Here is a 72,089-nt window from a genome sequence, read left to right as displayed (position 1 = left end):
GGATTGATAAAACCAAAGAATGGATAGTTAGAGAAGAAATAAAGTTCTCTGTCCTTAGATAATGTCAGGAGGCCAGACATCTTAGAAGGATTAGGTGACATATACACACTACTGTTTATAAACTAGATAACAAATAAGAACCTGCTGTATAGCACAGGGAACTCTACTCAACACTCTGTAATGGCCTATTTGGGAAAAGAATCTAAAAGCAAAAAAGATATATATATATCTCCAAATATATATATGGATATATATATATATATATCCATATATACCCTGGATATATGTATATGTATAACTCATTGACTTTGCTGTACACCTGAAACTAACACAACACTGTGAATCAACTATACTCCAATAAAATTGTTTTTAAAAATAAGGACTAAGTATCGTGATGGGAAAAGAGCCCAGGGGTCCAGACAAGGAACCTTGGGGCCTCAGTTCATAACTTACTGAGAGAATTTGAACAAAGTCACTATCCCTCTTTGGACTACAATGTCCTCATCAGTTGAATGAAATCGTTGGAAAAGCTGTTCGGTAGGGTTCCTGCTAGTGCCGATCTGACAATTCTGATTCTCAACTGCCTGCAAGCAGGAGTCTAGACCCACTCTTTACTTATTTGTACTCTCAGCAGCTAGAGACATTGTCATTTAAAAACAAGCCTGCTGGAGATCAACCAAACTATCTGGCGTCAATTCCCCACCCTGGCCTCATTTAGGACCGAGAGCCCAGAGTGAGGTGACATTTCTCAGGGACATCAAACATGGATTGATCTCCTCCTCCCTGGAACCCCATCTCCTGTGTAGATGAAGAGATGGGAGACACAAACACAGATGACAAGCATCCTGGGGCAGAGAGGGGAAATACCAAACGGGATGGCCTTGCAAGAATTGTAGGAACCCAAGGGAGGGAAAGAGACCTCAGGGCTGGCACTGAGAGAAAGTTCTCAGAGACAGGTGGCCATGGATGGAATTTCAGAGGAGGGTCTGACCTGGAAAAAGTGGAGGCTGACTGTAGGATGGGGAAACATAAGTAAGAGTAAATTTTCACGGTGGTGAGAATGTTTGCAGCACATTCAGGGACCAATAAATTGACCAACTTGGCTGGAACAAAAGTTTCTAGGCAGGAGGAGTGGGGGACTGTTAGGGGTACAAAATCATTCCAACCAGCCATTTGGCATTATGGGGACGAAGCAACCTGGTCAATAAATTGCATTTTCCTCTTTTGAAGCTGTTGTTTTGGCTTATAGCTCTACCACACAAATCAGTTTGACTGAATGGAGCAAAAACAAAATTTCTGAAATCAGTCACAAATTCTCTGAGCCAAGTGCAGGCACAAATGTAGATGTCTTTAATGCCAAGAACCAGTTTTTCTTAGTTTCTCTCAACACTTCCCTCTCTGAAAATAGGTAAGTCAGGCCTCTGGGCAGACCTGCATGGTTCTATGGATGGGGGAGCCTCTGGCTATTCCAGGTGGGACTCCCGGGGCTGCCTCTGCCACCTCCGCGAACCCCGAGTTGTCTTCATTCACAAGTGGTGACCTCCTCACAACTTGGCAAGAAACTCAGTGGGGCCAAAACAGGTTAGGTGCAGCAAATAATTTGCTTGAGATAGCAGAGATGGGAACCACGATGTCAGTATCAAGGTTCCAATCCTGACTCAACTACTAACTCCAGTACATGACCCTGGGAATGTCCCTTCTCTTCACTGAGCCTCAGTTTCCCGCTCTCTAAAATGGGATAATATTACTCACCGTGCCCACCTTACAAAATTGTGAAAATGTTTTATAAATTGTGAAGCTCCCTAGCCCATTCCACCACGTGAGGACACAGCAAGAAGGCGCTGGCTATGGATGGGTAGCAAAACATTTCACCCTAAAATATATCACTTTGATATATTGATTATTTTAAGCTGTAGACTTTTGAAAAACAGCAAATGCAGGCAGAGGCTTTCTTGGATCTCCCCTTATCCGCCTAAAGACAGATCCTCCAAAAGGAACTCATTTGTCATAGATCCCTCCCCTGGAATTCCATCAACCAGGGAAGATTCTTCTTGTCACAGGGGAAGAGAGTAGAAGTCAACGCCACATCCAGACATACTTTATCACAAACTCACACCTCCATCTATTCTTCTGAGGGCCCATTCATCGTTCCTAAAAATAATTTATTCTCCTCAAAGACACCTACATCCCCCCTTCTCCTTCCTTATTAAGATGGTATTTAAGTCTGAATTCTAAGCCATCTTGGGAGCTACTCATTTTATCCTCGTTATCTCCCATGTATGTGTGAGGTACACATCTTAATAACTTCTGTTTGTTTTTTCTTGTTAATCTGTCTCTTATTACAGGAGTCTCAGCCAAGAACTCAGAAGGTAGAGGGAATTTACTTTTCCTCCCCTATACCATGAACCAGGAAGAGATCCCTCACTCACCCATGCTGGCGTCTTGACCTTGGACTTCTCAGCCTCCAGAACTGTGAGCAATAAATTTCCATTGTTTATGAGCTACAGCAGCCCGAATGGACTAAGACAGTAACGAATGAACTTTTTCTGGTTAAGTGAATGAACAACTACAACACAGTATTATCATTAGTTTCAGATTAAGTGGGAAAGAAATTATACAGCTTCTTATGACTTGAATTTTGGAGGGTTCAGTAGAACAGCATGTTGGTTAGTTGCAGAGATCTAGAGACAGATACAGCAGGCTCTGCCATTTAACTAGCTGTGCAAACTTGAGCAAAGTACTTAACCTCTCTGGGCCTCAGTGCCCTCAGCTGTGAAACGAATATACAACAGTCCTTAATTCACTAGTTACCTTACGACAAGACAAAAACAACAGTGAGAGGAACAAAGCAAGACCGCACAGGACGGTCTTGTCCTTTTACACCACAGCACTGCTTTCTCAAATGTGCCCAGGTCAAACCTAGACAGCCTGGTCTCCAAAGGAACACTCGTTAGGACTGAGTAGCTACCTTTCTTCCTCCTGAAAATGCATAGTGCAAAACCACAAACTTAATTACCAGCTAAGTAACTAAAAATAACTAAAGATAACTACAAACCAGGAAGCCATCGCCTACACAGCTTTATGCCAGCCTGAAGCATTAGCATCCATTGGGGCCGCCTAAGAAGACAGGCCAAGGACACAAGTATTGCAAAGAACTCTCTTTGGCCAGGACTTGAGGCAAGTAAAAGGCAGTAGAGGGGACTTTTGTGCTGCTGCCTTTTTCGTCAACTACATTTTAAAGTAGAGTTTGTTCCCATAGGCGAGCGCATGTGTATGTGTGTGTGCGTGCACACACGTGTGGGCATCCCTCACTTTCTTGTTAATCTAATTTAATCATAATAATAGCAAAGACCCCAAGAATACAATAGTCAACCTGCCATGCAAAGAGTTGCTCCCTAATTCCCTGTCTTTATAAAGAATATTAGACACTTGCACAGAATGCTGGAAACCCTCTAAAGAGAATGGGCTTCTCATTTACTGGTGGCAGCTTGATGTCATCAGCAAGGCCAGGAGCACTCCACTGTACCCACTGGGTTTTGTATTGGGAGCTGAGCAATCTCCCAGTGATCATTGTCTATTCAGAACCCAGACTGAATGTTTTATGTCTTTTACCAAATTTCTAACGTGTCAAAGAATCCAATTTGCAAAACAAAACTACCTTGTGGCCAGAAGGCTTGTGAGGGGCTTTATCAGGTACTCTGTTTTTTCACAGCTAAATAATGGCTCTTCAACCAATGGGTCAACTAACTTAGCTCCAGATTGTATCTTTAAAAACACAAAAACTTGGAGGATTGTTCTTTAGTTGAGATTGAGAAAGATGTCATTGTCCTATAAAAAGCAATGAAACCTGGTCGTTGGGGTATAAGATCTCCCACTCCTTCCATTGAATTAGGTCAGAGAATCCCCTTTCCTTCTCTCCCAGAGAACCACACAGGAGACTGACTTTGGGAGAGATTTAAATTGGGTATTTTCATTTAAATTTTAGGTTTCATAATTAAAATAATGTTAATATACAATCAAACATTAATCACATTCTGACATGAGCTAACCTCCCTTGAAAGCCAGCAGACAGATGGTCTTTGATCAGGTTTACTATCTAAAGAAGAGGAAGAAAAATTAAGCTACAAGGGGCAAGGGCTGGGGAATAGAAGGTGGCTAACGAGGCCTCAGGAAAAGGAAATTCTATTTTAAAATGATTTGATCAGTAGACAGTAAACAGGTCTTAACATCACGCTTGCTCTTGGTATTTCTCTTGGATAGATATAGCCTGGACTCCTGGGTAGATTTTTGCTCGCTATGCTGTCATACTTCTATCAAGGGGAAAACAAAACAAACAAACCACTTTAAATAAACGGGTATTTCATTAGCCTTTCCTCTAAGTAACAGTAACAAGCACTGCTCTGGATGACCTGTTTTCTCAGTGCTGCTCCACCAATTACAGAGATGTCTCCACTGACAAATGGTTCCAGGACACATCTTCCTAAATCTTAAATTATCTCCCCTGCTACTTTATAGAGAATGATGTGAGGAATAAAAGAAATGATGCATATGTCCAGTTAAAGTAATAAATATTCAGACGATATTATACTATGATTATAGGTTTTTCATGGCTCTAACTGTGGCTTAAGTAAATTCATCTTTGAGGGATTTTCCCACTTTTAAAATGGAGACACAGGCATAGAGGATAAAATGCCTCTTTGTCTTTAGAGTGAACTTGTTTTGACCTTTTGAATGAGTGGCTTTGTCACATTTTATCTGTGTCCTAAATGGGATTGTAAACCCTTTCCTTCAGAGTGATGCCCAGGCCAGGCAACCAGGACATCCCAGGTCAGTCCCATGGGCTGACCACCTGTTATGCACAGAAACTCCTAACCTGGACTTGAAGGAGATGAGCCAAGGTGGAGCTATTTGTCCATCTGGGGAGTGTCTCTGGTCTTTCAGGGACTGACACTAACACTTATTTAGCAGTTTAAAGTTTACAAAATGGACCTTTGTGTACATCCCATTGTACATCTCCAAATAATCCTGTTGGGTCAAGAGTGGCTAATTTTACTCCCATTTTGTAGATTAAACAACTGAGACTCCGGAAAGTTCAGCGACCTGTCCCAAATCCATAGCTAGCGGGTAATGGAGCAGGAATTAGAAAGCAGCTGTCCTTGAACCCTGCTGTCTCTCCCACTGTAGGTAACTTCCACATGGAGCACCCTGGCCTGATGTACTACCCTGCTCACGGTTACCAAGAAAACAGTCTCATCCACATTCATCCTCAGAGGAGGCAAGATTCAAAATGCCATCCCGGATAAGAATCCTGTTAAAGAATGCTAATCAAATCTGGCCTGATTTGATGTCACCTCTTCCGCTGATCCCAATTGTGAAGCTAAGCTGTAATTAATACATAAAAGATGATGATTACACTGAATTAGACAACATATTGAGAGAAACCACTGTTTTAGACCATCTTTCAGTAGTTGCTGCACCTTCAAGAAATACAATCTTCTAACAAGGCAATTATTATTGGGTTAATAGACTATCTAAATGTCACTCATGGTCCCTGGCATTTATTGTTAATGCCCAATATCATGCTTTCATTTTCCAATGAAACAAGTTCCTATTCATCTTCCCACAGTCTTTTCTTCTTCCAGTGCTGTATTTGTATTGTTTTCTTCCATAGGGGAGCATGTAACTTTAAATCAAAATAAGAGGCAGAATAATAGAGGGTCTCACATCAGCTTTCCTTAGTATCAAAATATCTTACAAGGCCTCAAAAAGAAGCTATCAAAGAGGCATAAAGGAAACAATGAACATGAAAAGCACAATAGGATATTTGAAAAGGAGAAAAATATCTCAGCCAACAGAGATAGATACTTTCATGGTGGTTACCCTGGGAAAAATACATTTGGAAAAGAAGTTGTCTTACATTTCTCCCTAAACTGGGGAAGGGGAGACCTCCACTCTTCAGAAACACCACTCCCTCACAGTCCCTGACAACAGAGCCTGGGGACCATCTCCTCCTATGGATGGGTCCAGAGAGCTGGTTGGAGGAGCTGAGTAGGGGACACAGTTACTGGCGACTGATGGCTCCAACAGCAAGATTTCAGAGGGAAGGTTGACTACTTGCTGCAGCCTACCGTTTGGGTTGGCCACTGGAAGGGTGGAGGGACCAGGACACTGGCTGAACTCGTTTTGAGACACCAGATGAAGCCCTGCTGACAGATGCTGTAGCCAGGTTAGCTTCTTCTGTCAACTGGGTGTCTAATTATATCACAACTTAACTTACTACCTGCATACAAAACTGTCTCTGTACAGCAGCAAAGTTATAGGATCCTTGGAAGGCAAAGACCAATTTTCCCTACGTTTATCCCTGTCCCACCCCATACCAGGACCTAGCAGAGGACTGAGCACACTGTGAACTCTGAGGTCTTTACTCCACAGTGCTGCCCTTTGGAGGCAGAATTCCTTCCTAATTACCTTTATTTTCCTAGAGCCCTGTGCAAAGTCTTGCACTAAATGGGCAATTAACAAATATTTGCTGAAATACCTGTCTAGGGCTTGCTAAAGCCTTGTTCAATTCAAACAGAAGGTAAGACCTCAACAATTAATTCCAAACCTGCCTCTGATAAAGAGTGCTAAGAAATTGCATGAGTAAAACAATAGCTTGCATTCTTTGAATACTTACTTCATGCTAGGCTTTCCTCTGTTACCTTATTTATGCTCACAATATTGACCCCTTGAGGTCAATATCAGCTATTCCCATTCTGCGGATGGGTAAACTTAGAGATGAACCCCATAGGTCATGGTTATATAGCTAAAGTCAGGACCTAACAAAGTGTTTCTATGAAGCCTTACTTCATGCTAGGCTTTCCTCTGTTACCTTATTTATGCTCACAATATTGACCCCTTGAGGTCAATATCAGCTATTCCCATTCTGCGGATGGGTAAACTTAGAGATGAACCCCATAGGTCATGGTTATATAGCTAAAGTCAGGACCTAACAAAGTGTTTCTATGATAAAAGACACCAAAGGGGAAAAGTGTAAATCTGGTGTTTCGCTCTCTTCGGCGGTCCTTCAGATATTTCCCATGGCCAACGCGATTGACGGTGCAGAAATCAGTTATCAAGGTAAAAAGGCAGGCATCAGATAGATAAGGCCTGTAAAAACGGACAGAACATGACATGCCTCACTGGGAGGGCTGATGGAAAGGATTGGGATTAGGTCCGAGAAATGTGCTGATTCTTATCCCGCGGTGACTGTGTCCTGACCTTTTCTAAGGAAACAAATCTAGGAAAATGTTTGTAATGGGTTTCCATTTCCTAGTTCTTTTCAGGTGTAGGAAGCTATGGCTATGGAGAGGATGAACAGCTTCTTGATGATGATCTTGCACGGCCGTGTAACAACCTGTGAGTGTGCCCATCCTGGACACAGTCACCGTTGCTGCTGCAGGTGGATCACTACAGCAGCTGCATCATCCATGGATATTCCCTCACCCTCAAAAATATGCTGTAAAAAGGAACACTGAAAGGGGATGCTGAGTGAATGGATGACGTGGAACCAGGTTGAACAATGACCCATCATTGGCATGGAGCACAATCTACCATTGGTCCAAAACTGAACAGTAGGGGCTTGCACCTCTGTGCCAGGGCTGGCCTTAGGACAAGTTCCATCTCCACTTATTATGTTGTTCTGCAAGAGTGAGGTTTCTTGTTAGCTGCCTCCCTTGAACTGTGGGTTCCCGCACACTACCAGTCCACTGGAGGTAATCATTGTATGTTTAACCAATGAATAATGAGATGAAAGAATAAGTTTTATGGTCCATTGAGGATTCACTTTAACTCAAGAATGTTGTACATACTTTCAAAACTACAAAAACAAAATATGTATATTTGAAATGTTTTGAAAAAGACAAAATGAGTTGGGTTCCCCAAACAGCATTTCACAGATGCTGAGATATGCTTGGTCAAAAAAGGAGAGGGGAGTGGAGGAAAGTCAGTGATCAAATGAGCTTGGAAATGTAGGCTTAAGCAAAGTTAGCTATGATCTTTAAAGCAGGATTCCAGGCTTGTAAGATGCCAATATGCACTATGTGTCTCCACGCAGGTGTTATATTACATACCAAATACATTTGACCATGGAAATCATTTTCAAGTTACTCCTATTAACATTTGAAAAATTCCTCTTCAGAAAACTTTAGCTTACTAGGCACTTAAGAATTTCACAGGATCAAGGCATGCCATGCTGCATATTAGTTACCTTTTCAGATATTCCTTCTAGAAACTCTACAATATCTATAGAGTATAGTTCTAAATGATAATTGAAGAGGATGCAAAACAAATAACAGCTTGTTCCTGTCCCCGAACATCTTACAATTACATAGGAACAGGTATACGAGTATTCAGAGTACTAATATAAATTGACATCTTGCACTGGCAAAAGATATGCAAAGTACATGTGACTTCATTAGAAAGAAACTGTATTTAGAAGTAAAGGGAAGAAAAATAAATTAGTTCACACCCTATGGCATAGCATAGAAGTTACTTCCTTGAGTAAATATCTAATACCTGCTTGATGACTCACTTGTGTGTGAGAAAAAAGAGGGAATGGTTTCTGAGGTTTTTGACATATAGTTAAATTTCTGAAAAATGTGAGGATTCTCATCCTATGTGGTGGCATTCATTGATAAATCACTACTCACCTGGAAATGGTAAACACAATGACCCTTTTAGGGCTAGGACAACATCCGTTTTTCCCACCAAAGATGGGACCAAGGGTAAACTTGTCTCTCTTTCAGACCCACTTTCTTTAAATTCCTTAATCTCAGCAAACTCCTCTGGCCTCAGCACCTCGCATGCACTTCCTCTTGCCCTTCCCTATCTTGCCCCTCCTCCCGCCAGTCTCAGCTTGAATGGCCCATCTCCAGAGGGCCGTGCTTGATCCCTCCGGTCTAAATCAGGCACCCCCCTTTAGTCTATCTCATCATTTCTGGATATTATAATTACATATAAATGTTTAAAAATATGTCTTTCCCATTAAATTAGGCTCCATGAAGACATGGGCCATGGCTATTATGTTAAGCACTTTATCCCTACTGCCTAGAACACTTCCTGGTATACTCAATAAATATTTGATGAATGAACACAGTAATGAATGAATGTATGGATGGATGGGTTAAAAATTAGTATGCCAAACTAAAAATTAAGGTGTAGCTATAAACTTATACACCTAAACTCACACTTCTAAGTGCTCTGTCTGTCAAAAATTTCACCATGGGAAGTTGTCTGTTTACTCTAATAATGTAATCACTGCTTAAAATATGTTTAGAATTCTACTTTTGGAAGAGTGTTTACTGCCTGATTCAGGGTGTCTGAGTTTATGAAACAGCCAAAAAGCATTCAGAACTAACTCTGGAGGGCTTGGAGGAAATGGAGTCATATGTTGGGGAATCAAGCAACAAGGCTCATCATTTGACTTGAAGGATGACTTCCAAGCTGGAAATTCACTAACACCACACATCATATCATCACTGGGATCCTTGAGGGTCCACTGGAGACATTCATGAAAGGGGCAACTTTCAGCTGGATATTGGTTTAAAAATGAATCCAATGGCTTTAAAGTTTTATTTTCTAATTTATAGGATTAATGAAACAACAGAACAAAAATAACTGATCCATCTGAAGAGAAACCACCCAGTGTCCTCAATGGTTTCTAACTGCACAGGAACAAGTAGGCTAATCCAGCCTGTCCCGCCACCAACAGGGTTTCTCAAAGTCATTGTTCCAAGAGAGTTATCAATTTCTCGTAAGACTAATTTGGGGGATCGTATTTCAGGATAAAGAATAATAATTGAATGGCATAATGGAGATTCATCTGGTCTGGTACAATTGCCCCCACACCCCACTCCTTTCTTGCACCATAATGAGATCATGTGTGAAAGCCTAAATTATGTAAATGAAAAGGCTCCACTAACACCGCTGAAATATTCCTGGAGTGTTACACTTGACAACCTCAAAGTACATTTCACACTGCTAATGACTTCATCACTAACACAACTGCCATGAGTCAAGCAGTTTCCATGGCAACACCCTAGTACAGCTGTTTACCCATATAAAGTATTGCACCTACTTAGTTACATATACAGACAGATCACTAGATTCCTAGGTACTGAAATTGAAATAATTCAATTTTCAATGTCTCTCTTTATGAAGTGATTCTGCCAGCTATAGGGATTAGCATATCAATGTGACTTTGACAGGGGTTGCTGCAAAAGACATATTTTGCAGGCACTTCATGTCAATTAGAGCCCTAACTGTTTCATGGAATAATCATTCCTGCCAGATTAAGGTCGGGCTGCAAGGTAATTTAATTGGTGCCATTATATGTAGAAAAAAAATGCTCTAATAGAGTGCATACACTGTCTCTGCCAGGAAAGGGGAGGGCTGCACAAAGCAAATGACTGAAAAGAATTGCCTTCTTAGCCATTTAGAAAGGATTTTAAAACACCACACACACTAAGATGGGAACCTCCGAGATGTTATTTCCTGAATTAGCTGGGAGGAGAACTTTGAAGGAGAGAGGGGACATTGGCCAGTTTGCAATCTTCTCCAAAGGTTTTTTTTTTTTTTTTCCCTCTAGAGGAGCCCAGAATAGCAGGATGGTTCAATTGATTCATCATCTATGTGACCTTCATGAATTCTGCGGTCATGTTTGCTGAGGGGGACATTGTCCCTGGGTGAGGCAGGGGGGAAAGGAAGGTCACAAAGCAGAAAGGGAGCTGCCCAATGTGTCAAGGAGTGGTGTTGAGCCACTACTTTCTTCCTTTCTTTGAAGAGGGAAAGATGCTCATACTTTACCATCCTCTTCTGCCAGAATTCTCTAATATAATAATCCTCATTGCTTCATAGAGGCTCACATCACCTCTAGCTCCCCATACTTGGAGGTTTGGAGAAATGGCTGAGGTTCTGAGTAACCAGGCACAACGGGTAGCACCATTCTAGTTTCCCAAACTTGGTGGGAAAAAATTCTTAGAAGGAAAGAAAATGGCTCAGAAGACATTTTCTGTTTATCGATAATACCTGTAACTTCCTTGTGCTCACTCATCATTCCCCACAATTATCATGCAACTATTTAGGGGTGAAGGAAAAACATTATCTTCACTTTGTTTTGTTCTCACTGGTACCCCCACTAGAAAGAGTTTCCCGGTTTGAAATGCTCTGAACCAGTTAAAGACTTACGCATCCTGTATTATGAGAAGAACTAATTTGGCAGTTGATCACATCTGATTTTGTATCATTACTGATTGTTTTGTGCTTCCATGGCTTATATCTTCCTCTCCAGCACTTCCTGCTTGAGGGCAGGACTTGCGTTTTTTATCTGTTTAGCAGCTGGATGCAAACACATTACCCACATGACATGGTTTTTATTCAATAATTTTTCAACATTCATTGATGCTGCTGGTAAATCACTTTTTAAATATAAAAAAAGGAGGCAGTAAACCTTGGAGGGTGTAGTGCATGCAGGGAAATTACTGATTGTCAGAAGTGCTCTCTAATGCAGCTAATTTTACCAATTAGGGAAGCTAAGGTTTGTCAAGGGCAGCTCTGTCCCATAAAAATACAATGCAAGCCATGTGTGAAATTTTACATTTTCAAGTAGCCAATTAAAAAAGTAAAACTATACAGATAAAATGAATAATGTATCTTGTTTAACCCAAATATATCCAAAATAGTATCATTTCAGTGTGTGGTCAATATAAAATTTATTGAGATATTTTAGAGTTTTTTTTCATACCAAGTCTTTGAAACCCAGTGTGTATTTTACACTAAGAGCAGATCTCAGTTCAGACTGGCTGCAATGCCAATGCTCAGTGGCCACATGGGGCTGGTGGCTACTGTGTTGGACAGAGCAGTTCTAAGCCCTCACTATCACTTAGTAGCAGAACAGCAACAGAACTCACATCTCCTGACCCTCTGGCCAATGTTCTTTCCACTACGTGAAGCAGAAGCAAGGAAGTTCCAGGGTGCTGATTCCCCTGCTCCAAGGTCCCCTGTAGGACAGCCTGGACTCAACTATGAGCCAAACTGCAACAAACGTCTTTGAGAAGCTCATAACCACACAAAACAGAGAAATCCCAGGAGAAATTGAGTTTTCCTTGCTTTCAACAGAGTGAGCTTAGAATAGTATGGTGAAAACTTTTAAAAGTTGGTGGGAGGAGGGAAGACCAGCCACACGTGGGATCTTGGCAGTTAAAGGCCTGTCAAAGTTATTATCAAGAATCCATTGAATCTGTCTATTTTGTCAGCAGGGAAGGCCTTGCCCTATGTATTTTATTTTTCTCTTGCAGTGTGAACAACTCACTTAGGCCATGGAGTGATCCCCTCAGGTTCTTCAGGTCTTGCCTTGACTTTGACAGTGACCATCTAAATCACATTAAAAGAAAACACAACCCCTACCTTGCTTGGCACCTGGCACCTCTTAACAGAGAGAGGCTCCTTGTGAGTTAATATACCAACCTGGAGAACAGAGGTTCTCCTCTGCTCAGTCCTGGGGGAAGGACGCTTTTAGGGGAAATAGGCATGCCTATGCTAACCAGGGAGCACAGATGATGAGGAATTTTTCATTTGAGGATATAGATTATATTCCAGAAATTTAGCGAAGTTGCACCAAGAGCAGGACTCCTAGGTGTGCTGGCCAGGGGATGGGGAGAAAGTTAAGAACACTGTTCTATAATTCATTACAGTTTATCAGGTTTGTGCGGGGTTAGAAAATAGAACTGCCACCCCTTTGTACTGACAGGTAGATTTTTGTATCACAGGAATCCCCAAGGTGTTTAATTAGGGTATTTTCATTAAATTCTAGCTTTCAGAGGGGTTCGAAGGACCACTATGGAGGTGACTGGAGGTTGGGGGTATAGAAGTCAGCTCTCATTTGCCTAAGTCTTCTAGTAGCATCTTTGCTGCCCCCCTCTTGGGTTGGTGGGGCTTGTCTACCAAGCTAAAAGAAAAAGATGAAAAAGATTTTTTAAAAGTGATAAGAAATCAAACAAAATGTAATGAAAGAGAGCTGGGTGTAATGATTAAAGCAAATGACAAGCAGTGTACAAATTCCCTCCCCACATTCCCCGGGGAAGGAAGGTAGGTGTTACTGTTGAGGGGGCTAAGAACGGCCAGCAGGTGTCCTGGGCTCCTGCAGGGGTTGGGTCCACCTTGAAGGTCCCCAAGCCTGCACAGGTCAGGGAGATCTGTGTCATCCAGCCCCAGGACTCACTTTTTGCATGAGTTGGTGGGATATGCTCTTGCTATGGGCAGGGGCGTTCATCCCCACAGGAACCACAGGCAGGATTGGGGACACACCCAGTCCTCAGACTCCACATGTTTTTTTTTTTTTTAGTAACTTTATTTATTTATTTTTGGCTGCGTTGGGTCTTTGTTGCTGTGTGAGGGCTTTCTCTAGTTGCGGCGAGTGGGGGCTACTCTTCATTGTGGTGTGCGGGCTTCTCACTGTGGTGTCTTCTCTTGTTGCAGAGCACCGGCTCTAGGCACGTGGGATTCAGTAGTTGTGGCTCATGGGCTCTCTTAGAGCACACGCTCAGTAATTGTGGTGCATGAGCTTAGTTGCTCCACGGCATGTGGGATCTTCCCAGACCAGGGCTCGAACCTGTGTGCCCTGCATTGGCAGGCAGATTCTTAACCACTGCGCCACCAGGGAAGTCCAACTCCACATGTTTTAATCGATGACACGATCAGGCTGTGTCAGTTACTTAAGAATGGTCTCAACTGGCATTCAAAATTGTTATGAGGAGAGAACTATCATTCTCCCCACTTTTGCAGCTCCCTAGTAGACATGGGTTTTAGTTTCTGCAAACAACTGGTCTCTTTTGGTGGTCGGCATGTACTGTGTGTCTGGCAACTTGTGCCACATAGAGAAGCTAGAAACTGTGGGTGAGGCTATTATGCCTGCCCCACCTTGCTCCAGAAGCTGGATGGGCCTAGAACAGAGGTGTCTGGAGGACCTGGCCCAGGGACCGTCGTCACTCAGGGCTAGTAAACTACACCTCCAAGCGTGTACCGTTACTCTGCCACCCGCCTCCTGGCCCCCTGGGGTGGAGCAGGGGCCTGGGCACGACATCTATTGGTTCATGGGGCTGGGGCAAGGCGGCTCACATATTAACATGCAGAATTGATCTCAGTACACAGAGTTAGTCACTGGGAGAATCACAGGGTTTGGTTTGGGTTTTTTGGCAACTCGTCTTACTTGTAAACCCACCAGAGACCCAAGAAAACATGCCTGAGAGAAGGAGGGTTGGAACCAACAAATGCGAACACCTGCCCCAGGGAAGAGCTTTGTCTCTTCAGGGTTCATTCCTTTTCTTCTCATTTTTACCTCCCAGCAGCCCCGAGAGCGAAATATCTCCATGACTAAGAATGGCTGTTCCATGGGGCCCATGTTTAGAGAGGAGAAATGGGAGCATTTAGAATGAGGGCGACTTGCTCAAAGCCACTGGGCAAGAGGCCAAAGGAGGCAGGGCTGGAGGGCAGTCATCCTGCCTGAAGCGATCGTAGAGCAGGGAGGACACACACGGGACTCTCGGGGGCCCCGGGGTGCGGGTTGCTGGAGACAGCTGTGCCTGGCGTGGGTCCCGCGGGGTTCGGGGAGGCTGTGTTTATCTACTGCTGCTCTGCAGAGGTCAATGCAGGAGGTGCTGCCCTCCCCGCATCAGGGCAAGGAGGGGCCCAGAGGGAAGAAGAGAGCCCGGTGAGGCGCCAAAGGTCAGAGAGCAGGGAAGGTGCGAGTCTGGAGCAGCCGGTGATGCGGAGGCCAGGAGGATAAGTGGGGCAGGATGAGGTGTGATCATTGGCTTTTCATGGCTTCCCTTCCCGAAACCCCAGTGTCAGAATCTGAGGGAGTAAAGCGGCAGGCTGCGAAGCCCCTGAGAGACCCCCTTACTTCCTTGGCCCCTGAACTCCCCCAGACTCACAATGACGAGCTCCCTTACCATGGCCATGACCGTGAGGTGTTGCTTCCCAGGTGTCTGTGTAGCGGCTCCCCTGCAGGGCCCTGACTGCACAGGCCTCTACCCCAAGTCCTACCTGTCCCTTTGTTGCTCTGAGGAGACAGAGGTGATAGTTGGTATGCTGTTCCTGCAAGTTGAAGTCATTTCTCCCCAAAATATTTACCAGCTTCCACCTGTTTCTAATTAATGCTGACAGGTAATCCCTCCTCCTTCAAGGAACCAACTCCCTCTCCTGAGCAGGTGCACAGCCATGCTTCATCCATGACGACTTAGACACAGGCAAACAGGAGGAACATGCGCTGCCTTCCAGAGGCTAGAAAGGAAAAGGTCTTTCTGTTTTCTTTTAAATCTCTGTGGGGTTGGGTTTTTTGTTTTAAATGAGACAGCATGTAAAGGGCTCTCCTTAGGAGAAGGGAGGTCTAATGAACAAGCCCGGCTCATCTTCCACTGGGTAATGAGTGCACCCAGGTAGCTGCTGGGAACAGTGATGTATTCAGTTGTCACCCTGATTTTACACTGGGGCTGGGTGGCCTGTTTAATACAAGAACATAAATCTATCAGCTGTTTTTACAGGTTCCCATTCAGAAAGTCACAGTCTTAGAATAATGCATGCTCTGTGTTTGCAAGATTGGCACAGCCCTCCCATCATTTCCATAACATCTATGAGCATTTGCAGGTACTGTATATTATAGACCCTAACACTCCTACATGCACATATGTGCAGCACACACAGAGCCATGAGAACATCAGGACTGTGGATGTCAATAAAAAGAGAGAGAGATTTGTGAATACTAGAAACCTTCTCAGTCCCTCATTTTCTGAAAGGGAGAGGGAGGGTATGAGATGAGTGAAGGCAATACTCAACCTAAGGTTAGAGCACCCTCCCTCAGTCTCCTGTAAAATGAGGCAATCATAGTCTCTTAGTTTTCTTCATCACCAAATTCTTGGATTCTAAGATTTGGAACTAAGTATAAATGTGAAATTATGAATCAAATTTTTAATAAAGGAGAGATGAGAGACCATAATGTGATGGGAGCTTTGGATGTGTGTATCTGTGACACATACCAAATGGCACTGAATGAAAAGGCCAGGCGGTGGCAAAGACACGATCAAATATTGACACATTTCTGAATCCAAAGAATTCAGAGCATCTGATCAAGGCTGTGTGATTATATGAACAAAGGTGGAGATGATGGACCATGGTAAAGAGGAGACAGTTGGTTGTGTGTTAACAGTGATAAAGCCAAATGGGCAGTGCCAGAAGAGAAGGTATTTCCAAGAACGTTTGGAAGATCAGTCTTAGAAGGGCTCCTGACCAAACACAGCACACGTTGAAAGTTAAACTCGGATCAGCTGTCAGCTCCCCAGAACAGCTGGGGGAATTTTTAAGCCACATGTGCCAACTTATAGAGCTACTGTACAGTCCCGGTCTGGTTCTCACCCTGGGCCAGATGTTACAAGTACCTGGGAGCTTTTTAAAAATACCAATGTCCAGGCTACAAACCAGACCAACTGAATGAGAAGCAGGGACCTAGACACAGGCAGATTTCAAGCTCCCCATGTGATCGTAACAGGCAGCCAAGGCTGAGAAGGGCTGCTCTAAGGAAAGGCAGGGCAGCTCCTAATTCCTCCACCTGGTGGCCCAACATGGGCCCCAAAGAAGGGGCCTGCACAGACCTGGCCTTTAGAGGTGTCCTGCATGAAATTGACCATTGGCTCCCTGCTCTCAGGAGGTAAGTCCATCAGCCCAAGAACAACGTGGTGGCTGACAGAACAATCCCCGGATTTCAAGGAAGAAGCATTTAGCTCTATTCTCAGTTCTCCCACTAACAAGCTACATGGCCCTTGCTTACCACTGTAGTTCAGTGTCTGGATTGTAATTCATATTTAGTGAACGAATAAAAGTCACTGAGCTCCCCTAGTCATTGGGTTTCTTATCTCTTAAAATGAAAATATTAGATCACAGACCTCCATACCCCTTCAAATTCTAAACTTTGGAAACCAATATAGATCCTCTAGAGTTTGCTTCTATTCTACCAATAGAGCTTATCACCCTCCACATTTAAGTAACCCTTCCAAGGTACCATAGTTATGTAGGGTATCGATATCAGGGGAAGCTGGGTGAGGGGAGTATGAGAAATCTCTGTAATATATTTGCAACTTTTCTGTAAACCTTGGAGGTCCCAAATTATTCTAGAATTAAAATTTATTCCATAAGAAATCGTCCCATCCCATCAGGTGATTTATTACCTATCTTCTGTTCTTTCCCTGTCCCACTGTCTCCTTCCCCTACCATTCCCATTTAAGTTCCACACTTCTAACCTAAAAGATACACTTGATCTCTTTTGAGGCCCTTCCAGCCCGCAGACCCTTGTTTTGTATTTCATCATCTCCTCCAGCTCTTGCTGATCCCTCCATTCAGGGGAATTTGTGACATAAGTGATACAAACAATAAAAAGCCAAATGGGAAAAAGTGAGGCTGTGATTAAAACAACAGGAAGCCACTCCCTCCAGGCTGGAAGAATGAGGGGGAAGGTAATGTTACCAGAGCCGGGGGTCCAGGTAACCCTCTACCTGGTGGGAGTTGGAACCTCTCTAGTAGGTACCTGGGGCATGGAGGTGACAGCACCCGCCAAAACACTGCCTGAAGCACAGAGGGAAAAAACACTGGTTTCTCTTTTCTTCTCACTCTCCAACCTCCTAATAGTACCTCCCTTTAGTCAAATCCAAGCAAAAGCCAGATGTCATAGAAACTTGGAAAACAGAACCTTGTAGGACGCAGCCCCTTGTGATGCAGAGCAAAGTGGGAACAGGACAAGGAATGGGTTTGAGGGCAAAAGGCTAAGAACCGACACTGTACCTATAGTCTTTATAACACAATCTAATGCTTGATTGTATCATGTCTGATACTCTAAGACAGAGTATCCAATAGAAAGATAATACAAGCCATGAAATGTGGACCACATGTGCTATTTTAAATTTTCTAGTAGCCATATTAAAGAAAAGAGAAATATGTGCAATTGATTTTAATATTATATTTTATTTCATGCAATATATCCAAACTATTATCATTTCAACATGTAAGCAATCTTATCAGGCTTAATGAGATATTTTACCTTTTTTTTTTCATTCTAAGTCTTTGAAATCCGGTGTGTATTTTATACTTACAGCACATTTCAATTTGGACATTTCAAGGGCTCAGCAGTCACGTGTGACTAGTGTCTCCCTACTGGAGTTTCAAGTGATTTCGTATGGATTCCAAGGTTTGAGAAAGTTTAAGGCAAGAATTCACCGAGGAGGATACCTCCACACCTAGGGAGACCTCACATGAGTGAAAGTTCCAAAAAATTCTTACTGAACCCAGAATTGTAAGGGGAAGCAGAAAACACAATGGACACCTGTTGAACATAGATCTGAGAAGGCTGAGAAAGGCAGCATGTGCCAGATGAATAGCATTCCACACATCATAGGAAGTAGCTTCAGAATCATGGGCTATGTTATCGATTTGTGTGTTTTTTTGGATGATGTTTGATGGTGATGCATTAGTTTTTAAGAGCTTCTACTTTTACTAATAAGAAGAAACCTGTGTTCAGAAGTGTTCAGATACTTCCCTCCTGTGATTGTCTCAAAGTTGGAGGGAAATTTTCCTTACAGAAAGTAATGCTTCAGTGTCTGGGGAACTCTGGGCTTATAAGGGTTTCAGTGGGACATGAGAATCACAAGTCAGATACCTACAATGTGGAGTAAGGATTAGTTCTGATGGGGGAGGAGGAGAATGAGATAGGAGTTTCCAGTGTGAACATGTCCTATTTCCTTTACTCAGTGTTGATTGTGTTGCTAGTCTTTACAGCCTACATGTATTTTATAAATGTTTTTATATTCTTTTGACATTTAATAAAATTGCAAATGGTACTCACACAAAAGCACACAAAGTGAGTGAGGAAGATAAAAGAAAAAAAGGAAAGGAGGGAGGGAAGGAAGAAGGAAGGAAAGAAGTAAGAAAGGAAAGGAGGAAGAAAGGGAAGAAAAGTGGAAGGAAGACAGGGAGGAAGTAATGAGGGGAAACTAAAAGAAAGCAGAATATACAACTAGTGTGAACTGACACTGCCCAGAGCACGCAGACCCGGGAGGTACCTTGTTGTACTTGGAAATCCCATCTTTACAGTTTGTCTCACTGTCCAGCTTCACACACCAAGGGCAGGTGTCTCCTAGACGTGGAGACATTCCCTCTGGCAATAGTCCATTTTCTTTTCACAGTCCTGTGTCCTCTATGAGTGACTCTTTGAGGGCAAACCCTTTGGCTGGGTTTTAGGAGAGGGAAGTGAAGGCACATGATTTGCCAACTTGGGAAGGTGTTGGTGTGCTGGAAGGGGACAGCTTGAGCCCTACCGCCAGCTCAGCCCACAATAGATCAGGCCCCATCCCCTGGCTCCTGGAATAACTCCAGACTTGAAGAAAACAAATTAGGCTGGTGTCCGAGTAACCCTTGAGCACCTCAAGAATCCTAACAGAAGCATCCCGGCTGCTGGGTCTTCTCTTACTGACACCGGCCCTCACATGCCATTCGTAGCCAGACCAGGGTGTGCTTTTTTCTGAAGTTGGCACCAGCTCTCAAACTTCATCTCTGAAATCATGCCCGGGGTGCAATGCATCAGCATCTCATTCCATCTGCAGTGGCCTGGAGGTGCTAGCTCCTTGACACAAAGGCCCTCACTTCTGCAGGGGCCTGACCTGAACCAACATGGAGTCGACCGGGAATCAGCAGTCCACAGATTCAAGGGGGAAGGAAGACTTAGGTTCAGTAGGAGAGCAGCTAGTTGGGTGAGGAGCAGGCAGCAAGCAGGGACCAGGTCAGAGATGCCGGGAGAGCCAGGCAAGTGTCTGGGCTCAAGCGGCTGGAGGCTGAGCCACTCACTGCAGCTTTGGTGAGCAAGGCTGACTCTGGATTCTAGAGCTGAGACTGTTTATCCCTTCTCTATTTTATACCTCAGTCGCATGTCAGTGTCATTGGACCTGAAAGTGTTGAGCATTGACAGAAGAGGTGTCAGATTAGGCGAAGGAGTCCTGCGCCTGAAAGAGGCAGCATTACTTCACCCTCCCTGCTGTCAAGTGATCTTGTTTCTCCTAATAAATAGAGAAATGATGGGTATGCTTTATTTACCAAGAAACACTTCTAAATTCCCCCCAGCCTCTACGAGAGGCGAGAGAGAATGATGACAAGCATTCTCGACATATTTCAACTGACAGTCACATAATTAAATTTTGATTGGAAAGGGCCTGAAGAAACAAACAAAAAATATCTAAACTATTCCATATTTTTCCCCCAATAATTCAAATGGTCTTTGAAAGCAGGAATGACCTCAGACATTTTGTTTTTCGTGTAACATGCAGACTGGTGATAACCCAGCCTGATGCTTATGACAGTGATGGTGTGGGCGAGATATTAGTTGTGTGCCTGCACATGCACCTGTGTGTGTACAGATACACATTTGTGTGTGTGCACAAGTGTGTATAGATACAATTCCCGGAGCATACAAATAGGGTGGCTGAGTTGAAGTAGTGAGTAAACTCCAAGAATAGCAGGGACACTGTTAACCCCCAGAAAAATGATTTGGAATTTAAATAGCAAGTGTTCGGAAGTGATAGGCAAAATAAACCTGGGAGACTGTTTGCGGTACAGATGGGATCTGATGCTCTCCGAGCAGGGAGAAGCGCTGTCAGTGTTTTGACAGACACAGACTGATGTTCAGGACAGAGCCAAGGAGGTGCTGGGTAGTGGCGCTTGGCGTGGGGGGAGCTGGAGACCTCCATGACAGATTGACAAGCCCGAGCAGGAATTTTTCTCCAAGCAGAGGGAAGGGAAAGAGGGGATAGAAGATAAAGGCACAGCAAAGCTGGGATGCTGGTGGCGGGGTGAGGTGAGAAGAACAGAACTGCATTTACCACATCTGCCTCTTTGGGGATTATTAAGAAGGTAAAAGCAGGGGCCAAAAGGCAGACCACGGAGGATAAGCATCACTTCCCAGCACTTCATTTCTCTTCACAGTTTGTGGAGCTGGCAGGCCTGCTTAGTGCTCCGGGCAGGGAACCCCCGATGACAAATGCCTCCCACGAGGGCTGAGGGTCAGAGAGCAGAGCTCAACCAGCAGCAACCATACAGAGAGTGTTTCTCTCCCAGCACCCGTAGCAATGTTACCCAGAAGGGAAACTAGAGCCTAGATGGGTATAAAAGCACTATAAACTGTGACCGGTGTGGCAGGAGACCTCCGGACAGACTTAAACGCTTGGTGGTGTAAATACTACACTCAGACTGCATAGCCTTAACCGACTTGGACCAAACCATCTCTCAGGCCTTCCCAGCCTGCCCAAGCCCCCTGGAACACCCTGGAACCCACCTGTCCTGTTCTCCTCTGTGACTCCCTTGTCTGCCCTGAGGCCCCCTTTCCCATGAGCTCAACCTATCTGGGTGGGTGCAGTATCCTTGTCCTGATTTCCCCCAGTGAGTTCCCTGGGAGCTCAGCATCCAGCAGGCAGTGTGGTGGTGTGACAACACCAGCTGAAGTCAGGAGGCTGCACTCAAGTCTTACCTCCATCCCTCATCAGCCCTGTGCTCTTGGGCAATTTAGTTACTCTCTTGGAGCCTCAGTTTCCTGGCTTGTGCAAAGGACTGGTAGGTTTGTTGCATCTAGATAAGTGATTCTCGACCAGATTTTCCCCTAGACATTTGGCAATGCCTACAAGCATATTTTCTGGTCATAATTGTGGAGCAGGGGTGGGGGGATGTTAATTCTGGCTCCAGTAAGTAGAGACAAGGCCTGCTTCTAAATGTCCTAAGTGTGCAGGACAGTCTCCACAGCACAGAATCATCCAGCCCCAATGTCGGTAGGGTTGAGGTTGCTTACAAACTGTCTCTCAACATCACATGGGTTTTTTAAATTAAATTTTTATTTTATATTGGAATATAGTTGATTAACGACGTTGTGTTTCAGGTGTACAGCAAAGTGATTCAGTTATACATATACATGTACCTATCCTTTTTCAAATTTTTTTCCCATTTAGGTTATTACAGAATATTGAGCAGAGTTCCCTGTGCTATACAGTAGGTCCTTGCTGGTTATTTATTTTAAATATAGCAGAATCAACTTATGGTTACCAGTGGGGAAGGTGGGGTGGGGGGAGGGATAGACTGAGAGTTTGAGATTGACATTCACACGGGTTCTTAATAACAGCTTCTATCATCAAGGATTGTTTCCTCCCTTCCTCTCTTCCTCTTTCTTTCTTTCTTTCTTTCTTTCTTTCTTTCTTTCTTTCTTTCTTTCTAATATACATGTATTTGGGGGGAGATTGCAAGCTCCTTGAGGGCAGGCAGAGGCTGTATTTAAATCCTCTTTGTTTTGCATTCAGAGACTTGCATAGTGAAAAACCTCACATGTCATCAGCCGCTTGGTAAAAGGAATCACAGAAGAGACTTTGACTCTCCTGGCAAAAGGATAAACCTGTTTTTGTACTGCTGGGTTCATCTGTTCATGGTGTGAGACAGAAGTAAAGCCACCTATTATACTGCCCCCTTCCCCCAAAATACCTCTAAAATATTAGAAGATACTGCTAAAACTACATCCAGATCATACAAAAACAGTTTGAAAGAGAAAAATATGGTGAACTCATTGCTATCCAACACGTTCACAATGAAAGAAAGACTGTTTGACTAAATTCATCCCCATGGAGGGGGAGGTGGTACAAGGCCAGGCTGTACCTATTGGGAGAAATCCATTATGTTAGACTGTTCATGTAAATGTTAAAAAAGTTCAGGAGGTAAGAAAAATGAAGGTTTCTTAAAAAAGAGGAGAAGAAAGAATGGGGAATTTTTGGCCCCTTGCACATTTTTGTGTATCTCTAATATATCAGATCCTGTGTTACACATTTTATCTTCAAAACTACTTATTGGGTAAGAACTGAGGCTTAGAAAAATTAAGGATGTATTTTATAGATTTTAAAGCAAATACATTTTTCACATTTCATATTCTGGAATGAATATGTACCTTAAAGTTGATGCCTCTAATAATCAGTGTTGGCTTTTTTTTCCCTCTCTGTCTCTCTCTCTCTTTATATTTTTACGTTTTAGTATACCTGAAGTAAGAATGCATCTTACAGTCTTTGGCTACTTAGATTTCTAAAAATAAGGTCACTTATACAGATCATACAACATGGCAGAGCTGGAAATCATAAGATACTAGATGTTATTTATTTCTAATCCAGCAAGGAAATTCGAGTGCTCCGTAACAAGGTTCTTGTGAAGTCCACTAAGAGTCGTTTTTCCTGAGATGACTTGGATGGCTCCAGTGAGAAGTTAAGGAAGGTGGTACATTTGTGTTACTATATTTTTTTACATTTTCATTTTTTCCCAGTTTTACTCAGGAATAATTTACATGTATCACTGTATAAATTTAAGGTATACAGAGGGATGGTTTGATGTATCTATATTGTGAAATGATTAATGTTTACCACAATAGGTTTAGTTAACATCCATCATCTCATATACATACGATAAAAAGAAAAATCTCCTTGTGATAAGAACTCTTAAGACCTACTCTCTTAACAACTTTTCTACATATCATACAGCAATATTAACTCTAGACATCATGTTGTATGTTACATTCCTAGTACTCATTTATCTTATAACTGGAAGTTTGTACCTTCTGACCACCTTCCTCTAATCTCCCCATGCCCCACCCACCACCTCTCTACTCTATGCTTTTAGGTTAAACTAGTAGAAGAGAATAAAGAAGTAAGGGTCAAAGATCTGAGATTACTCTTGTTATTAACATCAACAATGAGAGACTGGATTTAAGTCTAACAGAGAAGAGAAGCAATTAAAATATATATTATATGTATACAATATTAAATATATATATAAACTTATATCACTGATAGAAGCAGTCAGGGCCAGAGTGGGAGTTTAGCCATCAACCTTTATGCCCTTGGTTGTCTTGGACACTGGGACAGTAATTCAGCCTTGCATGGGAAGTTACAGACCAATAAAATAAAGTTTAACTTAGGAGTGCTTGATGACAATTCAGTTGTTTAGATGGTACTATGCCTAGGAATAGAATTTATTTTAAACTTGTTACAAATAGTATTCTAACTCAGTGTTAACACAGATAGGTAATGTGTACCAGATACTTGTTGAAAACTTGTTGAATATAACAACGTTTGCAAAAAAAAAAAAAATTATGGGTTGGATTGTGGGCCTTCTCTATCCCTTAGACACCATTTGTGTCCATGAACTTGTCACACTCACTACTGTTGTATTGCTGTTACCTGACATATTTATCCTACCTAACTTCCTCCTCATGTCTTTGTCTGTCTACAAAACTTCTACTTCTTCACTTCTCAAAGCGGATCTCCTGAAAACCTGTCTTGATTTCCTCAGACTTCAGAGCCTCTTATCTGCTCCCTCTGTACTTTGTGTCTACACTTCTGTTATAAAAACCATGTAACCACATTGAAATTTTTAGAGTGCCTTTCTGTTTTGTCCACATGAATTGTCTGATCTTTCAGGATTCATCAGCACAGCTCCTGATCTACACATGGTAGTGAACTTGCTCATAGGATGAATAAATGAAGTATGCACACCGTGAGACAGCCCCTTACCATGCACGGACTAGGAAACTCTCAGCGACCTGCCCCCGCTACCTCCCAGACCCCGTTTCCCAACACTGTCCACCCCACACTTTCACCCAGCCCACTGGTCCCTCATTGTCACCAAACACCAGGCCTTGGGGCCTCCACACGGCCTATTATGACCATCTGCAGAGCTTTTACCCCAAATATATGCCATAGCCCATTTCCTCTCAAGATTTAGGTCTCTGCTTAAACGTCGTCTTCACAAAGAGGTTTGCTCTGACCACATTGTCAAAAATAGCAGCTTTCTTCTTCAGTCTCTCTGTTCTTACCTGCTTTATTTTTCTTCTTAGCACTTACCAATAACCTACATATTTTGTATTTACTTATTTTTTAAAAGTCTCCCCCACTGAAATGTGAGCTCAGTGAAGATAGGGATTTTTATCTGCAAATAATAAACAATTAATCACTCAGTGATAAAGGAATGAATGAGTCTATTACTATCTTTAATGAGACTACTTTCACCTGTTGGTGAAACAGAACTGCAGTCATAGAACCACTTCTAGAGGAAATCACTTTTTTGGATCATCTAATATAGCCACGTACCATTTTAATTTCTTTAAATATATTAGCTCATTTATTGTTCACAAAAGCCCTAGCATATAAGTATCATCACCCCCAATTTAAAAGAGGAAGCAATTGTGGTTCTTCCAAATCCCATACGCTTTCTTTTATACTCATCCTTACACAATCATATTTTTGCAAATCCACCTATTCCATTACGTTTATTCAACAATTCATTCAGTACTTGTTGAGTTTATCCCATATGTTTCTATTATGAGAAATGCACACAATATTTTCCCATGGAAGTTTAGCAAATATGACACTTTCTGGCTATTTCCAAAGTAGTAGAGATATGTCAAAAACAAACAAACAAACAATGACCTAAGAGTTAACCAATAACCTAAATTTAGAAGTATTTGTTCCTTTTTCCCATTATTTATACTATTCTTTCATTGTTACTTTCATCCAACAATAAAGTCACTAAAAATGTGGAATGAGTACCATACATTCTGTGAAACATGAAACAGTGCTTTACCTGTCCCACCCACTGCCACCACTCTCCAGGTGCTAACTTCTGTAATGTTTTGGTTTAAATAAAGTACTGCAGAGAATAGTAATCTTAACTCAAGAAACAGAAAGATGTAACTAAGGAAGGAGTTTAAAAAAGAGAATTCAGTGAATACATCTCTATAGCCTTTCCCTGGAAGAGACCTGCAAATGCATCCGTCAGGCAGAGAATCAAGTCTGGAAAAACTGCTCTTGGAAGAGTTGTGCTTGAGAACTCACACCAAGAGTAACAGTCTCAGGGGAACCTGGGTGTGTTCAGCAAGGAGTGAATGATGTTCAAGAGGACAAGGGATTTGAGCTATCAAGGAATCACAGAGAACTGTGGATCAGACTCCTTGGGCAAGGCCTGAAATACTGCTATGGAAGTAAATGTAAATTTGGATATGAGAACATTGGCCTAACTCTTTTGGGCTATAGTGGTCCCACCTGAGACATCTATTGACTGGCAATAGCCTGCCCTGAAAAAATACAAATTTGCTAGAGCATAGGTTTCTTACTCTATGGATGACAAAGAACAGAGCCAGCTTAAGAAAACATTGCATTCACAATTGTGGAGAAATCAGACAATTGGAAAACCTGGATCTTATGAAAGCTTGGACGACAACTCTGAAAAAAGGTAATAAAAGATCTATCGTTGGGTCTTAGCCATGGAAAACAATGGCCAAAGCATCATTTAACCTCAAAGACTTCCAATAATTTAAGAGAAAAAAGGACTTGAGTTTAGTAAAATGTTTAAGTTCTGCTATTAAGCAAGTAGCCGACTAAAATGTTCTCTTTAGGCCAGATGTTTGATCTCACTAATGAGAACAACACACATCTTGCCTGAATTGACCCAGGAAAGGTCAACATGGGTGAAAGTATCCAGCCAAATCACAACTAATCACTTTGGCCTCTGTCCCAAGTGCTATACAGAAGGTCTCAGAGATTTGGGTGCCCCTGTTGGTCGGTTAGGTTGTGCTATCACCTATACAAGGGACTCCTGGAAAGCCTACATAAATGGAATCCAAAAAGATAAGACAGTAGTGGTAAATTAATTACATTTTCTTAAAGGAGGTATTTCTTGTGTTAGGTGATTCTCATTAGTCCTGTCTTGGAATTATAGTTTGAATTAAACAAAATTTATTAAACATTAAATATGACATAAATTTGTAGCATAATGGAAACTTAGTGTTCAGTCGATCTAATTCCTCTTCACTCTTCCATCCATTTTACAGACAATTACACCAAGCCCAGAGAAGAAAAGTGTCTTACAGAAGTCACATTTTAAGTTTGAATTTCCAGAAGAGAAGAGGATTTTGTTTCATTCAAAGGACAAGCTGTGCCAACACAATGAATTTGGCCTGTTCTCCTACTCAGCCTACCTCTTGCCTCCCAACTCCTTGTTAATGCTTTTTTAATAGACTATCAGACATTTCTTTGGAGACTTCATTATTCTGCTCACCTGTTTGTGCCTGACTCTCCTTCTCTTTGCCACCCCATAACACAAATACACACATTATCAGAGAAAGCATTGAATCTAGAGTGTAGTAGTGCTTGATGGTTATATTGTACACCACTCATTCCATCTTGATCTCTTTTCCTCTGAGAAATGTTCTTCTCACCCATTTCAGTCTTCATAGTTTGGTGGTGTCTTGATTTTACCCTTGGGTTCAGGGAGAGAAAAGTTACTCAAACCTGACCAATCATAGCACCTCATTGCTCTGGCCTCAGAGATTGGTTCAAGGATGAGAATGTGACCCAGTCAGACCCAACGAGGCACTCACGAGATTTCTGATGGGACCACTACAAGAGAGGCATTCTCTCTTTCCTCCTAAACTTATAGCTACTAGGATATAAGCCTGAAACAGCTAGATGGTCATTTTACCTCTGCAGTGGATGGAGCTACTGAAAATGAGACCAATGTATAGCAAAGCAGGGTGAAGATATGGAGAAAAACCTATTCTGCTGATATTGTTAGAACTCCTTGATCCATGTGAGCTTGAAATTCTTAGACATTTCAGTTATATGAACCAGAAAATCACCCTTTTATTTAAGCCAGTTGGGTCCATTATTCTGACACTTGCAATTGCAAGATTCCTGACAGATTCTGCAGTGTAGAGTTTATCTAATGTCTAGGCTCAGCTAGAAGGGATTCAGTTGCTGGCTTAGGTAGCCTTTTATTAGTGCGTGTTTTGCTGATACTTTTAAAGTCACTTCTCAGTCAATGCATGCTGTTTCACAATGTCATGAATTACAGTTAACCATCAGACTGTGTTTTCATTCAGGTCATGAATTTCCTGATTTTTCTAGGATCTAGGCTAGGATGGTCTTTTAGACTCTAGAAACACCTCCCAAGGGAAAAGGGAAAAGCAATCACTGCCAAGGAAAGCTGAAACTGGGCTGGCCCAACCACTAAGATGTCTGTAAAACAGACGGCATTTTCCCTGGGTAAGTGCTGGCTTGATCTGACAAGAACTACTTTTCCCTTTGCTCTTATGACTTGGTTAAGCCTTGCAAATGCAGCTTGATTGTCAAGCTGAGGAATCACTAACTTTCTTTACCTGGAAGTGGGGTCTTCCTTGTGTAGGGGAGTACAGTGAGGCTGGAGAGATATGAGTACTGGCACCATTAGGCTACACTCCCCGTCTATCAATGGTTGCCCTCTACTTTTGGCCCTGCCTGGACAGCTTTGAAGAACACCTTTGCTGATGTACAAATGACAACTTACAGCTTATTGTTCTCCTATATGGCATATCCCTGTTTTAAAATAGTCTTATACCAAAGGAAAGACCCTTAGACATCAACCACAAACTAAGGAGAAGAACCTTCCCAGCACATCTGAAATCCTACCCATCCATTCTGCTTTTTGGGTACAGAAGGCCCTAGTAATGGAAATGAAAGGGCAGCCTTGAGAATCAGGTTCAGGTCATTCTCAAAGTGTTATCTTGATTTGGCACTGTAAAGCTTGGCTCATTTAAGTCTCTTTCTGGAAGCAGGACTCACCCTCAGGGCTTTCCCTCCTTCTGTCCATGATCATTACTAGTGATCTCAGCCTCCTCCCATTCCATTTTGTACACATATACACACACAATATTAAGTGAGGCAAAGTGATAATGAAGAGGTTCTCCTCCCAGAACTCCCACTGGTGCCTCTACATTGGTCCTTTTATTGCTATTGCTCTCATCTGCTGAACTCTGGACCTTTCCAATTACTCTCATGGTCGGTGCTTGACTGTCCAGTATTGCCGGTCATGTGGAGCTCAACCTTTAGCCAGACTGATCCATGGTGGCTACCAGCTCCCTACCCATGTTCACCCAGTCAGATGAAGTGCCTGAAGTCTGGACTTGTAACCATTTGCTTGCTGCCCCTGAAGTTGGACCATACTACTCACAACTGTATATATATGCTGCCAGATCTGTCACATGCCACGTGCTTAGATTTCATGTTGCTATGCCAAAGAGACAGCAGAACAAAGGAGGGAAATATAAATGGGAGCATTTGCTTTTCACTTTGGATAAGACAAAATCTTCTGTCATTTTGAATCCAACTCTTTATGAAACAATGAACTCATAGCAGTTGTACTTATCATACTGTACCATTTATTTAGCATATATCAGAGACTGCCTTTGATATCTTTTATATTAGGTACTATTATTATGCGTTAATGTTCCACATTTCTATTTAACCTTTATATGAACATTTAACTACTTGTGATTTTTTTTTCCAGTTCTCTTCATACTTTTAGGAAATGACATATTTACATTCCCCAGCTCCTGGCATGGGGCTTAAACACATATTTGTATTAAATAAACCCATAGTTTATCAATATATATTTATTGAGCACTTGGTATTTGCTTCAACTTTGTTCTAGTTCCTGTGGGATTTACAGAAGAAAACTTTATAATACTCTCCCTACCCTGGAGATTATGGAGTTTGGGAGGGGAGTAAGATGAATGGGCATGAAACAAATAGAGACAAACGCAAGATAGTTTATGGTCAAGTGGTACATTGTGGGCATTGGGCTATGTTTGCTATAAGGTTTTAATAAACAAACAAATATTTCTGAGAAAGTAAAATTTTTACAGTCATAGACTTGAGATGGAAGAATACAAAATAGGCACACCCTTCAGTCCATGCCAAACTGTTCCCTACAATTCATCTCTTTAGAGCTCTGTTTAGTCTAGCCTTGAATGCTGCTAGGGATCCAGTTTCCATCACAGTCATTGGGAAACACCTTTGCAATCTAAGTGTTCTCTGTGTCAGGAAGTTTTTTTCCAGTACTCAACTTTTATTGCTCCACCTCTTACTGCCTTTCGGTTTCATTTCATCATTTCTCTAGCCATGTCTCCTGGTACCTTTGTTTTCCATCTCCTTTGTGTTGGTTGGCCCAGTGTTCCACATATGTCATCTCCCCTGTCTTCATATTCCTACCCAGGAATGTTCTCCAGGTTAAATAAATCGTTAGAGTGTGACTCACAGGAGGAAGAGTACTTTAGAAACAACAGCTCTAATGTTCTTTGACATCAAACATTTCCAGTTCATGGTTGTATCTCAGTGTCTAGCCCTGGTACATAGTACGGCTTTGATGTTGGCTGCTGGGGACACAGATTAGCTCACCCTCCTGAAAGTATACAGTTCTCTCAACAATGGACCTTAGAGGACTTCCTGTCCAACTTTCTAGCCTCTGACAAAGGTTTCAGTGATGAGGATTCGTAACTCTATAAGTTGGCCCATTCTAAGAACTTGAAGAATTCCTCCTTACATTTAATGAATATTTGCTTAATTTTAAATTCTACTCATTGGTCTTGGTTTGACTATGTGGAGCTAGTCAGAAGTGTAATTCTTTTTTAAAAATAATTAATTAATTAATTAATTAATTTTTGGCTGCGTTGGGTCTTTGTTGCTGCATGCAGGCTTTCTCTAGTTGCGGTGAGCAGGGGCCACTCCTCGTTGCAGTGTGTGGGCCTCTCACTGCCGTGGCTTCTCCTGTTGCAGAGCATGGGCCCTAGGCATGTGGGCCCCAGCAGCTGTGGCATGCAAGCTCAGCAGTTGTGGCTCGTGGGCTCCAGAGCACAGGCTCAGCAATTGTGGTGCATGGGCCCACTTGCTCCGTGGTATGTGGGATCTTCCCAGACCAGGGTTCGAACTCATGTCCCCCACACTGGCAGGTGGACTCCCAACCACTGTGCCACCAGGGAAGTCCCAGAAGTGTAATTCTTATTTCACATGAAAGACCTCTACAAGCTTGAAGAAAATTGTTATGGCTTCACTCCAACTTCTAATCTAGCCTCAATAATTCCAGCTATTTGTTGCATATAGGTCATTTGTTGCACACCCCAAATAATTATTTTTAATGGAAAGATGGAACAGTGATGGTTGAATGAACATATGGATGCATGCAAGGAGATGGCCCATTCATTGGTTCATAGACACCTTGCTTTTAAACTCCTCACCACATTGACTATCCATTTCTCGATGCTCTCTACTTTGCTGGTGTCACTCTTAAAGTGAAGTTTCTAAAACATAACACTTCAGGAGAAATGTGGCCCATACAGAGAACAGTACAACTGAGAGCTAAATGTGAATTTCTGTTTTTTAAAACCGTAAAACCATTCTGCAAGGCAAAAGACAAAAAGAAATATATACAAATATTGTGATATAGTTAGTAAGTTTATTTATCAAAAGGGTATGGGTTAGGAATTCTGAAACTATTTTATGTGTATTCTAGTTTAGAACAAATAAATATATTGTGGGTAACAAGAGTAACAAGAGTCAGGTTGGAGAAACCTAAAAACTTGTTTTAAAAAATCTGTTCTTGGGCTTCCCTGGTGGCGCAGCGGTTGAGAATCTGCCTGCTAATGCAGTGGACACGGGTTCGAGCCCTGGTCTGGGAGGATCCCACATGCTACGGAGCAACTAGGCCCGTGAGCCACAACTACTGAGCCTGTGCATCTGGAGCCTGTGCTCTGCAACAAGAGAGGCCGCGATAGTGAGAGGCCCGTGCACTGCGATGAAAAGTGGCCCACACTTGCCACACTGGAGAAAGCCCTCGCACAGAAACGAAGACCCAACACAGCAAAAATAAACAAACAAATAAATATCTGTTCTTTTTCACTGTTGGAAAATGAAATTGTGAATAAGGAAAGAAAAAGAGTAGAATAAACCCTGTGGTTTTGGATTAGAATCAGAGGTATTAAGTATGAACTTATGGCTTTTTAGTATAGATACAAATGGAAAGATATGGAACTAAGTATAGATGTGGCTGTATGCATGGGCTAATATCTATTCACATATTTGTAAGCTCTGCTGAGAGGATTTAGGAGCAATGACATTGCAGTAGCAGTGAGCACACCTGGTGCCCAGATCTTGGCTTCTAAATGCTATTCTCCAATAAAAGGAGTCAGGACTCCTTGGAGAAGTCTTTTTGATTCCAAAGCCAAGTCAGAGAAAATACAAAATGAGACTGGAAAATACTGTGGTGCCAAAAAGTAAGGCAGTGCTTTAAAAAAGAATGTGGATATGTCAGAATGGTGCAGGAACCAACCTGAAAGAGCTCACAATGACCAAACCTGGAATAATAGGATAAAATTGATACCTATAAGTCCATATTAATATACATAAACATTTGAATTAATAAATGTGGGAGAAGGGAAACTTTTCCTTCTAGCCACGTGCTCAATCACTGTTGTGGAAGGAAAGAATGATGGTAAGGTAGGAAGTAGTCAAGACTGGGTCATGTGCCTGTACTATAAAGTGGTACAGCTGTCCTGGAGTTGGAAGCTCTGACTAGCAGTAAGGAGACCTTAATTCTAGTTCTGGCTTCACCAAATTGATGTTCTTCGTCGTATGACCTTGAGAAAATTGTCCATTTCTACCATAGTGACCTGCCCTCCCTTCCTTACAAGGCTATTGTTAGGCTCAAAGGCCATAGTAAGAACCTGGACCAAAGCAATGACAAAGCATCACCTTACTCAGAATTCTCACTGCATTTATTACCTTTCTAATTCATTTACTTTTCATTGTGCACAGTGTTGTCTTATGGGGGTAGCATGTGCAGTGGTTAAGACCCCAGGCTCTGGGTTTATATTGCCTGGTTCCCACCTTAATGCCACTGCTTACTAGCCATGTCATAGTTTCCTCAGATACAAAATGAGGGTAGTGACAGAACCTACCTCATAAGGTTGTTGCAAGTGTTAAAGGAAGTGATATTTGTAAAGCTTTAAACAAAAAAAACCTTGCATCATGGTAACAGCTATATAGTATTTCCTTTTAGCATTACTTCAAGATGTTTTTTTCTGATGCTTTATGGCATTATTCAGAACATAATTTAACTCCTCTGGATGCAGCAACTGGTAGCTTCCCAACAGTAGGCTGTTTGAGGGCAGGGACAGGATGCCTGTGCCTTGTGCCTTAGCCTCCAAAGCATGATGCCGTGTGCAGAGAAGGTGCTCAGTAAATAGCTGGTGATTGATTGACTCATAAGGCCCTAAAGCCAATGTTCTCTACTTCACAATTTTGCTTCAGGCCAACTTGTCATCTGTGTATATTTAAACAAACTTGGAAAATAGAAAATTCTCTACTGCTAGAAATGGTCTTTCCTGAACGCTGTCAGAGTTTGCTATGGAAGTTGTTAGCTTTTTGACATCCCTTCCTCCCATCCCCCCCACCAAAAATCATTCTGTCAGCACCACAGCTGAGGAGATGAACTCAGAAATAGCACATCCAACGCTCAATATTTGACTGTACTCTGCCATTCTCTTCCCTCTTGTCTGGAAGTAAAAAAAAAAAAAAAATCCTACCATCAACTTTCCCAGATTATCTGTTTATGTTCTTTTGTTCCTGTTTCCAAGAATACATCTTCAGAGTCAACTTGATCTTCAGTGCTTGGCAATTACTAAAGAAATAAAATATTACTCTCCTCATTAAACATTTTGGCCACATTCTTCTTGGTGCTTCCATTTTCGATATCTAAAGTGCAGCCCTCCTTCAGTGCCCTTGAAGATGTACTTGTTTTCTTACTGAATGCATTATTCCATAGAAGAAAAAAGTATCATCTTTCAATTTATGAATCCCTCTTATCTTTACTCTTCACCTTTCCTTCTCTTTATGTTTCCTCCACTTACATACTTCTAAATTATTTCTGGCCAAGCATGAGGCAGTCAAGTTGGAATCCTGGGTCTGTCACTATCGTTATGATCATGCCTTTGGTGCCATTTGTATGAAATGAAGTCCCACAGACTCAGGGCACACTGCAAACTCTTTTCATTTTTGCAGACAGCAGCAATTGTACTCGAGAATTATCCAAACGCTGCCCCCGTCTCCTGACCCTGGTTTTCATTTCTTTCCAACATGTTATTTTCTCCTGTTTTGCCTCTATGACTCAATAGTGGAAATATTTCATGATTCCAAGAAGCTTTACTGTTCTCCTGATCCTAAAAAGTGTCCCTGAATGGTAGGAGTCCTTCTCCAGCCTCTGGGAGGGGGAGAGGAGTGGCTAAAACACTAGCACTAACGTCTGCCAAACTTCCCCTCCTTTTTTTCTTTGCCTGACTTCTGTCAGGCCAAAGCCACTGACATTTTTTGAGAAGAGAAAGTGTGGGAGTTTAGAAGGAAATGTAGTGTGAGATGCACCCCAGAGTATGCCAGTGTGCACTTGTGGAGGGGCACACTCCAAAAAGAATGGCAGTGCCTAAGGAGACTCTCCACTCTCTGCAGTGGCGTGGAGACCAGGCAGCCAAGGGAAGCCCAGGAAGACCCTACATTGAGTCTCAGTTCTATTACCTTCAACCTATGACCTTGATCAAATTACATACCTGATCACCTTTAGAAAGAGGAGAGACAACTCACATCTGCCTCAATGGCACTTGTCAAAGCATTTACAAAGTGCAAAATACCATATGGTTGCTAATATTCAAAAATATATTTTATAGCAATAAATAAAAGGTAGTTATTAATGTAGCCATTCAAATCAACTGATCAATGACTTGATCAAACTTGATCAAACTTGCCCTTATTATGTCAGCAAGAAGTATTTCCACAGAAACTTAAAATCCAGTTGAAAAGACAAAACTTACACAGCTGTCCAGACTTTTACAAAGATGAATCCATGAGAAAGCAGAAAAAATCTGGTGCTAAATTATGCACTACAGGGTATTCTGCAATGGTGCCAGAATTTCAGAGGTTTAAATACCTCAGTTAGGAAATAATAACATTGACCATACACTCCTACTTCTAAGTCCTGGTAATGCTTCAGTTAGACTGCAACAAGGGGTTATACATGAGTTATAGGCTCCTCCTAGACATCCAAGCTCCTAACTCAGTGGGATTCAGGCTCTTGGCCATTGGTGTTCTTCTACTATTGTCAACCTCCCGTCACAGAAAAGTGTGGTAGAAACACAATGTAAGGGTGGAGACTACAAGCTAAAGGGTCCATCAGCCTTGCTCAAATCATACCTCCCAAATATAACAGTTGGTGACCTTGGATAAGTTATTTATGCTCTTCAGGCCTTGGGTGTTATAACGGTACTTATCATAGGATGGTACAAGGATGACAGGTTAATACATGTCAAGTACAAAGAACAGTGTTTAGCATACAGTATGTGCTTAGTAAATGCTGGTTATATTTGCAGCTATTGTCACTGTTGTTATTATTGTTACTGTTATTATTAAGTAGTGTTTCCTGAAGTGTGTTCAGAGGAGAGTATTCCTGCAAGATATTCCTCACAGAGGGGTTCTGTCGTTCAAAATGTGGTGATTATATTACGTTTTACATGCAAAAATGCATATGTGTACTGAAGTACAGAAGAATTCCTTAAAGAAAGACCCGTAACTTTAATCATCCCAGGTTATCTAAACATACTTGGTTCCTACCTAACTCGATGACCTTAGGGCTTACCCTTCCTCCAAGAGCACACTTCAAGGAACTTACTCCAAGGGGGTGAAAAATGGGGGAAATCTTCAATTTATAAACATTTTAAGCTGAAGAGAGGGCTACACAGCCCTTGGAAATCAATTTCCCAAGGAAATCAATTGAAAATATTAACTGCATTATGAGTGTTTTTTAAAGTTGTCAAATAAATAGTTTGCATATCTTTATGTAATTATTAGTTCTTTATCTGACAGATTAAAATCGAATGAAATGAAATTTAAAAAAAGAATCAGACTCTAAAAGTGGATAAAAGTGGGGAAAAAAATCGAATGAAATATTGACTTTTCTCTCTGGCCAACAGCTGAGCTGCAATTTTATTAAAAAGAGAGAGAGTTTAACCTCATGCCATTCTCAGTCTCACTAATGACAAAAGGGTCATATGGAATGTGTTGAAGAATACATGTGCATCACCCAGTGGCGAACACAAAAGTTAGAAATAACTCCCTAGACAGCTTAACTCAATCTATTATGTGTGAATTTACCTAGAACTCTTCTGCTTCTATCATCCCTGGAACAATTAATTTCATAAGTCAAGTTGCCATTTTATAGGGCAATTTTAGGGTCAATGTGTCCGGATGCTGTGATCATCTTAATGTTCACCTTCCATCTCTTTGAAAAAAATAGTCATCATTGCTAGTCTCTGCACAGACCCACACTGACTACATGTCAACTTTTCAGATGTGCCCTTCAGCAAAATATTGGTGGAGGTATCAGGTGTAAGGTATAAGAGTATGTATAAGTGTGTATTATATATACATGAGACAATGGACTTGTGAGAGTCACAGAGAAGGAGGGGCATGATGTAGAAAGCCATTCTTTTTTTTTTTTTTTCAATTTAATGGCTGAACCATTTTTTAATTGTTTTGTTTTGGCCACGTCGTGAGGCATGTGGGATCTTAGTTCCCTGACCAGAGGTCGAAACTGTGGCCCCTTCATTGGAATTTCACAGCCTTAACCACTGGACCACCAGGGAAGTCCCTCTTAGGAAGCCATTCTTGACCCCAACAGAACACACCTATAGGGAGCTCTCTAAGCAGTTGGAAGAACATATAAAGGTGTCAAGTTCCACTGGAACTCAAATAGCTCAGAGGCATGGTTGAATTGGAGCTGATATAAAGTAGTCTTATCTTTTTTTCACACAATGTGCCTTTGGACTTGCCCTGTCTTCGACACCTCATTCCTACTTAGCAGCCATCGTTTAATTATTTCTGTTCCTTTATTTTACCCAGTGAGAGATTAACAATCCAAATCCTTCAATAAGAGTTTGTTCCACTGTCCTCTGTCAGAAATTTAGCACAGATATTTTAGATAGAAGGTACCACCAGCCTCTTCACCAAGAAAATCAAGGACCCTGAGGGGTAGGGATGGGTATCTGTTCAGGGGACCCAGGATAGAACCATCTCCCAACTCTTCAATGGGTGAGACCAAACCAGGTGTCAGGATTCAAAAGTAGAATGAATGCTTAAGTGCGAAAGTCTGGAATCAATTCAAAGGGCTTAGTCTTATAAGATCTCTGAAAAGCAGACATCTGGGCCTTCCTACCCTCTCTGTGTCTGTAGTCATCTGAGAGTTGAAGGGCAGAGGAGCTGCCCATGAGATTCTGCCAGGGACACAACTGAGTGGGATTTTGGGGCTGGTGGCATATGTGTTTCTCTTTTAAATATCTTTATTTTTTCATTTTGGTTAAAACCACAAGTATTTGAAATAGTCCCATAGGAATGAAGTCTCAGACCTGTGGAATGGAATGTCAGCCGTGGAAATTAAATGGCCACCACGTGACCTAGCAAATGCCACTGTGGAAAATAAACGTATGATGCTGCACAGACCCGCTGTTTAACATTTTGAGATGACAGGCAATCACTTTCCAAAACCACGGCCAGAGGTAGAGCTCTCGGAAAGCTTAAATCAGGAGTCTTTTAAATCAAATTGATTATTTGGCTGTGATTCTCTAGCAAATTAAGGTCTGCTCTTGAATGCTGGACAATGAAAGCTCAGACAAAGCTACTAAACACACACAAGCGCACTCTTCCTTTTTGGCCACAAAGGACCATGCTGTTAAGTACCATCTTGCTCAGTCATGCCTGCGGCTGTGCAAAACCAAGATCTCTTTATTTTAAAGGAGCAAAGACTGTAGCTTTAACTGTGGTGTGATGCTAGAGGGAAGGTGAGCCAGGGATGGATGAGACAACATCAGTGAGAGAGGTGTCTAGGGAGAGAAGGAGGAAGGAAGGGGGATAGAAAGGGAGAAGAAAAAATATGCAGAGGAAAAGGGAGAGGGTGACATAGCATGAGGGAAAAACCAAGGAGAAAGGGGTGTGGTAAAGATGAAAAGAGGAGAGAGAAAATGCGGAGAAGAGAGAGAGAAGGAAAGAAGTGAAAAATGAGAATCAGGAAAATGACTAAGATGGAGGCAAGGGGAATACGCAGAGGTGAGAGTGCCTCTTTTATGGACACCTCCTTTCCCTTCAGATAGCATTACAAACGCTGGAGTCTTGGCTGGCCTGGCACCGTGCAGCTGGAATCAATCGGAGTGAACTGTGGGTGGCTCCAGGCCTGCCCGGGGAAGCAGAGGGAAGCCCCTCCCTCTGGTTTGGCTGGGTCTGGCTCAAGCCTGCCAGAATCATCGGCCTCCTTGGGGCAGAAAGGACTTGGCCCACGCCAGCCTTCAGGAGAACTGAAACCTAGGTCTAGGCAGAAAGCTCAGGCCCTGATTCTATTTTCACCTGGATTGCTGGAATAGACTCCTATAGGGTATTTCTCTCATCAGAGAGAGAGATAAAGCAGTATGGATTCTTCCCAGAGAAAAAACAAAATCTAGTCAGCTGCCTTCAGGCCTTCAATGCATTAAAATTGAGGTCCAGTGTTTCACAGAATATGGAAACAAAATCTTGGCCAAATTGCACAGTTGAATGGTTTATATTTGCACTACTCTCCTCCTCCCCTCAGGGTCCCTTTCCAGATTTTAAACATCTCAGCCCATTTGATTAAAATATGTGTGTGGCCTACAATGTGCTTTGTCCCTGGCTGCATGTAGGAAACACCGAGTGACTGACACATGCCCAGAGCCTGCCTTCAGGTTGCTTCCAAACTGTTCCACATTCCTGTGTCTTTCCCAAAGTCTCAGGATGTTGAGTCAAAGCCAGAAGAGCAAGGACAGGAAAATTTGCCCAGCTAACAATTCCAGGGCTCTGAAGGAGACAACCTGGTTTATAGTCTCAGGGAATACACTGCCTGGCTGTGACCTTGGACACAAGGATTCCCACATGTAAAATGAAGCTGTGGGACAAGGTGACCTGTAGGGGCTCTTCTAGTGTCCCAGTTTTGTGATTCTGCTATAAAACTTCCTCACTTTCCCCTAGTGCCACTTCTACCAATTTCCAATGAGCCTTAGAATCAAATAAGATACCATTTGCCCAGATTTCTTTTTAGGCATGGAATAAAATCTCCTCACCCATTCAGGAACATGAGAAGTCTGATTAAAAAAAAAATTCACTGTGAAAATTTAATTCATGAAACAAGAATTAAATCAAATATTTCTTAAATCACTTTAACAAGTTTACAAAATTGAAGTAAATCTATTTGTTCTCTAAAGATAAGACCTGGAGCTAGAGGTTCATTTCCATCTTTCAAATGGCTTGGGGTGGGGGTGAGGCAGAGGGAAAGTACTATATTCATATCTGAACATGATTAAATGAAAATTTAATCCTTAATTATCCTCCTAACAGCTGCTGATGGAAAATCATGTGTGTGCACAAAATTTTAAAGTGCCTGGGTTCTGTGCTTTCAAATTAAGATTTTTTTATGCAGTCATTTGATTTTTAAAGTTATAATGACTATCTGTTTTCAAAGTATCCAGCATAATGGAGACAGCAAATACTTTAAGAAGTATTGGGTAAAAGTAATCTGCTCATTTTCCAAATCCACGGATCTGTCTGAACATGCCTTGAGCTGCTTCTTGGTCTGCATTCTGTCTTCTCTCCATTGTGCTTCCCATCATCACACTTGCACTTTCCTGCCTCTTAATACTGGACCATGGGGATTTGCTCCTTATCAGACTGTGTGGGACCAAAAGTTCTGGAAGTGTGGCCCTCCAGCCAGCAGTATCAGCATCATCTGGAAGCTCATTAGCAATGCAAATTATTAGGCCCCATCCTGACCAGTGAAATCAGAAACTCTGGGTATGTGGCCCAACAAACCCATTTTAACAAGTCTTCCAGGTGATTCTATTTGAGGTTAAAGGAAGGGATTAGGAACTGAAGCAGAAGAAGGTTGTGGAGTGAAAAAGCTAAGGCTTTTTGATTTCATCAGTCACTGCTCTGCTTCTTGACCACCCCAACTCCCAGCCTTCTTAAATGACTCTTTTAGCTCTATGTAGAAATGTTCAAATCTTGTATTTATGCAAAGGGAGAGACCTTCAAGATGGCGGAAATGTAAGACGTGGAGATCACCTTCCTCCCCACAAACACATCAAAAATACATCTACATGTGGAACAACTCCTACAGAACACCTACTGAACGCTGGCAGAAGACCTCAGACTTCTCAAAAGGCAAGAAACTCCCCACGTACCTGGGTAGGGCAAAAGAAAAAACAGAGACAAAAGAATAGGGACAGGACCTACACCTCGGGGAGGGAGCTGTGAAGGAGGAAAAGTTTCCACAAACTAGGAAGCTCCTTCACTGGCGGAGACAGGGGGTGGTGGGGGGAAGCTTTAGAGCCACAGAGGAGAGCGCAGCAACAGGGGTGCAGAGGGCAAAGCAGAGAGATTCCCACACAGAGGATTGGTGCCGACCACCACTCAGCAGCCTGAGAGGCTTGTCTGCTCGCTCACCAGGGCTGGTGGGGGCTGGGAGATGAGGCTTGGGCTTCGGAGGTCGGATCCCAGGGAGAGGACTGGGGTTGGCTGAGTGAACACAGCCTGAAGCGGGCTAGTGCATCACAGCTAGCCAGGAGGGAGTCTGGGGAAAAGTCTCGACCTGCATAAGAGGCAAGAGACCATTGTTTTGGGGTGAGCGAAGAGAGGGGATCCAGAGCCTAACAAGCCTAAACAAGCTCCAGAGACGAGTGTGAGCCATGGCCATCAGCATGGACCACAGAGATGGGCATGAAATGCGAAGGCTGCTGCTGCAGTCACCAAGAAGCCTGTGTGCAAGCACAGGTCACTATCCACACCTCCCCTCCTGGGAGCCTGTGCATCCTGCCACTGCAAGGGTCCCGTGATCCAGGGACAACTTCCCCGGGAGAACACATGGCATGCCTCAGGCTGTTGTAATGTCACTCCGGCCTCTGTCACCGCAGGCTCACCCCACATTCCGTACCCCTCCCTCCCCTGGCCTGAGTGAGCCAGAGCCCCCTAATCATCTGCTACTTTACCCAGTCCTGTCTGGGTGGGGAACAGAAGCTCTCAGGCAACCTACACACAAAGGTAAGGCCAAATCCAAAGCTGAACCCCAGGAGCTGTGCGAACAAAGAAGAGAAAGGGAAATCTCTCCCAGCAGCCTCAGGAGCAGCGGATTAAATCTCCACAATCAACTTGATGTACCCTGCATCTCTGGAATACCTGAATAGACAACGAATCATCCCAAAATTGAGGTGGTGGGCTTTGGGAGCAAAGATATATATATTTCTTTCCTTTTTCTCTTTTTGTGAGTGTGTATGTATATGCTTCTTTGTGTGATTTTGTCTGTATAGGTTTGCTTTTACCATTTGTCCTAGGGTTCTCTCTGTCCGTTTTTCTTTTTTACTTTGGTTTTTCTTTTTCTATAGTTTTTAGCACTTCTTATCATTGGCAGATTTGTTTTTTGGTTTGGTTGCTCTCTTCTTTATTTCTTTCTTTTTTATTTCCTTTTTTATTACTTTTAAATTTTTTATTTTTAATAATTATCTTAATAACTTGATTTTATTTTATTTATTTTTTTCTTTCTTTCTTTTTTTTTTCTCCCTTTTCTTCTGAGGTGTGTGGATGACAGGGTCTTGGTGCTCTGGCTGGGTGTCAGGCCTGTGCCTCTGAGATGGGAGAGCCAAGTTCAGGACATTGGTCCACCAGAGATCTCCCAGCTCCTCATAATATCAAATGGCAAATGCTTTCCCAGAGATCTCCATCTCAATGCTAACACCCAGCTCCACTCAACAACCAGCAAGTTAGTGCTCAACACCCTACACCATAAAACAAGCAAGACAGGAACACAACCCCATGCATTAGCAGAGAAGCTGCCTAAAATCATAATAAGGTCACAGATACGCCAAAACCCACCACCAGACACATTTCCTGCCCACCAGAAAGACAAGACCCAGACTCATCCACCAGAACAGAGGCACTAGTCCCCTCCACCAGGAAGCCTACCCAACCCACTGAACCAACCTTTGTCACTGGGAGAAGACACCAAAAACAATGAGAACTACGAACATGCAGCCTGTGAAAAGGAGACCCCACACAGAGTAAGTTAAGCAAAATGAGAAGGCAGAGAAATACACAGCAGATGAAGGAGCAAGGTAAAAACCCACCACACCAAATGAATGAAGAGCAAATAGAAAGTCTACATGAAAAAGAATTCAGAGTAATGGTAAAGATGATCCAAAATCTTGGAAATAGAATGGAGAAAATACAAGAGATGTTTAACAAAGACCTAGAAAACTAAAGAGCAAACAATGATGAGCAAAACAATAAATGAAATTACAAATGCTCTACAAGAAATCAACAGCAGAATCATTGAGGCAGAAGAACAGATGTGACCTAGAAGATAAAATAGTGGAAATAACTCCCACAGAGCAGAATAAAGAAAAGAAAATGAAAAGACTTGAGGACAATCTCAGAGAACTCTCAGACAACATTAAAGGCAACAACATTTGAATTATAGGGTTCCCAGAAGAAGAGAAAAAGAAACAGACTGATAAAATATTTGAAGAGATTATAGTTGAAAACTTCCCTAATATAGGAAAGGATATAGTCAATCAACTCCAAGAAAAACAGAGAGTCCCATACAGGATAAATCCAAGAAGAAACATACCATATTAATCAAACTATCAAAAATTAAATACAAAGAAAAAATATTAAAAGCAGAAAGGGAAAAACAGCAAATAACATACAAGGGAATCCCCATAAGGTTAACAACTGATCTTTCAGCAGAAACTCTGCAAGTCAGAAGGAAGTGGCAGGACATATTCAAAGTGATGAATGGGAAAAACCTACAATCAAGATTACTCTACCCAGCAAAGATCTCATTCAGATTCGATGGAGAAATTAAAACCTTTACAGACAAGCAAAAGATAAGAGAATTCAGCACCACCAAACCAGCTTTATAACAAATGCTAAAGGAACTTCTCTAGGCAGGAAACACAAGAGAAGGAAAAGACCTACAATAACAAACCTGAAACAATTAAGAAAGTGGTAATAAGAACATATATATCGATAATTATCTTAAATGTAAATGGATTAAATGCTCCCACCAAAAGACATAGACTGGCTGAATGGATACAAAAACAAGACCCATATATATGCTGTCTGAAAGAGACCCACTTCAGACCTAGGGACACATACAGCCTGAAAGTGAGGGGATGGAAAAATATATTCCATGCAAATGGAAATCAAAAGAAAGGTGGAGTAGCAATTCTCATATCAGACAAAATGGACTTTAAAATAAAGACTATTATAAGAGACAAATAAGGGCACAACATAATGATTAAGGGATCAATCCAAGGAGAAGATACAACAACTGTAAATATTTATGCACGCAACAGAGGAGCACCTCAATACATAAGGCAAATGCTAACAGCCGTAAAAGGGGAAATCGACAGTAACACAATAATAGTATGGGACTTTAACACCCCACCTTCACCAATGGACAAATCATCCATAATGAAAATGAATAAGGAAACACAAGCTTTAAATGATACATTAAACAAGATGGACTTAATTGATATTTATTGGACATTCCATCCAAAAACAACAGAATACACTTTCTTCTCAAGTGCTCATGGAACATTCTCCAGGATAGATCATATCTTGGGTCACAAAGACATGACCCAAGATATGGGAAATTTAAGAAAATTGAAATTGTATCAAGTATCAAGAAAATTGAAATTGTATCAAGTATCTTTTCCAACCACAAAACTATGAGGCTAGATATCAATTATAGGAAAAAAAAACTGTAAAAAATACAAACACATGGAAGCTAAACAATACACTACTTAACAACCAAGATATCAGTGAAGAAATTAAAGAGGAAATCAAAAAATTCCTAGAAACAAATGACAATGAAAACACAACCACCCAAAACCTAAGGGAAACAGCAAAAGCAGTTTTAAGAGGGAAGATAACAGCAATACAATCATACCTGAAGAAAGAAGAAACATCTCAAGTAAACAACCTGACCTTACACCTAACGCAATTAGAGAAAGAAGAACAAAAAACCCCAAAGTTAGCAAAAGGAAAGAAATCATAAAGATCAGATCAGAAATAAATGAAAAAGAAACGAAGGAAACAATAGCAAAGAGCAATAAAACTAAAAGACGGTTCTTTGAGAAGATAAACAAAGTTGATAACCCATCAGCCAGACTCATCAAGAAAAGAAGGGTGAAGACGCAAATCAATAGAATTATAAATGAAAAAGCAGAAGTAACAACTGACACTGCAGAAATACAAAGAATCATGAGAGATTACTACAAGCAAGTATATGCCAATAAAATTGACAACCTGGAAGAAATGGAAAAATTCTTAGAAAAGCACAACCTTCCGAGACTAAGCCAGGAAGAAATAGAAAATATAAGCAGACCAATCACAAGCAAGGAAATTGAGACTGTGATTAAAAATCTTCCAATAAACAAAAGTCCAGGATCAGATGGCTTTACAAGCGAATTCTATCAAACATTTAGAGAAGAGCTAAAACCTATCCTTCTCAAACTCTTCCAAAATATAGCAGAGGGAGGAACACTCCCAAACTCATTCTACGAGGCCACCATCACCCTGATGCCAAAACCAGACAAAGATGTCACAAAGAAATAAAACTACAGGCCAATATCACTGATGAACATAGATGCAAAAATCCTCAACAAAATACTAGCAAACAGAATCCAAAAGCACATTAAAAGAGTCATACACCATGGTCAAGTGGGGTTTATCCCAGGAAGGCAAGGATTCTTCAATATATGTAAATCAATCAATGTGATAAACCATATTAACAAATTGAAGGAGAAAAACCGTATGATCATCTCAATAAATGCAGAAAAAGCTTTTGAAAAAACTCAACACCCATTTATGATAAAAACCCTCAAGAAAGTAGGCATAGAGGGAACTTACCTCAACCTAATAAAGGCCAAATCCACAGCCAACATCATTCTCAATGGTGGAAAACTGAAACCATTTCCACTAAAATCAGGAACAAGAAAAGTTTGCCCACTCTCACCACTATTATTCAACATAGTTATGGCAGTTTTAGCCACAGAAATCTGAGAAAAAAAAAAGAAATAAAAGGAATCCAAATCAGAAAAGAAGAAGTAAAGCTGTCACTGTTTGCAGATGACATGATACTATACATAGAAAATCCTAAAGATGCCACTAGAAAACTACTAGAGCTAATCAATGAATTTGGTAAAGTTGTAGGATACAAAATTAATGCACAGAAATCTCTTTCATTCCTATACATTAATGATGAAAAATTAGAAAGGGAAATTAAGGAAACATTCCCATTTATCACTGCAACAAAAAGAATAAAATACCTAGGAATAAACCTACCTAAGGAGACAAAACACCTGAATGCAGAAAACTATAAGACACTGATGAAAGTATTTATAGATGATACAAACAGATGGAGACATATACCATGATCTTGAATTGGAAGAATCAATATTGTGAAAATGACTCTACTACCGAAAGCCACCTACAGATTCAATGCAATCCCTATCAAATTACCAATGGCATTTTTAACAGAACTAGAAAAAAAAATTCACAATTTGTATGTAAACACAAAAGACCCTGAATAGCCAAAGCAATCTTGAGAACGAAAAGCAGAGCTGGAGGAATCAGGCTCCCGGACTTCGGACTATACAACAAATCTACAGTAATCAAGACAGTATGGTACTGGCACAAGAACAGAAATATAGGTCAGTGGAACAGGATAGAAAGCCCAGAGATAAGCCCATGAACATATATATGGTTATCTTATTTTTGATAAAGGAGGCAAGAATATACAATGGAGCAAAGACAGCCTCTTCAATAAGTGGTGCTGGGAAAACTGGACAGCTACATGTAAAAGAATGAAAATAGAACACTCCCTAGCACCATACACAAAAATAAACTCAAAATGGATGAAAGAACTAAATGTAAGGCCAGACACTAAAGAACTCTTAGAGGAAAACATAGGCAGATTTATGTCTCTATGACATAAATCACAGCAAGATCCTTTTTGACCCACCTCCTAGAGAAATGGAAATAATAACAAAAATAAACAACCGGGACCTAATGAAACTTAAAAGCTTTTGCACATCAAAGGAAACCATAAACAAGACAAAAAGACAACCCCAGAATGGGAAAAAATATTTGCAAATGAAGAAACTGACAAATGATTCATCTCCAAAATTTACAAGCAGCTCATGCAGCTCAATATCAAAAAAACAAACAACCCAATCCAAAAATGGGTAGAAGACCTAAACAGACATTTCTCCAAAGAAGATATACAGATTGCCAACAAACACATGAAAGAATGCTCAACATCATTAATCATTAGAGAAATGCAAATCAAAACTACAGTGAGGTATCACCTCACACCAGACAGAATGGCCATCATCCCAAAAGTCTACAAACATTAAATGCTGGAGAGGGTGTGGAGAAAAGGGAACTCTCTTGCACTGCTGGTGAGAATGTAAATTCATAAAGCCACTATGGGGAACAGTATGGATGTTCCTTAAAAAACTAAAAATAGAACTTCCATACCCAGAAATCCCACTACTGGGCATATACCCTGAGAAAACCATAATTCAAAAGAGTCATGTACCACAGTGTCTATTGTGGCACTATTTACAATAGCCAGGACCTGGAAGCAACCTAAGTGTCCATCGACATATATATTGATAAAGAAGATATGTCACATGTATATAATGGAATATTACTCTGCCATAAAAAGAAACGAAATTGAGTTATTTGTAGTGAGGTGGATGGACCCAGAGTCTGTCATACAGAGTGAAGTAAGTCAGAAAGAGAAAAACAAATATTGTATGCTAACACATATATATGGAATCTATAAAAAAAAAAAAAGGTTATGAAGAACCTGGGGCAGGACAAGAATAAAGATGCAGATGTAGAGGATGGACTTGAGGACATTGGGAAGGAGAAAGGTAGGATGGGACCAAGTGAGAGAGTGGCATGGACTTAATTATATTACAAGATATAAAATAGATATCTAGTGAGAAGCAGCCGCATAGCATAGGGAGATCAGCTCAGTGCCTTGTGACCACATAGAGGGCTTGAATAGGGATGGTGGGAGGGAGACGCAAGAGGGAGGGGATATGGTAATATAAATATATGTATAGCTGATTTCTTTGTTATACAGCAGAAACTAACACACCATTGTAAAGCAGTTATACTCCAATAAAGATGTTATAAGTAAATGAATGAATGAATGAATAAATAAATATGCAAAGTGAGGAAACATGCATCCAATCCTATTTTCTAATTCCTTTTGACCCCTCTGCATTGAGCTCTCTTATCCGTAAAAAGAATTCCATGTCAAAATTACTGTAAGTATGTTGGCACCAAGACAAAATCCAAAATGATAATAGTTAACTTTGATTTTGATGTTTCTCAATTTGGGTTTGTGGAAAGTCTGAACATTCTCAAGTTTGAACAACATTGATCTAGAACGGTGAGGGTCGCAAACACTAGTCTATAGGCTGCTCCTGATTCATGACTAACTTCTTGTCAGAATGAGGCAAGATGTTTGAGGAGGTGTTTTTGTTTTTGTACTACTTTTGTTTAGTTGTTTGTTAATAAAGCCAGATATTCCATTTAAATGACTATGACTCTTTTAGGTCTGAGATTATGTCTTTCAAATTTTTTGTTTTTAATATGTCCTTTATTTATTTTTAACCCCTATATTTGGTACAACAAAAATTGGAAACCATGAGAGACACCTCAGTTTAAAAAAAATGTTGGTAATAAAATGCAAAAAGTCTAGGAAATACAGTTATAGATCATTTCTCAGGTTTCTGTATGCTTTCAAATTTCTGTGGTCTCATCCTCATATCTCTACTCCCCCAATTTGAGGTGAAAATAAATTTCAAATCTTCTGAAGAGTTCTCTTGTGATAAATTGTTTCTTGTTTTCTTTTTGTGTGTGTGTGTGAATAATATAAAAGTCTATGGTTCTGATATAGCTGTTCAGAGGGCAGAGTCTGTCTGATCCAGTGTTTGGAATATGGCTCAAGTCACCCCTGGTATAATTCTCATTGCTGGTAACAATGGGGAGCAAGGGCTTTCTTGTGCAGAAATAGTTTTATCAGTAACAGAGTCTTCTGAGGAAGTTTGCTGCATTAAAGCAAAGGATGCAAGAGATACTTGGTTTAAAATCATCATGATTTTAATTTTCTATAAGCCAATGCTTCTCTGTTCCTTCAAGCTCCAAACCAAGAGAGACTCTGCTATCATAGTTAGGTAGAGGCTGCCATTTGCATAGATACTCTGTTCACTACCTGTTAGAGGTTGAAGTGTGTTCTCCCCAAATTCATATGTTGATGCCCCTGTCAGAATGTGACTGTGTTTAGAGAGTCTTTAAAGGGGTAATTCAGTTAAATTAGGTCATTAAAATGGGCCCTCATCCAATAGGATTGGTGTCCTTAGAAGAGAAAATTAGGACACAAATCCACACAGGGGAGACTATGTGAGGCATAGGGAGAAGGTGGTCATCTATAAGTCAAGGAGAGAGACTCAAAAGAAAGCAACCCAGCTGATACCTTGTACTTCTAGCCTCCAGAGTCCTGAGAAAATAAATTTCTGTTCTTCAACTCAGAAGAACAGAAATTTCTTCAAACCACCTGGTCTGTTCTACATTGTTGCAGCAGCCCTAGAAAGCTAACACACTAGTGCATCAGAATGCATTTGCAAGGGAACCATCCTTTTCTGATAGGGAGGATGGTTTGAGTTCCTCGAATAGTGGAAAATCTCTGAGCAAGATTCTTCTCTAATGTCTATGACTGAATTATGAGGTTTCCTCAACCCGATTTCACAATGTATGACCTTGTAATCTTTTATATTCTGAATCATAAACACTCCTCCCTAGAATGATGGAGCTGAAGAGATTTAAGGGACCATCTGATCTGTCTGCCTTCCCCACCACTTGTTTATAGAAAGAAATCTGAAGTCCTAAAAGGTTAAGCGATTGTATTTGAGTCATTGGCTAGTTACAGGCAGAGACAAAACTTGATCCAAAGTTCTGACCCCAATCCTAGTTTTCTTCACCATGTCAATCTGCCTTTGATTCTTTCTCCCCATATGTTTATTGAACTATTATATGCAAGGTGCTGTGATACAGGGTTTAGGTTAAGGACAACATCTCTTAATCAAGGATATATGACAGAGGACATGGTGAGATTTTTCAAAATGTGGATACCAGGCCTTTACCCCGGACCTACTGACTCCAAATCTGCTGGAGTATTTGACAAGTGGAGTGTCAAAATCATATGGTGGGTGTATGGTAACTGCAGAACCATGGATGTATTATTTCCATTCCTATCAGCAGTGTATGGAAGTTCTGGTTCCTCCACATGCCCAGCAACAGTTGGGATGGTCAATCTTCTTAATTTCAGCCACTTGCATTATTATATCACAATGTTTTTAAAGTCTGTATTTTATTTCATAGTACGAAGTGCTATCATTTAATTAACCAGTTTCCTACTGATGGATATTTAGGTGATTTCAGTCTTTTGCTATGACAACAATGTTGCCCAATCCTGCACATTCACTTTACATATTGAAACACTAAATTGCAAATTTCCAGGAACCATTATTCCCACTGTAGTTTATGTAAATGACACCTCAGATGTTCATTCCAGCATCCCAAATTTTTAATAAGTAGGAAAAAATTCCTTAAGAAAAGCATACTACATCTGTGCCAACATTTAAATATGTCTGCACCAGTACATGGGTTTTCATCAGAAATACTAGAGCAGGAGTAAAGGAAGTAGGTAAGATCAACCAGAGATAATCTGAGAATCTGAAGGATGAAAAGAGATGATGCATAAAGACAGAACTATGTGAAACACCAACATTTAAGGTATAGACTGGGGGAAAAGGAAAAGCCAGCAAAGGTGAGAGGCAAGAGGAGAAAGAGAAGTGGACATTAAGGTATTTAAGTAACTTACCCAACACTGCATACCCAGAGGCCAGCAAAGCAAAGACGACACCTGACAATGTCCTACCAGGGTAGTTTTCTTTCTGGCAGAGTAATTTCTGTAACTTACTTTGTCTCTCTGTCTCTCTGCCTGTCTCTCTCTCTCCATATTTTTCTTCATATTCTCTAGAAAGTTCCATTTTTAGTATCTACAGCTCTAACAGGCACAGGCCATGCAAACTTGTGAGAGTACCCACATTTCTGGTATATCATTGGTGATGAGATGTGCTTTGAATGTCAGGGAGTATAGGTGTCTCAGACACAGAGGTGCTTGTATCCAGGGTGGAGAAGATGCAGGGAGGGTGCCCCAACATCACTGAAACCCAACAGTTGACCTCATGGTGCCCTGAATTGACCAAGCTTGACAATGCATTGCAGGAGATGGTGATGATATTGACAATGACATCCCTTTTGGGAAAGAAGGCTAGTATTTGCAGGATTACTCACTCATGGTGATCTCCCTCTCCTGTGAATACCCGTTGCTCTATAAACACTTGTACCTTGCAGGATTACTAAAATGCTTTCCATAATGTAAGCAAAGCACCTAAAACAGTGGCTGGCACATAGCAAGTGCTCTCCATGTGGTAGCTAGTGTGGTCATCGTTGAGTACCTTGATATGACCTGATTGTAGTGATGACTGAATGACTGGCTCCAGAGCAGCACCCCAGTGGGAGAACAATGCCCACCCACAATGTAAAAGAGCACATATCTGGAGAGGGATATGGAAAGAACAGGAAGTTTTCTTTAATTACTCTGCTTCACTCTATGGAAGACCACACAACTTCTGTCTGCATGAACATTTGCTTTGACAACATCAGGACAGGAAAAACTCATTCCTTAACCCCATCTCACTCACTGGCCTGACCTGAAGACATCAAAAAGGTCAGAGCTGGAATTCAAGCTGAGTGTTGTAGCCTGTACGCGTTTTAAGGAAGAGAGGTGGTTGTACCACCAAGACTCAGAAGCTGGCTCACAGCTATATAAATGGAGAAGGTGTGTGTGCACGAGAGAGAGACAGAGAGACAAAGAGAGACAGAGAAAGGGATACAGAGACAGAGAGACACACAGAGAGTAGAGTAGGAACCACAGCTCCAAAAGAGATGGAAGCCTGTTTCTCTTAATCTCCTGGGGCTTCCCTGTGAAACCTCTCTGCAGCCTTCCACTAACTCTTTCTGAGGAGCTGTGAATGTTACTTCTGTTGGGGCCTACACATTTTCCCAGTTAACTTGCCTCAGGCATCTCATCTTCAAAGTTTCCAGTAATGTTCACAACTGGCTTTCAATTCAGGGAAACAGACCTACAAAGATAACACTTCCTTTTCCCTCAAGATGTCTGAGAGCCAAAAAGCAACTAGCCAGAGGATTCGGTTGTAGGACAAGGTTTCTGTGATAAGTACGGGAGCTGTCAGCCCTTGTGCCCTCCTGGACCACTTCTCAATCCCAATCAGTGGGTTTCCCATGGGCAGTTCTGACCAAGCCCTGTGCATCCCAATTAGTGCTTTGGAGACAAGGGAAATGGGAAGGGCACATAGAAAGCAGGCAGAAGGGGAAATAGGTACAGCTAAAAGGTTGGAGGAAAAAAACTCAAGGTGGGTGATGAAACAAGAATAATAGAAAAATTAGGGCAAAGAAAGAACAGGAAAAAAGAAAAGGGAGAGTAGAAAAGAAGAAAAAAGTAAAGAGGCAAAAGAATTAGGCTACACATGATATGATAATAAATCTTTTAAAGTACTCATGGAATAAAAGCAAGATTAAAAATTAAATGAGGACTAATTAAAATGTGCCCTCACCTGGGCATGCATGTGTGCGTGTTGGTCAATGGCGTCCTTGATCTAAAACCCAAACATCAAACTGGAGCTAATGCTCTGAACATAAAGACACAGAGATGCTCCTTGGTACCCACATAAAGGCCTGTTGTTGATTCGAGGCATTTGTTTCTTCAGAGTGACCACGCCTTCAGCAGAGTTATCAAGGCTTGTTAGTAAATCATATTGTCTGAATTTCTGCAGGCGCATTTACATTCCATTTTCTTCTATGTCAAAAACAGGATCTGGCCTTAGCGAGGGGATCCTTCTTTTCTCCTGGTGGTTACTCGGATTATTGATATCTAGTCAATGTCTCTGATTCACCGAATGAATTCGACATTTTCTAAACCAGTATTGAAAGTCATTGGGGGTGTTGTATAGCTGGAAGGGAGCGGGGAGACCTCACATTGGATCCAAGAGGAGACGAAACCCAGAGAGGCCAGGTCACTTACAGGAGGCCACACACTTCGGCTCTGCCTCTAGCTCAAGCTCAGGCAAGTGACTCAGCCTCTCTGAGCTTGGTTATATCTTCTCTAAAATGAGTGTTAAGTTTTTGCTTCAAGGACTTTTTGAGAAAATTTTAAAAAGAATGCTTAAAAGGTAAAATAGCACAGACTCAAAGTAGGTCTCAGTAAATGTTAAGCACATGTGAACACACATACACAGTTAACAGGACCCCATACTTGCTTGTGCATGAGGCACAGAGGAGAAACAAGCCCGGGGTGCTGACTATGATCTTAAGGTTCTTGTCAGAGCGTCATGGGATGTAGCCAAGTCCAAACATAAAATAATAGAAAAAGAGCAAATGAGTGAACCAATTTATTAGCTAATTAATTAATTAAGGAAAATTATTCCCCCTCCCTAATTTAAAAAAAAAAGTAAAAATAGTTTTATAAAAGTCCTTAAAGAAGGAAGCAATTATTTCAAAATTTACTTATGTAAAAATCCCCTCCTCTATTGATACTGAGGCAAACATAAACAGAATTATCAGTTGTTCCCAAGTGAAGTTTGCTTACACACATATATAGATGCATGCACTTTATGGTCCTGTGCTCGCTATCTTGGAGGCAATCCCCCCAAAGGATGCTGATCCCTATCTTCTATGTTCTTAAAAAGACACTAAAGGGAATTTAAAAGAGAAGAATTATGGAAAGTGGACAACAATGAAAATATCACTTCACTCAGGTTCATAAATCATTAAAAAATTTCTTCCTTCATTTCCCACCACCCAGCAGATTTATTGAAAGTTTATCACCAGTCCTTTCAGGGAAGCTTTCCCTTGTTCAGAAGAGAGAGGATTTTGACCTAAATTGCCTAACAGCTAAGCCAGAAAGCCATTGTAGTTCTGCGGCTCCATTTCAAAACTAGCCTGTATTTTACAGAATTTCAAACATTCAAGTCACTTCCAGTCATAGGAGCTAAAATTGGCCAGGGTGGAACTTGTGGCTGTCAGAACTGATAAACATTTCCTGAATGCCAATTGGTTGGGGAACTATGTCTCTGAATGCCATTAAAAGAGTCTGAAGTCTACCTCAACATGTAACCCCAACTTTCAATTGCTTGATGGGAAATTGAGACTTTGTTTGAACAAGCTCAACCAGTTTTTTAGTCTCTTATTCTGTGGTGAAGGGGGTCTTATGAGTGCTCAGATCTCTGGAGAGAACAGGCCAAGTCTTTCTGTTCTTCACTGGGATGAGAATAATAAAGTTCAAATCCCTCGATCCTGGGGTCAGGGTCTTTCTGCATGGACTAGTGACTTCCATGGGCCTCAGAAAGTCTCAAGGAGAAGAAATTAAAATCAAATCAAAGAATCCAATATTTACTATGGTAGGACAAGATGGAATTGACAACGGCTAAGATCTTTTCTGTGTTGGAGGAGCTTTCTTCTCTAAGGCAAACTTTTCCCTTGGCAAAGCTGGGTTTCCTTTTGCCACTTCCCTAACTTCCCCTTCCTTTTCTTTGCAGTGACCCCCTGCCAGCTAAGCATTTACTGCACAAAATCAGACAGCCTGCTAACATCTTCTCAAGATAGTATTTGGTAAATGTTTCCCCTTCTCCCAATCTCTTTGATAGAAGGGGGTCTCCAGTGTGTGTTTTCTCCAGCACGACCAAGAAACTAACTCAATTCTGACACTAACTGGAGATAGTGTCAGATCCCACAGGTTAAGGGCTCAGTCCTACAATACTGTCACCGCAGACACCAATTGCTAATCCAGGGCATCACCTGTGCTTCTTACTGACTAGCTGTAGATTGGAGGCTCTCCAAACTCTTCCTCAGGTTTGATTAACTCGCTAGAGCAGCTCACAGATCTCAGAGAAACATTTTATTGCTAGATTATCAGTTTATTATGAAAAGATATAACTCAGAAACAGCCATATGGAAGACATGCATAGGACAAGGTATGTGGGAATGACACAGAGCTTTCATGTTCTCTGAGCACATTGCTTTCCCAGCACCTCCATGTGTTCACCAACCCAGAAGCTCTCTGAACCCCACCTTTTTTAAAATTTATTTTATGTATTTTTTTGTTTTTGATTTTTGGCTGTGTTGGGTCTTCGTTGCTGCGCACGGGCTTTCTCTAGTTGCGGCGAGTGGGGGCTACTCTTTGTTGCAGTGCACGGGCTTCTCAGTGCGCTGGCTTCTCTTGTTGCAGAGCACGGGCTCTAGGCATGCAGGCTTCAGTAGTTGTGGCACGTGGGCTCAGTAGTTGTGGCTCACAGGCTCTAGAACACAGGCTCAGTAGTGGTGGAGCACGGGCTTAGTTGCTCCATGGCATGTGGGATCTTCCCAGACCAGGGATCGAACCTGTGACCCCTGCATTGGCAGGCGGATTCTTAACCACTGAGCCACCAAGGAAGCCCACTCCTTTGGGTTTTATGGAAACTTCATTTCAATGGCGTAATTCATTAAATCATTGGCTATTGGTGATTGATTCAACCTCCAGCCCCTCTCCCCTCCCTGGAGGTGAGAGGGGTGGGACTGAAATTTCAACTCTCTAATCACAGGGTTTGTTCCCCTGGCATCTAGCTCCCATCTTTAGGTGCTTCCAAAAGTCATCTCATTAACGTAAAGTATGTTGTGATTGAAAGGGGGTTGTTATGAATATTAAAACACCTTTATCTCTCTATGACTTAGGAAATTCCAAGGGTTTTAGGAGTTCTGTACCAGAAATGGGGATGGAAAACAAATATATATTTCTCATGATAAATCGCAATATCACAAGGTCTTTTGTTCATAATTGACAAACTAGTTTAGGTATAAAGGGAACTTATTAGCTCACGTGGCTGCTAGAAGAGCATAGGTGATCTGGCCCTCAAGGACACTTGGAATCAGAGCTTATAATTTCATTACCTTCCTTTTTCTCTCCCTCTCTCATCTGTGCTTCTCTCTGAGTAAGCTCCATTCTCTCCCACCATAAACTGGCTTCTGTTATAATGGGGAACGTGGTTGCCTACAATTCCAGTGCCTTGTCTCGTATCACTGGGGAGTTTCTCCTCTTTTAGAGGCCAAATTTAAAAATGCTGAGGAAGGGCTTTGACTGGGTTAAACAAAAGCCAGGCACACATGACCAGAATAACAAACTGGCGTCAGCAAATTGAGGGTCTATAACTGGCCCCACCTACTCAGGGGGTGGATCAGTTAGAAAAAAGCTGCTTCCTTTTGAACTCCTTGCGGGAGGGTGGAAGAGGAGTATTTCTGGAAGGAAGAAGGTAGATAGGAAGGGTTAGACAAAGTTGTGCATGTTTCTCAGAGGAATCTTCAAATATTCGTAAAGTAAATCTCTCGCTCACACTTAGGTCTTAATATAGGTGAGTAGCTGAGGCCAGAACCTGAGGTGCTCAGGCCTAGGCTCCAGGCCTCCACGGCCCATGGAAGGCAGCCATACGATTATTCTTCTTATTGGTATCTCTTCAGCATTACTTGCTTGCTTGATTCTAGTAAAGTTATATCTTTTTATTCACCATATTTGTTTATGGAATGTGTGTGTAAATCACTTTTTCTAAAGAAAGAGTGAAATGTTAAATGAAATAGGGGAATTTACTTTCTTAAAAATAACCTTTTTTGAAAAGTGATAATTCTGCTTAAAATGTTGAAATAGGCTTAGAATTTACTTTGTGTTTGAATATAGATTTTTATATAGGGCTTACTTAAATTGGAAGGGAATGGGGTCAGGATGGGAAACACCTATACATTTAACTTGGTGTTCTGTTGTCAGATGTTTCTGAAAATCACTTTTGGGCTGCAGCACATTTTTTCCTGTCACTGCAGATAAGGCAGTCCTTTGTGAAGGCAGTTTCTTCTCTTTCTAACTGGATGATCTTAAACAAGTCACTTACCTCTGTTGAACCTCATTTCCCTTATCTGCAGAATGGGGATTATAACAATAGTTATTTCCACGTTAGGATATTAGTGAGAGGTTCAAAATGATATAAGCCTATGAAAAAATATTTTAAATTGTACATTATTGTGAGACACTAATGCTAATAATCTGTTATATAAAATATGTATTATTTAATATTATGTTTCTTATTGCCTAGGACTATGTTACATTATACCTCTTACCACCTTTCTCAGTTTGCTCAGGCTGCCAAAACAAGATAGCACAGACTGGGGGCTTAAACAATAGACATTTATTTTCTCACAGTTCTGCAGTCTGGAAGTCCAAGATCAAGGCGTCGGCAGGTTTGGTTTCTCATGGCTCCGTCCTTGGCCTGTAGATGTCAGCCTTCTCACGGGGCACTCATACGCCCTTTCCTCTGTACACAAGTGCACTCTTGGTGTTTCTTCCTCTTTTCATGAGGATTCCAGTCCTAATGGATTAGGGCCCTACCCTAATGACCTCATTTAACCTTTATTACTTTCTTAAAGGACTTGTCTCCAAATATAGTCACATCAGAGGTTAAGACTTTAACATATGAATTTTGAGGCTATGGAATTCAGTTCATAATAGTCTATGCAGAAATGTTATGACTTACTTTGAAAAGTAATGAAGTATCTTTTACATAATAAAAAAAAAATACCTAAGTATCTTATAAAAGAGCAAAAGAAGAGTATAAACTCTTGAATAAAATATACCAAGTCTGAGAACTTGAAAATTCCACTGCTCAAAAGAACTTATTAAATGGGTAAAGGGATGAACGGATAATTAGGAATAGATGATGATGAATGAATGAATGAGTACCTTCTGAAGAAATGATGAACTAGAGTCTTAGCAATCTTCTCCATCCTGACTGCACAGAGCAAACTGGCAATATTTGCTGAAAATACCCCCTTTTCACCTGCACTCTACCTACCCACTTGGCAGTCAGTTGTGGCAACCAAGTAAAGGCCAAGCCAGAGTGTCCTCACAATCCAGAAGGGTGAAGACAAGACACTCTTATGGCTTCCTGCATCCCCAAATGGCCAACAGCTTTGGTTTCTCTGAGATCACACTCGATGAATTATCCTGCACAAAACTGGTAAATTCAAGAGATGAGATGATTATGGGAACTGAGGAAGAAAAGGTAAGGCAAGGGTCATGGAGATGTCTGGTGACAGGGGACGAGAATGCAGTTACTGCAGTACAGAAGACATGGTGGGGACTTCTGACTCCTTCTGTCATGGGGGTCTGGGGAATATCTCCAAGCTATATCCTTGTACAGGCAATCTGGGCTATGAAATAATTGCAGATCTCAAGAATCCCCAGATCCTGAACCTCAAACACTTTCCCACCAACCTGGGAACTTCACTTAGAAGTTTATTCCTCTGCCTGTTATAGGCTCCTTGCCCCCCTGCAGAAAGGAGATGCTGGAAAGGGCTAAGATGTGAGGAGTCACAGGAGATTAAGAGAGGCACTGAATGGAGATGTGTAGGGTGCCTAAAATACCCTTCAAATAATTGTGTGATGAATACATCTGATTGTGGCACATGGGGTAAACATTTAGCAGGAAGAAAGCTGAATTGCCTCATGAATAGCATCACTAACTGCCATCTATGTCCCCTGGATCAAAGCAGTGTTTGGCACATGACTAATTCTTAGTGAGTGTTGTTTGGCTTGAATGAATGGATGGATGGGGAGATGGACGGATGAATGAATAGATGGGTCTTCCTTTGGCAAACTTTTAGCAAGAGTGTTTGCACTGTCTCTCCTATTTTTTCTGCTTCTTTCCACCATAATTTCTCTGCACCCTATTCCTTCAGGACCTGGATCACAGTGGGTGATTCCTCTCCCTCTCCACCACCAATGGGCTTGCTGATTTGAACATTTCTCATATAGGCATATCTGTATATTCATGTTTATTTTAAAGCTACTTGCTTTTAAATCGAAAGACATCTGAAATAACTCATGTTTAAGGCACATCTAAAGCCAAACAAATAAATATTGACCAGAAGATTCAGAGTTATTACAAAAGAAAGCAGAGCAAATGATTAGTAAAAATTTGAATAAAGGTGAATCCAGGTGTTGAGGAAGGGACTCCCAGGCTTGCCTTCCTAACCACAGTAAATTTTGCAGATCAGAGCCAGTCTCTCACCCTTGCAGACTAAGAAAGCTAGTTTGGTCAGCACCCAAGAAGGACTAGGCTGGTCAGGAACAGTCTCCAATTAACCTCAGAGACATTGTGTAAATCAGACTGCTTATTAATTAATTTACCCCAAACACCATAACTCCTGTGCCAATCAGATTGGGTACAGTCATCACATTCCTGCTGGTAGACAGACACACTTGGCCTGCCAAAATCAAAGCAGAAGTTTGTCTGGTCAGCAAGGTATCAGAATAAGGGAATTTTGACAGTTAATGGCTTCAGATTCAGACATCAATGGGGCTGTGACGTGCAAAGCCCATGCTATGGCGCCCCATCTCTTGGACCCTGCTGGGTGGGCACTACCCACACCAGCCTCCTTGATTCTCATTTAGTCTGTGCTTCTATTGCTGAATAACACTCCTTCTGCCTGATCCATTTTCCCCAAAGATGTCTTGAAACTCTCAATCTGCTTACAATCAAGATCTACTCATTTGAAAACTTTCTTCTCTATAAGGAGACAGCTAATATCTGTTGTTTCCAAATTAACTTTCAAGTCCTATGAGCAACCTACTTTTGTCCCTTTGCGTGATCATTCCTTCGGGTTGTAGCTGAGAGTGCTGGTTCTAAAGTCACAGAGTACTGGTTTCAAATCCAAACTAGGTGAACGTGGGTGAGTCACTTAACCTCTAGGAGCCTGCCTGCACATCTGTAAAACAGTCATGAAAATAGCTGAGAAGACTATTGTTAAGATTAATTTACGGTAATGTTTAGAAGCACTTAGCATACCTGCAAACTCCCACTCACAGTAAGCAATAATAAACGTGACTATTAGTCATTATCTCTCATTCCTCCGTTCAGCCATCCTTCACTGAGCACACACTAAATGTGCCCAGCAGCACGTTAGCCCGGGAATCCAGCACAGGGCGATTACTACCACTGAATATTAAATTTAGCTCTTAGCTTCCTGGCTGCCAAGGCCCAAAGGGCCATATTAATTATTGCTAAGGTTTTTTTCCTGAGCTTAAGTTTATTCGATCCTAAGATAGTTATACAAGAAGCTTAGTACCAAAAGGTTTAATCTCTAGAGGAATGACTATCTAATTATGGACTTTCAGATACTGAGACAATTAGATGAGGACGGCACCTTGGCACTCAATAGGCTGAACCTGGTGGTAGCACAAATCAACCATGTTGACAATACCTGATGCTTCCCTGCCCTTCTAGAGTAGCCTAAAAAATATAAACTAAACATGCCGGTGACAGTTGCAACATCTCACACTTTGAAAATAGGATTGGTTCTCCTGGCTGATGAGAAGAACACGCAGGTTTAGTCTAATAGAGATGCAACCCTAGTTATTAATTATTTTTTTATAATTTTAAATACAGTGTTAAGAAATGAACTCACATGGCTAAGATGTGCACGTGCATTCATTTAGGCTGATCTTGAGTAATTCACATTAATAAGAAAGACACAGAGCCCCATCTCACCATATGTTGTCAGCCACTTTACTGGACTCAAGATAGAATCAAAGTAATAGCTCCATAAAGTAAAGCAGTTAGTAATAACCTAAACTCCAAAAGCCCTTTAATTTTCTGATTCATATCTTTAATCAATTTGCAACATGGAGCAATTGAGTTTTCCCTCTAGTTTCCCAATTGTTTGCTCAAAAGGGCTGCTCTGCTGCCTTTGACTGACGTGACATTATTGCATTTATATTGACTTTTACGGCAGTTTTTACAACATTCAAGGTGCATAAGTTACATGAAAATGTAGCACGGGAACATTTCAGGATGAAAGTATGCCATAAAGAGAGTGCCTGGCTGTAATGTCTACAATTTACAGTGTGAGGACATTACAAATGGAGCTGAGCAAACTGGGCCTGGGTTTGGCATCATCTGCTTCCAAAACCCCCAGGAAATTGTCCAAGATGCCTCCCCGCAGACACCGGATCAGGAAAAACCAGAGCTCCGCCGGTTGCTTTGGTTTTTCTGTGCCATGAGGTGCTCCGAAATACTGTCTTGGACTCTTAGAACACAGAACCATCTTCTAGCTTCAAAGCTGGAGGAAAGGAGGGTGCTGTTAAGGCAGGATTGTTTTGAAAATCAAGTAAGTCATGTAAAGTCTGAAGGAGGCCAGGGGACTGCTTGAAGATGCTGCTGCTCCTGGTTGATTGTCACCTGTTCTTGGGCTGCACCCCAATCTTCACCATTCACTTCCTACCAGGGATTGGCTGGGAAGCAGAATCACATGGAAGGCTGTTTCTCACCCACCAAGGACCCTCCCTTCCACTGTCTCCTATAACTGGAATGACTCCAACTCAAGCGCCCAGCATCTCCTACCACATGGCCTTTACCTCTTCAGGCCCTCCCCTCTCCTGTCCACACTAGAGGTCTTTTTCTAAGATGTCATGTCTCAGAGCATGTCAGAGCAGGTGTTTTCTTCCAAAAACATGTCTGGTGGCTTCCTGCTCCCTCAGAGTAAGTTCCCAGCCCTTTTCCCGGAATCCAAGGACAGCAGCTGCATTTTGCCTTCCAGAGTTATTGCCTCTATTCCAGCCATGCTAGGGAGCAGTTGTTCTGTGCACCAGCACATTTTTACCTCTAGTGTTCCCCACCACTCCTTTACCTGTGCTCCAGTATTTCTTCATTTACTAGAAGATTCTGAGAGGTCAAGAGCTAGCCAAATTCCCTTGGTTTGATTCTCAGTGGTACCACTTACTCCCTCTGGGACCCTAGGAAAATAACTTTTCTGTGCCTCAATTTTCTCATCTGCAAAATGGGTATAATAGCAGTACCAATCTCACTGGATTTTTGTAAGCATTAATCCATTCAAAATATGTGAAGAGCTTAGAACAGTACCTGTCCAAGTAAGGGCTATTTAAGTGCTAGCTGCTGTTTCAATGTTGGATTCTTCTCCGTTTCTTCTTGTAAAATGTCTTTCCTATTTTCTCTGCTAATCAAAATCCAGTCCTTCAGTAATTAGCGTGTTTCCTCGCCAGTGAAACCATCCTAGGTTTTCCTGTCAGAATGAGGCACCCTCTGTGCCCTCCTTCCCTCCACATGTGTTTCTTACTTAGAACCTTTACTAAGAAGGGCATGGTTACCAGAAGGGCATGATTTCCATCAGCAGCAGCAGGAGCCACTGCATGGGAGGATTCTAGCAGGCAGTCTGCACTGAGCGGCAGTGACAGGTTTGCCACCGTCAGGGTCCCCTCGTAGGTACTTACAGAGCACAGGGTTAATTTCTGTTACATTACCTGTGATTGGGTCGTGACTCATGTCAGGAAAAGCTCAGAGTTCCAGGGAAAATTTGAATCAGCAAAGCTACCAAAATTTTTCCTTGGATCAGCCCTCAGCACCTACAGTCCCCCTTCTGGACAGATGGGCAGTGGTAGTAGGATTGAAACAGGGACCTGGAAAGGGTGGGTTCAACACTTTCCTTCCTTGGGAGGAGCCAGGCTGGCTTGTGTTTCCCGGGGTGGCTGGGGCTGAGTGCAGCCACCCCAGAGCCCGAAGAGGCAATTCACTAGCAGCTACTGCTCTGGAGAGGAAAGAATCTAGTCCTTGGTCAATATTCCCAGTGGGAAACTTTCTTTCAGCACGTGGCCTTTTATCTTATACACACCTTTTAGAGTAAACACTTCTCATGTACTAGCATGTCTTTAATTTATTCTTTCTGATAATGTAGTTAATGTTTCTTTGTCTGCCCTTCTGGGGTGTAAGGTCCTTGAGGTTGGAGACTACACCTTTTAGGTATTTACTTTTGAACATTTTATTTTGAAAATACTAAAACACAAACAAAAAAACATCTCTAATATGACTTTTAAAATATTATGTGAAATAAAAAACCAAGAGTGTGGCTCTTTTCACTCCTCCCCCCACATTGCCTTTAGTTGCACATAAATTCTTCCTAAGTTCTTCTAGTTGCTTTCTCTCTTGCTCTCACTCTTTCCCTCTCTTATCTCCTACCTATCCTCTATCTCCATCTGTTTGTCTACATGCATAATATGCCTATAGCCCATAAACATACACACATACAGTTAATAAACATGAAATCATTGGCCATTTTCCCATTTAATGCTATATCATGGACATCTTTCCCAAGTTATCTATATCTAACTCATTTTTATCAATGGCTGCACTCCTAGATGTGCTGTTATTAGGTCAAGAAGCCTGGGCAGTTGGGGTAGCATTCCCTCAAATTCTGCAGCAGCGGTGCCAGCTTAACTTTCAGACATTGCTTTCTCTACTCTAACCTCTCTTTCAGGTTTCCTTGAATAGAATAAGCCCTTCCATGTAGCTCTTGTACTTTATAATTATATTCACCTTCCTCTCTACTCAGTGCCCCGTAGAGTGCTATACACATAGCAAGTGCTGCTGTAAGCACTTGCTGTAAAAGCCTGCTGTAAGAATGGATGTACCTGCAGGAAGCCCAACTTAATGCTACCCAGTCAAGCCCATAACCACCTGCTAGACGGACAGCATATGTAGCTGAGGGGCTTTCTTGTGTTGCTTTCAGGATGTTACTGAGCTTTTTTGTTTCCTCAGTTTCCCATTCAACCAGTAAGTCTAGAGATATTGGCTTGTCTCCCCGGAGACTCTGGGTGGAATCTGGTATTTCAAAGTGCTTAATGGTGCTGCTAAGTAAATAAAAGATGTCATTAATATGCATGAAGCTATTTCATCAAGAGGCCAACAGAGCACATTTAAAAGCTATCTTCAAGGGAAAAGAACTAAACTGCCATTATCATGCATACTAATAACTACAATGGAAATCTGCAGGAGCCAGGACAATGCCCTCCCCGGGGCCCCTCAGACCCTGCTGAAACTTTAAGGTGCCCTGGTCTTGCTGTCAGTCTCTCCAGAAAGGGGCTAGAGAAGGAGAATCATCTTCTGCCTCCAGACTCCCACAAGCAGCACTGGAGCATCTCAGCATACGTAAGTGTCTTTAGACGATGCATCTAATGCTTTCCAAGAACTGCGCCTAACAATATGAACAATTAGATGGGAAACAGCCAATGCATAGGCAGGAAAAAGACTTGGGAGGATTTACTATTTGCCACCACTCCAAGGTCACATTTCCACTCAAAGGCATGAGAAATGGGGAGTGTGGTTAAGGCAGAGTCATTAGCAGTGAGTTGGGTGCACTGCTCCGTCTAGAGAGTCAGCAGCTGCTGGGAAAGGAGATTAGGAGCCTTGGGATGCCAGTGACCTTGGCAAATTCCTAAAACTCTCTCTACCTGGAACCTATACCTCCTCCTATCCATACCTCATCTACAGGTAATCGGAGATACCTGCCTGGGGACCCTGCATGTGCAGGTTAGCGGGGAGTCTAGTATCTTCCTCTTGAGTCTTCTCCTTTTTTTAATTATCCAAGAACTTCTGCCAGCGGGGCCAGTCTTCATTCCAAATGTCAGGAGAGAGAACTCGGGAGACTGATGTGTCCACTAATGGGTACCTAGTTGAGCTGCCTTTATTTCTACTGTTACCACAGGTGTTGCCATGAAAAGGGTTCCATACCACACAATCTCCTGTGTTCTTTTTATGGCTGAGATGATGCCTTTTCTGGTCCATATCCTGTTGTAGGTTGCAGTAGGTCTCCTCACACATGACCCCCTAGTTACAGCCATCGGTGGTTACACATCCATGCCCAGAAGCTCTATTTCTGGACTCTTCCCCAGACTTCCAGGCCCTGGGGTTGAGACCAGAACAATAGTTCCGGATGTTTCAAGTTCTTTCTCACCTGCAGATATCAGTTGACCCATCCCAAGCTACCATAGATGATCTAAAAGGGGAAGTTTAGAATATCACTCTCTCTTGCCTCCCAGGGGACCCCTTGGCATCTATGCAGACTTACTCACATCTTCTCCAGCTAAGCATACAACAGGGTACGGGAAACTTCACATCTTATATTTGCCTAATTAGGAGGGAAAATTCAGGAAAGAGGCAAATTTAAAGTGTTCCAAAGAGACTTTCTGTGCCTACCTATAAAATGAAATGGCAGATAAATTCTCCTGTTAAAAAATAATAAATTCTACTTTTATAGGTATTTTGTTACATATATATAGAATGTGCTTTACAAATTGACCTGCTTCATCTATTTCACTTATTTGTGAGGATCAAATAAGGCATTTGATAAAAACATGTATTTTGCAGAGCAAAAAAACACAAAAAACAAAAAAACACTAAATAATACAGACAAGGAATTGCTATATAAATGATTCATTCCATTAGAAATAGAGTTTGGTTCTAGAAACTCTGGGTTGACTTCTAGGGAGGTAGAGAATAAAAACTGGCTCTCCAGGGAAGTTCAGGGACAGAGCAGCTTGATTTGTGGTGCAAACACAGAGGGGAAGTCAAAAGAATGGAATGATAGGTGAGAATAGTCACAAGGACAGTGTTACTAATTTATAATATCTATCTCCCACTTAAATAATTGCTGTTCCTTTAGCTTTTCCTCCAAAATTCTGTATATTTTAGAAGCCACTTAACCACTTTGAGACTCAGTTTCCTAAATGTGAAATGAGGGAATTAGACTAAAATCAGTAGTTTTCATTTTTTTTTCTTTTTAGTCATAGAATGCCTTGTATGAGCAAGACTTAGAGGATGACTTAAAGATGCCCAAAGAGTAAATCCACTGAAATAGAGTGCCTGAACACTCTAAGATTATACATAATCATAGATAAATGGTAATCTTTCAAAATTTGTTCACACCTTACAGAGTAGGAGATGCCACCCTACCTAGCAAGTCCGACAGGAGCCCTCTGGAGATGTTCTCATGCAACGATATTTAGTGGCCATGGCCCAGATCCTTGGCCCTGGGTTACACGTATAATTCCATTGAGCTTCTTGAGTAATCTGACAATGTTAGGTGGATGAAGGAATTTAGTAATCAATATTTAATTTTTCCTAATTTTTAAATAGGAATATAACTATTTAAAAAATAGGGAGAATAACTGACTCTGGCCAAAGGTATAATATGAAGAAATTACCTCTGATAAAGCCTGGAATGAGTAGCAGTCCAGGAAATGAGTAGCTCTGGTGGCTTCTCTTCATCTAATATTAGGCCTGCATTCTCCTAATGAGTTAATTTCTTACTTTTCTGATAGGTAGCTCTAAAATCACCCCTTGTTCCAGAAAAACAGAGGCCAGTGTAGAGATAAGAAACAATTTCACTTTTCTACATGAAGGCACTGTGACTACTGGCAAATGCTTTTTGATGGGGGCAGTGAGTGGAGTGGAAAGTGAAAAGCATCTGGGAATAAACCAGAAATATAAAGACAACCTCGGAATGCAATAAGGCTAAAAGGCACTGACAAAAATCAACCCAGCAAGCCAAAGGAAGCCATGAACTTGAATCATGCCAAACATATGGCCCAATCATGGCCTAAGTTTGTTTCTTTTCAGAGTCACATAGATTGTCCTTTCTTCATAAACATTGTCACAACACACAGGAGGGATCCTAAGCAAGACTATGAACTAGGGGAGTTTTGTGTTTGGTTTCTTCCAATGCTCTTGGGTGCTTAGACTCTCATGCTGTACCTTCACCCATAGCAGGAGAAAGAGACACCCACTCATCAGGGGCAAAGAGTCACATCATCTGCTCAGCAAGAGTTTAGTTTGTGGGGCCCATTTCATTGTGAATAAGGCAGCATTTCAATAATATGTTTCTGCTAGCCTGTGAGTTTAGATTAGGAGAAAGCTGATCTTAAGAAGTCAAGTTGTAGAATTGCCTAAACAGTATAAGCACCCCTTTTACACTGTGGGAGAAGGATCATCACACAAGGTCTGTGTGAGCCCCTTCCTTCAGGGACAGGCCCTCACTGCCTTTCCAACATGCAGATTCCATTGTCAGATCACTCTTAGGGCTAGAAAGTAGATAGAAACTTAGGAAATCCATTATTTCTTACAATTTCAAAGACAACTTCAAGAGAAAGAAAATATTTGAGTAGTAAAAATGCATTTTGAGTAGTAAAAATCTCTTGTAGGCATTTAAATTGGAGAAAAATTTGGGTGTAAGAAGGCAACCTATAATCTCTTCTCTCACACATCTCTTCCTGAACTGACACAGCTCTGGTAGCCTGTTGCACGTAGCTTGGCACTTGATGATATTTTAATCATATTATCCTCTGTGGTTTCCTGGGTGTGACTCTGAAGGGGGCACACACTTGCTTAACAGCACTCCTGTGACACCCAGTCTGCAGACAGCTGGCTGCTCTTTAAAGCCCTTGGTGACTAAACCAATTAAGCTGAATATGTAGCAGATTTTTTAAAGTAACAACCCACAATGTATTTATAGTCTCTCGAGTTGGGTCACAAGGAGATTGTCTATGATGTCAGCTTGGTGTACCCTGGTTTGCTAAATGGATCTTCAAAGCTGGAATCCAACTTGGTTAATCCTTTTCCATTTCTAAATAGTCACTGGAATGCCAAAGAATTAGAACAATGGATTGAGATGTTAGTATAATGGCCTAGTTGATCCTTCCTTTTCTGCTCCGAAAGGTTCAATCCAGGTTTAAGTTCTCATCATTTTGTGTTTTCATTATTGCAGTGGGCTCTTAGTTGAAATCCTTTAGCCTGGTTCTCAAGGTGTTATATGAAAGGCTTCCAGCTTTGTTACTTCTTCCCAGAGCAGTCTATGTTTCTTCTTTGGTAACACTCTTGACACATGTAGTTACTTATTGGAAAGATTGTTTTCACTACCACACTATAAACACTCCACAAAGGTAGTGGCTGTGCCCTGGAGAGTCACTGGGACACTCACAACACTCACAGATGCTCAATAACTACTTATTGAACGAAAGACCTAATTCCTCACATGCACCTCATAGCACTGTGCAGTCAAGGTATGTACCACCCTCTAAGCAGGCCCCCAACTCTCCTGCACTGTTATCACTCATGCCCTTTGCTTACCTTTTGCCTTATAGCCGTACTAAAAGAAAACACCAGAGACAGCGTGGAGACAATAATTTGGACATATTTTGAGTGATGAGAAGGGAAAGATGAGAGTATCCTGGCTGGAGATAAGAAAGGATTCTTAGGGTCACCAACTGAGGAAGCCTGAGCTTGATCATCAAGATGCCAAGATTTTATTATTCTGTTATCCTGTGACCATGGCAGATTAAACTCTCTGTGCATTGGTCTGTGAAGCTTGGATGGCAATGCCGTTCTACCCCATGGTGTTCCCACAGGCTACGTAGGGGACTGTAAGGCACTGGGCTTTGGCACTCCTGCTAATACACTTATTTTTTCGTTATTGTTAAATATTTAACATAATTGCAAACTGAGCTCAAAAAAGTTTTTTTTGGTGTTTGTTTTTTTCTGCCTGAGGTATTACCACATCAAAATTCATTCCAATAATTTGCAAAAATAATATTAGGAAAATATCTTCTGGAAAACAACAAACTCTTCAAAATTCTCTTTGAGTCTGCCTCCCCTGACACTCTGTAAGGATTGGATTCAGTTCAACAACATTTCTTAAAAGCCTTTCATATGCCAGGCCCCATGAGGAGTAGTTGGGGGAAAAGAGAAGATCTATCCTCAGGGATCTTGTGGCAGGCCAAATAATGGCCCCCAAAGATATCCACGTCCTAAATCCTCATAAGCTGTGAATATGTCACCTTGGATAAAAGGATGCTGCAAAGGGCTCTGAGATCAGGAGGCGTTCTGGATTAGTCAACTGTGTGGAGCAAAATCTAATCACACAGCTCCTCAAAACCGGAGCCCCTTTCGTGGCTGTGGTCAGAGGTGTGACCACAGAAGGATGGTTGGGATGGTGACATTGTTACTGGCTTTGAAGCTGGAAGAAAGGTCCAGAAGCCAAAGAACACAGATGGCATTCAGAAGCTGGAAAAAGATAGAAAATGAATTCTCCCTTAGAGACTCCAGAAAGGAATACAGCTCTGCCAACACCTTGATTTTGGTCTAGGTTGGACTTCTGACCTAGAGAACTGTAAGATAATAAATTTGTGTTGTTTAAGCCACTAACTTTGTGGCAAGCTTTTATGGCAGTTATAAAAAATGAAGTCAGACTTCATGCAATAACAAAGGAGGAAAAAGGGAAGAAATCACAACAATCTAAGGACACCCAGGATGTCCTTAGAGTGAGATAAATCAATCATATTAAGGATAATGATGATAGTTTTGATGATAACCCTTAAACAGCATTTAATATCATTCATGTGATGTTTGAAATATGTTTTATTATAGATCCCATTTTACAGATGGGGAGACTGAGGGACAGGGGTATTAACTATCTTGCCCAAGTTTATAAAGCAAACACATGCAAATCTATGTTCATCCCATAGGGTGGAATGATGAGTCCCACCTGGGAACCCACCAGCATCTTCCTGGGCTAGATTGCATTGTGCTTGACCTTGGACTGGTGAGTAGAATTTTGAGTGAAGAGACCAGAGAGACTACCACGTGGAGGAAGTGATGTGAACAGTGGTGTGGTAACAACTCTGTGCTTGGAGGAAGGTGAAGAGTTTGAGTTGGCACTATGTCCAGTGCTGGAGGGTGTATTGGTGGACACAGGTTAGAACGTGGGTTCAAAACAAATCATGAAGGTCTGCCCATGCTAGCACTTGTGTTCTAATCTGTAGGTAGATGAAAACTAAAGTTTTTCTGTGGAGGAGTGACTTGGAAGAACTCATTTAACTTCACCTCATCCACCAAGAAAGCAAGAGTTGGAAGGCTGGAGGGGTGGTGGTGGTGGTGGAGGGGGAGCATTTATTTTTTGAAGAACCTAGACTATGGGAAAAATTGCTGTCTTGACTCTAAGGAGATTGTATCTATTATTCACATCTCAAGTTCTGATTTTTTTCCTCAACATTTAACTCCTTAGTTATTAACTCCTGACTTGTAATCCTCTGGAAGGCAGGAACTGGCTTCTATTTGTGTGCATCCCCAGCACCTACCACAGGGCCTAACCCCACATAGGGGTTTCCTAGAGAAGAAATTGATGAATGAATGTTCGGGTCAAGTCATGCCTTTTTGAGCTTTGTTTATTAAAGCTTATTCTTTGTCTGCTTTCTGAAAAGACTACAAGCCAGTAATGCACAGAGCAGACGTACAGGAAACATGTACATGCCAAACCAAACAGTCTTGCTAAAAAATTGGTGACGGTCTCCGGACACCAGATTTCAGCAGTTTCTCTGATTTCTGCCCTGGGAGATGTGATGGTGGTGAGGGGAAGTGTGTGCTGCGGAAGGCCAGCTGGCCCACCAGGCCTGCTCTCAACCACAGAAACCACTGGAGAGGTGGACCAGCCCACAAGCTCAGCGACTGCATGACCATGGACAGTCACATGACAAGAGTGCTGGATACAGAAGGTGTGGGGCCTGAGAAGTGTGACACCAGGCGAGGCAGCCAGAGCTGAGCTGTATGCACTGGGGTGTCTGACTGAAGCCTCCCAAAGCATCCAGCGAGGTCTTGAGCTTACAGAGTGCTGAATGCCATTAGCTTTCTTATGGAAAATGGTGAAGGGTAGCATTTTACCTCAGGGTATGATGACAGCAAAAGGCAGCATGATGCCAGGGAAGAGCTCAACAGGGGACCCTGTGAGAGACACTCTGGACTTTTTGTTACCTTGTAGGTTAGAGAAGGGGAGGAGAAGGTGGCAGGCCCAGAGACCCTCATGAAGAAATCCTCTTCTAAGAGGGACATTGAGGGCCATGTCCAGAGTTTGTGGTAGTGCCCTGGGCATGACCTCTAAATCACGGAGACTCTAGAATAGACCTAGAGAGGTGAGAGAACCCAAAAGCCACAGCGAGCCTCCCCTGGTGGCAAGAAGGGGAGGGAGGGTGTCCACATACAGGTACAACCGAGAGAGGGCTCCCAGAGTGAGCCCCCAGGCCTGCTAGTGACAGCACCACCTCTAGAAAATATTCGTACAATCACATTTCTCTTCTACAGCTGCCATCATGGTAACTCAACTACATATTCTTTTTCAATGACCCTAAATATTTTTCCTTTTCTTTTTACCAAAACACAATCCAACTTTAAAGAAAATGTTGTAATAAAAATAATCATCTCATATGCTGTCACCTAACACAGACTGTTGTCATTGTCTCTCATTCTTAATCCCTCTAACCAATGACAGATTCTCTCTTGTCTTATAGAAGGGACATTCTCAATGAGAAAATGGGAGTAGAACAGGAAGAATTCTTCCATTATCTTTTTAAAGTGATACAATCTACTTTAAATGAAGCACAAAGGGTCTCTTCATACATGAACATAGATCCTTTTTTTCCTACTGTGGAATCCATCCCCAAGCCTTGGGGCAAGTGTGAAATTTAGCGAATTAAAGTAATTAACACATGTGTCTTGTTAAAACAAGAGAATGTGGCTGATAGGAGCATGGAAACAACAGTTTATGCCTATAAAGATGAAGATGGCTTTTAGGATCTGTACTTAAATTCTACTATAATCCAAGCCCCAGTTGGCTTTCCAATCTGTGCTCCCACCAGTTCCCCATGTAAACTGGGATCCAGACCTAGCCTGGCCTCACCATCTTTATACTTGCACCTTCCCTCTCTGGCACTTCCCTGTCTCTCTGACCGTCCAATGCCCAGGTCATATTTTAGCTGTGGAGCAGTTGCATAAAGCCATTCTTGTCCTTCCCGTGTAGAAAGCAGAGAGACAAATTCTTCCTTTCCTCAGCCTTCCTTCCAGCTGGGGGTGGGGGGGCATGTGACCCCCTTCTCATCCATGAGACCTAAGAAGTCTGCTTTTGTTGGGGAGAGGTTGGTCCTGAAAAGCATTTTCTTCCCTGCTGGAAGCGCTGGCACCAACCTTTCTCCTTTCCATCTTCCTGCCTCAAATACAGATGTAATATCTGGAAGTGTATGGCCTTCTTGTGACAAGAAGGTGATGTGCATGTAGAAAGGGCAAAGAAACAGTCCTCCTCCCACTGCTGTTGACTGAGCACCGGCAGCTGCCTAGCTCCAGACTCTCATTAGGTGAGAAAAATCAACTCCTGTTTATTTGTCACCATAACTCAGGTTTTTTATTGCTTGTAATCAAAAGTAATCTCAACTGATATCACCACCTTCATCAGCCTTCCCCAAGTAATCCAGCCTGAGAGGCAGTGCATATAGTGGTTACAAACTTGGGTTCTGGAGCCAACCTTAGTTTTGGATCCCGGTCTACCACTGACTAGCCATATGACCTTGGGCAAGTTATCTAACTGCCATAAGCTTCATTTTACTTACCCATAATATGGGAATTACAGTGGTATGTGCTTCATATAAACGCTAAGTGAGATAATGCACATAAAATACTTGAAACACTGGCTGATAGGTAAGTGTCAAATACCACTGGTTTTCCTAGTAGAGATGGTACTATCCTGCCCCATTACCCACTGAAGAGCAATATTTCCGAACTCTTCCTGTGTCCCACAGCTCGTGCCCACTCCTCGTGCCCCCAGCGCCCACATCTGACTGTGCACTGAGAAGAGAGAATCCAGAGCAGTCAGCCCTCCCACCTGCCCTGGCCTGCTTCTCGTGGGCCTCCATTCTGGAGCCTGGGTTGGACTTGGCCGTAACGCTGTTTGGCTTCCTCAGCTGATGTGGGGCCTCATCATACTTTACCCATGTGGTTGCTTTGAAGGAGGAACTTGCGGCAGAGAAAGGGAAAGAAGAGAGCCATGAGACCGTTTTCCATGCCCCTGCTTGCCAGTGACCCCAGACGCTCTACTCGTTGCCATGGCCGTGGATTCTGGGACACCATCACTCCCCAT

The sequence above is a fragment of the Tursiops truncatus genome, chromosome 13, assembly GCF_011762595.2.
Source record: "Tursiops truncatus isolate mTurTru1 chromosome 13, mTurTru1.mat.Y, whole genome shotgun sequence".
In the NCBI taxonomy this organism is placed as follows: domain Eukaryota; kingdom Metazoa; phylum Chordata; class Mammalia; order Artiodactyla; family Delphinidae; genus Tursiops; species Tursiops truncatus.
The sequence above is the reverse complement of the archived record's forward strand: the minus strand, read 5'-3'. Positions refer to the sequence as shown.